This window comes from Chiloscyllium plagiosum, unplaced genomic scaffold (assembly GCF_037043375.1).
Source record: "Chiloscyllium plagiosum isolate Xiang-an unplaced genomic scaffold, Cpla_swu_hap1 HiC_scaffold_27, whole genome shotgun sequence".
Classification (NCBI taxonomy): domain Eukaryota; kingdom Metazoa; phylum Chordata; class Chondrichthyes; order Orectolobiformes; family Hemiscylliidae; genus Chiloscyllium; species Chiloscyllium plagiosum.
Genome location: NW_028270165.1, coordinates 61,049,285 through 61,121,373, shown reverse-complemented (window position 1 = coordinate 61,121,373; position 72,089 = coordinate 61,049,285). Strand labels below are relative to the sequence as shown.

At 45.7% G+C, this 72,089-nt stretch overlaps 1 long non-coding RNA gene across 2 annotated transcripts; it reads right to left on the bottom strand.

Annotated features, from left to right (window-relative positions):
* Nucleotides 1–40,827: 40,827 nt before the first annotated feature.
* On the bottom strand, nucleotides 40,828–61,876 carry LOC122548224 (uncharacterized). 2 transcript variants are annotated; one of them, XR_015751440.1, is made up of 4 exons: nucleotides 61,776–61,876; nucleotides 60,729–61,074; nucleotides 49,121–49,302; nucleotides 40,828–41,591 (listed from the first exon to the last, which is right to left on the bottom strand). It is a non-coding gene; the product is annotated as an uncharacterized LOC122548224 (long non-coding RNA). The 2 variants fall into 2 exon arrangements; XR_015751439.1 differs by lacking the exons at nucleotides 40,828–41,591; nucleotides 49,121–49,302 and having other exon boundaries at nucleotides 59,703–61,074.
* Nucleotides 61,877–72,089: the final 10,213 nt, after the last annotated feature.

Genomic DNA, 72,089 nt, shown 5'->3' with positions numbered 1-72,089 from the left:
TCCCAAACTGACCTTGAAAAGGTGGTGCTGAGCTGCCTCTTAAGAAACAATGCAATATATCTTGCAGTCGGAATCCTGTGTTCACACTTGTCTGTTCTTGGTGGTTGAGGTCATGACTTGGAAGGTGCTTTTGAAGAACCACCACTCATGCAATCAAGCCAGACTGATAGATTGTGGCCCCAGACTCTGCCATTTGATTTTCCTCATCAATCTACATTCCTTCCAGCCATGTTTCAGTCTCAAACTGCCACGCAATGCCTTCTGTTACGGCTTCAAGGTAAGAATACACAAGATAATCAATCGTATTTTGGGTTGTATAAATCTTAGCCTGCCAGAATTACTTTCTTAGACTTTAATTAAACTTTAATTAGACTTTAAATTGACTGCATGAAATGGTTTGTTGGTCAGACTTGAATCATCATGCTCAAAGGAGACAATGCCAATAATATCATTAAACTCCTCTTTTTGTTAAAAAAAGGTCAAGCTCTGATTTATTTTCACATCTTACTGATATTCACATCTGCACATTCAATGTCAAACTCAGACATCATAAATGAAATTACACCATTAATTTTGTTTTACAACAATCCAACAGATTAATTAATAACACAGTGAATACCAAGGCTGATTAATATGAAATTAAATTTGACCAAAAAAGAGAGTAAAATAAAATGGGAGATAACAAATGGGGGAAGGGCAGAAGGCAAGAAATGCAGCATCATAGAAGGTGCTCCTCCAGGGAGTGTATTTTACCAACTACAACTGCTCAATATAAACAAACACTCTGACATGATCCTCCGGTTTTAATGTAAACCATAGCCCCATACAGTAGGTACCATTTAAATAAGTTAATAGATACAAGCCTTGAGCAAATCCAGCCTCCAGCCAGACCCCCCGCTTCTTAGAGCTCGGACCTTCCTCCAGCTCCGGGGGGTTGTTGAGCTCCTGGGCTCCGGCCGCCGCCGAAGAAGCCGCGGGCGCCGGCTCTCTCTCCTCCACCGCCGACATTTTTAATTTGTTTTCTCGTTCACCCGGTAACCGTCACCTCCCCCTTCCCGGGCCCCGGGAATTATACACAAATAAACAATAAACCCCACCGGGGACTGTCTCCTTTTCTTCACAACTTTTGTTTGAAAAGTTCCGACTTTAATTTGAAATGTATTTTAAAAGTATTTTCTGAGGTAAACGGTGCCTGTCTGCCCCCTCCCTCCGTCAGAAACCGCCCGCTGAGTCGATGAGAAAACCGCAACCTCGCGCCGCCATCTTTGTTTTTCTCTTCTTTCCGTCTCCTCCTTCAGTGACGCGCGTCATCCGCGCCTCCTCCAACCAGAGCGCACCTTACTCCACCTGACCAATGGCGGCCAGCTTTGCAGTCAAAAAGGAAGCCACAACCCGGATTGTCGCTCTCCGATTCGTCCGCACCGACCGCAGCCTTTAGGATTGGTGAAGAGGTTCGCAGGCCCTTCACTGTCCCCGCCCCTTTACTACAATGGGCTCGAAGGGTTCAGGGGGAAGGTGTTCTCACCCATTCATTCAACAGGAGATGGGCTCAATTTACTGTAATGGGCTGTGGGGGTACAGTGGTCATGTCTCCTGTTGAGGAAGAAGATGTTTCCTCTCATTCAACAGAAGAGGGTTTTTTTTGTGATGCAGCTGTAGCCTCGCATAGAGCCCTGAGGCTCAGGTTTAAATCCCACTGCTCCAGTATGTGTAATAACATACTCAATTTTTTTTCAGTCATAAGTCACACAAACTATAGTCCAACACGTCTATTTGAAAACGTACGCGCTTGGAGCGTAGCCTCTTCATCAGGTGAAGACATGAAAAACAAAACGTGCAGGAAAGAGAATTCAGATAAATGATCAGCCATGGATGGTGATGAAAGACAGAGCATCTCAACAGTCAATTGCCTATTCCCATTCCTATTTCTGATCTTCTTAGTACATAAGTTGTGTATTTTCCAAACATTACTTTTATTTCCATGGTTTAAAAATGAATATTTAAGAATGGTCAGTTTATTCTTTCTCACTTGAGCACATTGTGATCCACAACTATTTAGATACCACTGCTAATATCATAGCCCCTCTCATGAGATATCAGGGGAACAATTCATGAACAAAATTTGACACTGAGTCACTCGAGTAGACACTTGAACAGAGAAAGCGCCCAACAGATATTGGGAATCTAAAGGTTATTGAAGTGAAATGTTAAGAGCAGGTGAACACCTCCAATAAGGGAACTCACCTGACTGACCGGATTATAATCACCCACAGTATCCAGTACTACTCTTCACCGAACACTGATTAATTTCCTTTTCAGTTTAATGATCCAACTATCTTTTGAATGCCATAATTGAATCTGACTCCAACACTCTCTCTCGCAGACCATTCCAAAGGTCGAAGATTTTCAATCATTAATGAAATATGTTCTGGATCTCTTCCAAAACACAATTCAAATGGATCTTGCTTCAAATCATTTGCAGTAAGTTCTTCACATGGACAAATTTGCAGCTTAGAGCATTTGTTTAAATTTTATATAATATTGGGGTGGCACAGTGCTTGGCATTGCTACCTCACAGCACTAGGAACCCAGGTTCAATTCCAGCCTCAGGTAAGTGTCTGTGTGGAGTTTGCATGTTCTCCCTGTCTGCATGGGTTTCCTTCCACAGTCCAAAGATGTGCAGGTTAGGTGGATTGACCATGCGAAATTGCTCTGTGATGTGTAGGTTATGTGGATTAGTCATACTAAATGCAGGAGAACAGGATGATCCTGGGTGGGATGCTCTTTGGTGTGTCAGTGCAGGCTCAATGGGACAAATGGCCTCTTTCTGCACTGTAGGGATTTTATGTATCTCTGTCTGATTTCTTGCACATGCTACTTTCTGAAAGGGACATTTTACTGTCATGTTCAGTACTGCAGTCTCTATATTTTCATACATATCTCTAAATTAGGTTTGAATGAAATCCCCCCATTTCACTCTATTTTAGCTACCATTCGCCCCCACCCCTTCCATTCCCAATTCATTTTTCCATTACCTGTGTTATGATCCCCTCCTCTTTACATATATTATTGTAAACAGGCTAAATCTAGTTACCATGTCTCTAAAATATGAGATGAAATATGATCGCATACTTTGAGTCCATTACTACAGCTTGTTAAGGTCTCTTGCCAAAGAGAACTCTTAATCCTGCATCCTTCGGTAGGATTATATTAGGATATCTGGTCAGCATGGATGAGTTGGATTAAATGGTTTGTTTCCGTCCTGTGCAACTCTATGACTATGGAATAAGGGCCAGGAGCAGGCAGGTGGGACTAGTTTAGTTGGCGATCATGTACTGAATGGTCTGTTTCCAGGCTGTATGACTACACAGCCTCAAATGAATGGGGATCAATCCCAGAGAGATATTAAAGGTCTCGAGCACCACCTTAGGCACATGTGTGGACCCCTTCCAGATAACTGAGAGCATGGAGCACTGTGAAGTTAAGTACATCAGTTAGTCAGCAAGTTCTCTTCAGGAAACTTGTCTCGAGAAAGGAAGCGGTTTCCTGTCCCATCAACTGGACTGTGGATCAGTTTGGAGCAGGTCCTATATCTCTGACAACATCGGTGGCCAGAGTCGAGAGTGTGGTACTGGAAAAGCACAGCAGGTCAGGCAGCATCCAAGGAGCAGGAAAATTGATGTTTAGGGCATAAACCCTTTATCAGCAATGAGGCTTGTGGGTCGGGAGCGCTGAGAGATAACTGGAATGGGGGGGGGGGGTTGTTGGGGAGAAGGTAGCTGAGAATGCGATAAGCAGATGTAGATGATTGGTCGGAGAGGAGGGTGGGGCGGATAGATGGGAACGGTGATGGACAGGTCAGGAGGGTGAGTGGAGGCTTAGGGCTGTGATAAGGGGGGGGGGGTAAGAGGAGGAGGATACATGAGGAAACTTTTGAATTCCACATTGATTCCATGTGGTTGCAGGGTCCCAAGGTGGAATAAGAGGTGTTCTTCCTCCAGTGTCAGGTGGTAAGGGTTTGGCGATGGAGACAGCCCAGGACCTCAATGATCTTGATGGAATGGGAGGGGGAGTTGAAGTGTTCAGCCACAGGGCGGCGATGTTTGTGGGTGTGGGTGTCCCAGAGAGGTTCTCTGAAACAATCCACAAGTTGGCGTCCTGTCTCTCCGACGTAGAGAAGACCACATTGGATGCAATGGATACAGTGGATGACACTGGTGGAGATAGAGGTAAATTTCTGTCAGATGTGGAAGGATCCTTTGGGGCCTTGGATGGAGGGAAGAGGAGTGGTATGGACACATGTTTTACACTTCCTGTGGTGGCGGGGAAGGGGGCGGGAGTGAGATGGGGGCTGGTTGTGGGCGCATGGACCTGACGAGGGAGTCGCAGAGGAAATGGTCTCTCTGGAATGCTGGTAGGGCTGGGGAGAGAAAAATATACCTGGTGGTGGGGTCCGTTTGTAGGTAACAGAGGCTGATGTGATGTATCCGGAGGTTGGTGGGGTGGAAGGTGAGGATGGTTGGGGGTGGGTTCTGTCCTTGTTCCGTTGGGAGGGGTGGGGTTCAAGGGCGGTATTGCAGGATGTGGAGGAGATGTACTGGAGGGCATTGTCAACCACGTGGGAAGAGAAATTGCGAACTTGAAGGAGGAGGCCCTCTGGGATTTTCTACGGTGGAATTGGTCATCCTGGGAACAGATGCGGCGGAGGAATTGGGAATAAGGGGTTGCATTTTTACAGGAGGTGGGGTGGGAGGAGGCGTAATCTAGGTAGCTGTGGGAATCGGTGGGCTTGTAGTAGATGTCCACGGTTAGTCGGTAGCCAGAGATGGAGAGGCCCTGGAAAGGGAGATGGTCCAGGTGAATTTGAGGTCGGGATGAAAGGTGTTGATAAAGATGACGAACTGTTCAAACTCCTTGTGAGAGCATGAAGTGGCACCAATATGGTCATCGATGTACTGGAGGAACAGGTGTAGCTGAGGAAAATAGACTGTTCCACGTACCCGACAAAGAGGCAGGCATAGCTGGGTCCCATGCGGGTGCCCATGGCTACCCCTTTAGTTTGGTACATTGGTTTGGATGCCATCTGAGGTTTGTGTGGATCACTTCAGTGGGAACGTGCAGTCCTGGGCTCAGTGAGCAGCACTGCAAGCAAAGCTCACAGATTCCTACAGGGAAACAGGCTCTTCAACCCAACAAGTCCACACCGACCCTCTGAAGAGTAACCCACCCAGACCCATTCCTCTACTCCATTAGTCTACATTACCCCCTAAACAATACACTGCACCTACACATCCCTGAACACTCTGGGACAATTTAGCTTGGCTAATTCACTTGCTCATGTTTGGATTGTGGGAGCACCCAGAGGAAACCCTTGCAGACTATCCACAAAGATAGTCACCCTGAGGGTGGAATCGACCCCCGGTCCTGGCGATGTGACACAGTGGCACTAATCGCTGAGCTACTGTGCCGCCCGTGAGCCAACCTGGGGTTGGGGGATGATGGGAGGGGTGTGGGGGTGTTGTCTAGCAGAAAACAAAGAGAACTCGCTGATGCTCCTACTGCGCCCACTGTCAGAGCGGGCAGGAGGTTCAGTCCTGGGGGTGACCCACAGCAGCATCGCCGGCGGAATCTGCTGGTGCCCCTCTGGTGTCTCTGCAAGTTACTGGACGACGTGAACCTCCGCTCACACTCGGGGCAGGCAAACGGCCTCTCCCCGGTGTGGACCCGCTGGTGCCTCAGCAGGTTGGAGGCCTGGGTAAAGTCCTTCCCGCACTCAGGGCAGCTGAATGGTCTCTCCCCCATGTGGACCCGCTGGTGATCCAGCAAGTCAGAGGAGCGTTTAAAGCTCTTCCCACACTCAGGGCAGGGGAACGGCCTCTCCCCGGTGTGGATGTACTGGTGCCTCAGCAGGGCAGAGGAAATACCGAAGGCCTTCCCACACTCAGAGCAGCTGAAGGGCCTCTCCCCAGTGTTGACCCACCGGTGGGCCAGCAGGTTGGGAGGATTTGCTGAAGGCTTTCCCGCACTCAGGGCAGGGGAAGGATCTCACCCCAGTGTGGACCCGCTGGTGGGCCACTAGGGTAGAGGCCTGGGCAAAGCTCTTCTCACACTCGGGGCAGGAGAATGGACTCTCCGTTGTGTGGACCCGCAAGTGGACCATCAGGTTGGAGGAGCGGGTAAAACCCTTCCTGCACTCTGGGCAGGGGAGTGGTCTCTCCCCAGTGTGACTACGCCGATGTGTCTCCAGGGCAGACAGGAAACTGAAGCATTTCTCACAGTCGCCATACTTCCTCGGTTTCTCCATGGGGCAGGATTCCTCGGGTTTCTCCATGGATGAAGCTTCAGCCGCACACAAACGTGTGTACAGCCCCTCCTCGGTGTAAATTCCTCTTTCCAGACCTCCACATCCTGCAACACCGCTGTTCGTGCTACATTCCCTGAGAGACCATCACCCCCTACATTTTCCAAAACAGCAGACTTGTTTGAAATGGGGACAGCCACAGAAGACTCCTGCACTACCTGCCTACCCCCCCTACCTTTCCTGGAGTTTACCCATCTCCCTGACTGTAGCTGCGGCTTTTCTCCTTTCCTTTAACTGCCAAACCATCATAGCCCCAGGTCTTGTAAATTCCTCATTACTTCGAACTGTCGCTGCAACTTATCCACGCAATCCAATAGGATTTGCAAGCAAACACACTTACTGCAGACATAATCACCAATAACATGGATACTCTCCCTAATCTCCCACATCTGACAGGAAGAGCATATCACTCTCATAAAGGCCACTTTTGCTACTTCACAATCTACAGACCCAGAAAATAGCACCGTCTTTTTGCTCTAAAAAAGTGCTCCGGGCTAACACAGTACTTGTGGTTTATATTTTTAAAATTTAATCAAGACACAGATGTCAGTAAAACCTATAGTCAAGAAAGAATCCACTCCATTCATGACTCTGGATCAGTGGTGCTGGAAGAGCACAGCAATTCAGGCAGCATCCGAAAAGCTTCGAAATCGACGTTTCGGGCAAAAGCCCTTCATCAGGAATAAAGGCAGAGAGCCTGAAGCGTGGAGAGATAAATTAGAGGAGGGTGGGGGTGGGGATAGAGTAGCATAGAGTACAATAGGTCAGTGGGGGAGGAGATGAAGGTGATAGGTCAGGGAGGAGAGGGTGGAGTGGATAGGTGGAAAAGGAGCTGGGCAGGTCGGACAAGTCCGGACAAGTCAAGGGGATCATGTTGCTGGAGGTTAGAAACTAGGATGAGGTGGGGGAAGGGGAAATGAGGAAGCTGTTGAAATCCACATTGATGCCCTGGGGTTGAAGTGTTGCGAGGAGGAAGATGAGGCGTTCTTCTTCCATGCGTCTGGTGGTGAGGGAGCGGCGGTGGAGGAGGCCCAGCACCTCCATATCCTCGGCAGAGTGGGAGGGGGAGTTGAAATGTTGAGCCACGGGGCGGTTTGGTTGATTGGTGCGGGTGTCTCGGAGATGTTCCCTAAAGCGCTCTGGTAGGAGGCCCCCAGTCTCCTCCTGGGAGCAGATATGGCGGAGGCAGAGGAATTGGGAATACGGGATGGCATTTTTGCAAGAGGTAGGGTGGGAAGAGGTGTAATCCAGGTAGCTGTGGAAGTCGGTGGGTTTGTAGAAAATGTCAGTGTCAAGTCGGTCGTCACTGATGGAGATGGAGAGGTCCAGGAAGGGGAGGGAGGTGTCAGAGATGGTCCAGGTAAATTTAAGGTCAGGGTGGAATGTGTTGGTGAAGTTGATGAATTGCTCAACCTCCTCGCGGGAGCACGAGGTGGCGCCAATGCAGTCATCAATGTAGCGGAGGCATGACTGCATTGGCGCCACCTCGTGCTCCCGCGAGGAAGTTGAGCAATTCATCAACTTCACCAACACATTCCACCCTGACCTTAAATTTACCTGGACCATCTCTAACACGTCCCTCCCCTTCCTGGACCTCTCCATCTGTGACGACCGACTTGACACTGACATTTTCTACAAACCCATCGACTCCCACAGCTACCTGGATTACATCTCTTCCCACCCTACCTCTTGCAAAAATGCCATCCCGTATTCCCAATTCCTCCGCCTCCGCCGTATCTGCTCCCAGGAGGAGCAGTTCCACCATAGAACACACCAGATGGCCTCCTTCTTTAGAGACCGCAATTTCCCTTCCCACGTGGTTAAAGATGCCCTCCAACGCATCTCATCCACATCCCGCACCTCCGCCCTCAGACCCAACCCCTCCAACCGTAACAAGGACAGAACGCCCCTGGTGCTCACCTTCCACCCTATCAACCTTTGCATAAACCAAATCATCCGCCGACATTTCCGCCACCTCCAAACAGACCCCACCACCAGGGATATATTTCCCTCCCCACCCCTCTCCGCCTTCCGCAAAGACCATTCCCTCCGTGACTACCTGGTCAGGTCCACGCCCCCCTACGACCCACCCTCCCATCCTGGCACTTTCCCCTGCCACCGCAGGAACTGTAAAATCTGTGCCCACACCTCCTCCCTCACCTCCATCCAAGGCCCTAAAGGAGCCTTCCACATCCATCAAAGTTTTACCTGCACATCCACTAATATCATTTATTGTATCCGTTGTTCCCGATGCGGTCTCCTCTACATTGGGGAGACTGGGCGCCTCCTAGCAGAGCGCTTTAGGGAACATCTCCGAGACACCCGCACCAATCAACCAAACCGCCCCGTGGCTCAACATTTCAACTCCCCCTCCCACTCTGCCGAGGATATGGAGGTGCTGGGCCTCCTCCACCGCCGCTCCCTCACCACCAGACGCATGGAAGAAGAACGCCTCATCTTCCGCCTCGCAACACTTCAACCCCAGGGCATCAATGTGGATTTCAACAGCTTCCTTATTTCCCCTTCCCCCACCTCATCCTAGTTTCTAACCTCCAGCAACATGATCCCCTTGACTTGTCCGGACTTGTCCAGCTCCTTTTCCACCTATCCACTCCACCCTCTCCTCCCTGACCTATCACCTTCATCTCCTCCCCCACTGACCTATTGTACTCTATGCTACTCTATCCCCACCCCCACCCTCCTCTAGCTTATCTCTCCGCGCTTCAGGCTCTCTGCCTTTATTCCTGATGAAGGGCTTTTACCCAAAACGTCGATTTCGAAGCTTTTCGGATGCTGCCTGAATTGCTGTGCTCTTCCAGCACCACTGATCCAGAATCTGGTTTCCAGCATCTGCAGTCATTGTTTTTACTCCATTCACGACTGCAGACTTACAGCTGGGTTACACGTTAAAGACTATACACTTCTCTGTTCCTGTTCTGTGAGCTCCCCTACACAGGTTCCTCCATGGTCAGCTGTGAATTTTGCTGTTCATTAACCTTTCCCAGATGCACTGCGATGTCCAGTAACTGTGCAGATTCACTGCAGTGTAAATTTCTTTTTCTCTCTCCCTCGTTTTGGACTCCTATCCATGCCCTTTATAAACCTCTAAAAGGTCATCTCTCAGCCTCCTACGCTCCAGGGAAAACAGCCGCAGTCTTTTCAGCCTCTCCCTATAACTCAAACCCTCCAACTCTGGCAACAGCCTTGTAAATCATTTCCAAACACTTTTAAAGTTTCACAACATCTTTCTAACATAGGAGACCAGAACTGAATGCAGTATTCCAAAAGTGGCCTAACTAATGTCATGTACAGCCATAACATGACTCCCAACTCCTGTACTCAATGCTCTGCTCAATAAAGGCAAGTGCCCCCAAACGCCTTCTTCACTACCGTGTCTACCTGTGACTCCACTTTCACAGAACTACACATCTGCACTCCATGGTCTCTTGATACAGGAACATTCCCCGCGGCCTTCCCATTAAGTGTGTAAATCCTGCTCTGATGTGCCTTTCCGAAACGCAACACCTCACATTTATCTAAATGAAACTTTATCTGCCACTCCTTGGCCCATCAGCCCATCCATTCAATTCTAATTTAGATTGAACTTTCTTTCCTCGCTTATTTCCTAAACGCTGAAAATCTCCATCCCCACATCCTCCCTCCATTCTCACTTTGCTGAACCTAACCCGTGCTGTACCTCATCCTGAAGGGTCTGGTTTACGCAGATTTACAGCCCACGCTTGGGGGATCTAATTGAAACATACAGAATACTGATTGGCCTGGACAGGGTGGATGTTGGGGAGATGGTTCCATTGGTAGGAGAGACTAGGTACCAAGGGCACAGCCTTAGAGTAAAGGGAAGACCTTTGAGAACACAGATAAAGGGGAAACCTTTGTAGCCAGAGAGTGTGAAATCTATGGAATTCATTGCCACAGAGGCTGTGTTGGGCAAGTCACTGAGTATATTCAAGACAGAGATAAATAGGTTCTTGTGTATCAAGGAGATTGAGGGTTGCGGGGAGAAAGCTAGAGATGGGATTGAGAAACTTGTCAGCCATGATTGAATGGTGGAGCAGATCTGATCGGCTGAATGGCCTAATTTCTGCTCCTCGGTCTTATGGTCTCTTGCTGTCCTGGTCATAGTGAGAGAGAACTGGGAGCAGGAGTACGCCATTTGGTCTTTCAAGCCTGCACCAACATTGAACAGATCTGCACCAACATTGAACTGGATATGAATATACCTACATCTTGGTGGATAGGCTGGGACCTTTTTCACTGGAGCATAGGAGGCTGAGAGGTGATCTTATCAAGCTTTATAAAGTCATGAGGGGTATAGATGAGGTGAATGATGGGTGTCCTTTCCTTAGAGTGGGGGCTTCAAGGTTAGGGAGCAAATTTTGAAGGTGAGTGGGGAAAGATTTTAAAAAGACAGGAGGGACACCTTTGTTTTCCCATAGAAAATGGCTTCTGTGTGGAATGTCCAGAGGAAGTGGGGGATGCAGGTACAGTTACAACGTTTAAAAGACATTTGGATAAGGACATGAATGGGAAAGGTTTGGAGGTGTTATGGACTAGGCCAGACCACTCAAAACATGCTTAAGCAGGCAGCACAGACCGTAACTTTGCTATTTGTTTCAGTAAGTGCACAGTGAATATTACCCAAAGTTAGCGAGGTTGACTACCAGGTTTTAAAACCGATTAATGTATTCACGAGAATATAGAATGGAACACAAATAACGGAATATAGAGTACCCACAGAACTCAGTCTGTCTAAACTAGACTTAATTATGCTGTTCCAAATGTACACAACAGTCCCAATAAACAAACCCCTTAAACATACAGTAAAACTGAAACAGAGGCTGACAGGTCGAAGTTAGAAGGGCAGTTTAACAACCTTTAGAGAGTTTAACAACCTTTCTCCACACAGTCCACTGCTGAACTCACTTAAACAAGGCCTCAGCTTTCACCACAGATCACTCGTCTTTCATTATGCAGGTCACTTCAAAAACATAAAAGCTTGGGCCTAAAGTCTCATCTGTTGACGTATAAACAAAAAAGCCAACTAATACCCTTTTCATTTCTGTACTAAACCATCCGTTTTGGATCCCGGGGCCGTTTTACCACCCCTCTGAAAAAAACAAAGGACGCAGTATCCTTGAGAAGAAGGACCAGCTTTTAGAAAAAGGACCAGCTTTGTGACAGAGGGATATAGGCCAAACACTGGCATACGGGATTAGTTTAGTATGCGAACATAGCATGGACTAGTTGGACTGAAGGGTCTATTTCTGTGCTGTATGATTCTGTCATGGTCTCAAAACCATTTCCTTGCCTTCCCCATAACCATCCACTTCTTTGCTGTTCAAAAGTCAGATGACCTCAGCCTTGAATATATTCAATGACCCCCCTAATTACAGGAAGTCATCCCCATTTTTGAACTCAATTCCTATTGCCTTGCTGACTGCTTGCTGCACCTGTCTGACAACTGGTGCAGAAGGACGCTGAGGTCCCTTTGTACATCCACACATCATTCCTGATGAAGGGCTCATGCTCAAAACGTCGACTCTCCTGCTCCTCGGATGCTGCCTGACCTGCTGTGCTTTTCAAGCACCACACTTGACTCTGGCGCAGCTGCCACCCCCACGCTGATTGATGATGTCACTTCTGCCCCCATCATGGCCACTCCCACAACCACTTCCGCCCCTCACAATTCCTCTAGCATCACATGTGGCATCACTTCCGCCCCTCACTTCATCGCTGATGTCACACGCTCAGTGACTTCCGCCACCCCTACTGCCGTGTCTGCCACCACTTCCGCCCCCACCAATGCCACTCACCTGCATTCTGCTGACACGCCCCCCACAGATCCCACTGTCACCATTCCCGGCCCCCAGAACCCTGAGGGGAACCCCACCCCTGCTCATGACTCCACCCCCATTCCTCCCACCATCACACCCACTCCAGCTACTGGCTCCGCTCCCACTCCCAGCTCCACACCCACACCAGATCCAAGCTCCCAGCCCTGCCGAGTTTTCACCATCCCTCTAGACCCTCCCCTCACTGAGGACGAACAATCAGTCCTCAGTAAAGGACTCACCTTCATCCCCCTCTGTCCACGCATCAATGAATTTAATACACGCCGTGACGTTGAACACTTCTTCCACCGCCTCCGAGCTTACTTTCACAATCAGGACTCCCGACCACCTTCTGAGGACCCCTTCGCCCACCTCCAACACACTGCACCAACCTGGACCCCCCACGCTGGCCTATTACCTGCCCTCGACCTCTTCATTTCCAACTGCCGCCAGGACATTAACCACCTCAACCTGTCTACCCCACTCCAACCTCTCACCCGCAACGCGCAGCCCTCCAATCCCTCTGCTCCAATCCCAACCTCACCATCAAGCCAGCAGATAAAGGGGGCGCAGTGGTAGTCTGGCGCACTGACCTCTACACCGCTGAAGACAAACGCCAACTCAAGGACACCTCTTCCTACTGCCCCCACGACCGGGACCCCACCCCCATCACCAAACCATCATCTCCCAGACCATACAGAACCTCATCACCTCAGGAGATCTCTCACCTACAGTTTCCAACCTCATAGTCTGGGAACTCCACATTGCCCTGTTCTACTTCCTTCACAAGATCCACAAGCCTGACCACCCTGGCCGACCCATTGTCTCGGAGAAAGTGAGGACTGCAGATGCTGGAGAACGGAGCTGAAAATGTGATGCTGGAAAAGCGCAGCAGGTCAAGCAGCATCCAAGGAGCAAGAGAATCGACGTTTCAGGCATGAGCTCGATGAGGCTGAAGAAGGGCTCATGCCCGAAACGTCGATTCTCCTGCTCCTTGGATGCTGCCTGACCTGCTGCGCTTTTCCAGCGACCCATTGTCTCAGCATGCTCCTGCCCCACTGAACTCATTTCTACCTACCTCAACACTGTCCTAACCCCCGTAGTCCTGGAATTCCCCACATTCGTTCGAGACACCACCCACTCCTTCCACCTCCTCCAACACTTCCATTTCCCGGGCCCTCAACGCCTCATCTTCACCATGGATACCCAATCCCTCTACACCTCCATCCGCCATGACCAGGGCCACCAATCCCTCCGTTTCTGCCTCTCCCGACGTCCCCAACAGTACCCTTCCACTGACACTCTCATTCGTTTGGCCAAACTGGTTCTCACCCTTAACAATTTCTCCTTCGAATCCCCCCACTTCCTCCAGACCAAAGGGGTAGCCATGGGCACCCGTATGGGCCCCAGCTATGCCTGTCTCTTTGTTGGTTACGTAGAACAGTCGATCTTCCGTAATTACACCAGCACCACTCCCCACCTCTTTCTCCGCTACATTGATGACTGTATTGCCGCCATCTCGTGCTCCCCCGAGGAGGTTGAGCAATTCATCAACTTCACCAACACATTCCACCCTGACCTTAAATTTACCTGGACCATCTCTGACACCTACCTCCCCTTCCTGGACCTCTCCATTTCCATTAATGACGACCGACTTGACACTGACATTTTTTACAAACCCACCAACTTCCACAGCTACCTGGATTACACCTCTTCCCACCCTACCTCTTGCAAAAATGCCATCCCGTATTCCCAATTCCTCCGCCTCCGCTGTATCTGCTCCCAGGAGGACCAGTTCCACCACAGAACACACCAGATGGCCTCCTTCTTTAGAAACCGCAATTTCCCTTCCCACGTAGTTAAAGATGCCCTCCAACGCATCTCGTCCACATCCCGCACCTTCGCCCTCAGACCCCACCCCTCCAACCGTAACAAGGACAGAACGCCCCTGGTGCTCACTTTCCACCCTACCAACCTTCGCATAAACCACATCATCCACCGACATTTCCGCCAACTCCAAAAAGACCCCATCACCAGGGATATATTTCCCTCCCCACCCATTTCCGCCTTCCGCAAAGACCGTTCCCTCCGTTACTACCTGATCAGGTCCACGCTCCATACAACCCACCCTCCCATCCTGGCACCTTCCCCTGCCACCGCAGGAACTGCAAAACCTGCGCCCACACCTCCTCCCTCACTTCCATCCAAGGCCTTAAAGGAGCCTTCCGCATCCATCAAAGTTTTACCTGCACATCCACTAATATCATTTATTGTATCCGTTGCTCCCGATGCAGTCTCCTCTACATTGGGGAGACTGGATGCCTCCTAGCAGAGCATTTTAGGGAACATCTCCGGGACACCCGCACCAATCAACCACACCGACCTGTGGCCCAACATTTCAACTCCCCCTCCCACTCTGCCGAGGACATGGAGGCCCTGTGCCTCCTTCACTGCCGCTCCCTCACTGCCAGACGCCTGGAGGAAGAACGCCTCATCTTCCACCTTAGAACACTTCAACCCCAACGTGGGCTTCTCCAGTTTCCTCATTTCCCCTTCCCCCACCTCACTCTAGTTCCAAACTTCCAACTCAGCACTGTCCCCATGACTTGTCCCTGCTGCCTATCTTGTTTTTCACCTATCCACTCCACCCTCCCCTCCACCCCCACCTTCATCCCCTCCCCCACTCACCTATTGTACTCTAAGCTACTTTCTCCCCACCCCCACCCTCCTCTAGCTTATCTCTCCACGCTTCAGGCTCTCTGCCTTTATTCCTGATTAAAGGCTTTTGCCCGAAACGTCGATTTGACTGCTCGTTGGATGCTGCCTGAACTGCTGAGCTCTTCCAGCACCACTAATCCAGAATCTGATCTCCAGTATCTGTCGTCCTCACTTTCTCCACATAGCAATATATTATCATTTAAACCATGCACCTCCTTTCTGCCTTTTTTAAAGCAATATACTTTAACTTTACATTGTGGTACTGCATTTGCTGTGCGTTTGCCAATTGAGGCACAGACCTGGACCAACTTTTCCAGAGTCTGTCCCCTCCCTGGATTCACTCCCTTTCCCTTCAGTTCGTGCAAGTCAGCTACTGAACCCCAGAACGAAAAAGAAATGAAAAAGTGGGTGAGAAAAGAGAGTGCAGTACCCACAGATGTTGGGCAGAGTTGCAGTCTGGGGTAAAGCTCAATCTTCATTCAAAGAGGAACAACAGCAAGAGAGAGGAACAACAGCAGCTTCAGAAACTCACGGACCAACTTCCGCATTCAGACAAAGAGGCGGCTCTGATTGGCAGGAGGACCAGGCTCCTTCCGGTCCTCCGGGTCTCACCATTGGTCCTTCAGAAGGAAGTCAAGCGCCGTTTCCGCGGACAGCGACGAGCATGCTCAGTGCTTTTGCTGCCACCGCAGCACATGCGCAGTGCTCGCTGATACAGAGAAGCATGCGCAGTATGCTCTGTGGAGGTGCTGGCGTTACTGACAGATTTTCAGCGTCCAAATGTCAATAGGAGAAAAAAGCTGTAGCCACAATTTTATTTTTCCCTGTGGCTCGACATTTTATTCCTTTTGAATTTCGACCGGCTTTGCATGTCTTTTCCCCAGTGTAGAGGAAGTCCAAAACTAGACGGCATAGATTTAGGGTGAGAGGGGAAAGATTTAAAACGGACCTAAGGGGTAACTTTCATATAGAATGTGGTGTGTGTGTGGAATGAGCTGCCCAGAGGAAGTGGTGGAGGCTGGTACCGTTACAACATTTGAAAGGATGGGTATCTGAATAGGAAGGTGTGAGAGAGATATGGGCGAAATGCTGTCAAATGGGTCACTAGATTAATTTAGGATATCTGGAGGGCACGGGCGAGTTGGACTGAAGGATCTGTTTCTCTGCTGTATGACTCTATGCGTCTATTTCAATGCAAGTTTCAGAAACATGACTGCAGCTTTTTAAAAAATAAATTAATATGCTTTTAGATGTTAACAATGTTTCTGAATATATAATTTTAGCTGTTCTTAATTTAAAAGATCAGCCATTTCTTGCACACCCCTGTCTTCCAGATAGAGTCATCACTATCGATTCTCTCTCTTTCCTGAGAAAGAGATACAGCAATCAAAGAGGGAACGAGAAAGCATGGGGGAATGGTAGAAGGGAGAGAGAATGGACAGGGGAGCGGGGTAGAGAGAGAGAGAAAATGACGGGACAGAGGTGGGGTGCAGAAAATGAGGGGAAGAGAGAGAAGAAGGCTGAGCACAGAGAATTGGTGGGTGCAGAGTGTGAGGAGAGAAAGTGGACGGGGGGGGGGAGCAAAGGGTTGGGGGACTGACAGGAAAATCCCACCTTCCTCAGGACTGGTGTCAGTGTCTCATGAAATGGAACCCACTCCACCCACAGCAGACATGAGGCAATCATTTCTCAATACATGCTTGGCTAAGGCAGTAGAATCATATAATCCCGACAGGCCATTTGGCCCATAAAATTCAGACTGACCTTCCAAACATATCCGATCCAGACCCACCCGTTTTTCCTGCAGTTCCCCATGGTTAACTGACCCTCGGTTGCACATATGTGGACACTTTAGCTTGGCCGATCCGCCCTGAACTGCAGATATTTAGACTGTGAGAAGACACTGGAGCACCCAGAGTTAACTCACGCAGACAGAAGGGTGAGAACGTGTTAAAGTCCACACAGACAGCTGCTCAAGAGTAGGACCGAATCCAGGTCCCTGACATCATGAGGCAGTCGTACGAACCACTGAGCCACCGTGCTGCCCAGAGCTTTGATGTTCTGCTTTGTCCTAGTAGTTTCTAACTTCCCATGTGCCCTCAGCAGAGGCTCTCTCCCCCTGACATTGTTGGACCATACCCACTGCAAACTCCCTTTCCCACTTCTCCAGCCCAGCGCACATCAGTTCCTGAATCCTGGCACCAAACAGACACCAATGCCATCTGTGCTCCTGCTGACAACTGCAAAGAACGGAGACCATCCCTGTCACTGTTCTGTCACTTACCACCACCTCCCCCTCCCCAATGTTGTTTTTATTCCCACTGCCCAACCAGTTAGCTCCTCCCACCTGCAGCCCTCTCTCAGATCCCCTTTACCTGCCAGACCTGCACTTACACCCTCCTGACCCTGTCCACTGATGCAAACAAAAGGCTCTCTTCAGAGGGGAATGACCGTCTCCCAGAAAAACGTGTCTGGTTAACTTTCCCGCTTTACCCTCAACATGTCTGCAGCCTGTCTTCCAGCTCCATCTCTCTGGAGAATATCCTCCAGCATGTGTTTGCCCTGGATCACAGCATCCAGTGTCTCCCACCTTCTGCAAATTGAAAGACAAGCCCCACCCTGCCCTCTCCAATGTGTGTTGTATAACTGATAGCCAAGTTCAGAACCCATGAGGATGGCCTCAACAGGGACCTTGGTTTCATGTCACACTACAAGTGACCCCACTCACACAGGCTTGTACCCCATTACTCACACACTTTACCAAGAATGCTCGTATGCAAACACACACGTTCTTAGGCACATACACACACGCTCTCATGCACACACACACACATCAGCTTATGGGGTGAAATTGTAATTGCAGAATTTTATTTGCATATACATTATATTTTGCTCAAAAAGCACACAATCTTCAGGCAGTCAATCCATGTGACATGTTATAAATCCCTACTTTGGAAACAGAACCGGTCTGACTCAAGATTGGGTTGCAGACAGACCCTGACATGAGTGAATCAGATGGTTTTCTTTTCCCAGAAAATTATTTCATCATTAGATTCTGAATTCCAGATTTCTGACTGAAATCCAATTCCGCCATCTGCTGTGGCTGGATTCGAACCCAGGAGTCCCCAGAACTAGGTTGATAGTCCAGTCAATAATGGCACTTGGCCCTTGTTCCTTCAATCACCCTGTGATGGCACATGAACTCACTGGTGCCTCCGCAAGTGGGAGGAGGGTGTGACGCCCTTCCCACACTGAGAGCAGGTGAGCATGCTGTGCCTGGTGTGGACCCGCTAGTGCCTCTGCAGGCTGGAGGAATTGATGAATCCCTTCCTGTGCTTGGAGCAGGTGATTGGCCATTCCCTGTTGTGGACTTGCTGGTCTAAAATCTCAAAACATATAATCAAGAAATAACCCACTCTATTCATTACTGCAGACGTACAGCAAGGTTACGTTAAAAACTATGCACTAATCTGTTGTTCTGCTGTGAGCTCTCCTACACATGTTCCTCCAAGATCAGTTGCGAATTTTGCTGTTTGTTAATTTTTCCAAGATGTCCAGAGATACATGATTTCAAACAGCAAAGGCAGTAACTATGCAGATTCACTGCTGTGTCAGTTAGTCGGATAGGTTTCTTTCTCTCTCTCTCCCTTACAGACCATGTTATCGCTGCCTTTGGCTGTCTTTCTTTTTGAAAGTGCTGTTGTCTTGATTTTTTTTACTCTAAAGTTCCAAAACAATGCCATGACATATAAAATATTAATTTCTGCTTCTGGAATTCAAGGAAATCACCTCCAACACTGAAAATATCTCAACAAAGGAGCAGCTCTTACAGCCACAACTTTTCCGGTCCTCCATCTTGGATTAGTTCTTGGTGAACATTCCCATCTCCCAGGTTCCAGTTATTCAAATAATCTGCTTTTCTATTTTTACTACCAAAGTGGATAACCTCACATTTATCCACACTAACTGCATCTGACATACATTTGCCCACTCACTCAGCCTGTCCAAATAACATTGCATCCTCCTCACAGCTCACCCTTCCACCCAGCTTCGTGTCATCTGCAATTTGTGACATATTGCAATTAGTTCCCTCATCTAAATCATTGACACATACTGTGAATACCTGGGGTCCTAGTCCCAATCCCTGCAGTTATAAAACATTGATCTGACTGACCATACAAAATAGCAGATGTTAGCTTGACGTTCACAACTGACGAAGACCTGATAAGCAATTATGAACCACTGAATTACTAAATCACATAAGCAGGCCATTCAGCCCATTGTGTCCATGCAGCTCTCTAAATGAGCTTTCTGACGTTGTGTCATTTTCCTGACATTTCCTTGGAAACTGGTACATTGCTTGTCATCAAATAATTTTCCAATGCTCTTAACTGAACCTGCTTTAACCACTGCTCCATGCGCTGTCTTCCAGATCTATTTACTCACTGTGGGAAATTTCTTTCTCACATCACATTTTCTTCCTTGTAATGGATTTGGAATCTGCATTCTTATTCTCAATGCTTTTACCATGGTGAACAGTTTTTCACTGTCTTTTCTGGGTATGATTTTTCTCATAATTTTCAAAACTTATTTTGAATCTGATTTCAGAGAGCAGTCCATGAGGCCAAGCCTCATCAACAACACAGAAAGAACCGAGCATCTAAAGGCCCCTCAGTCATCACTGTGAGCCCCATAGCAACCATTATTACCTGGGCGGCCATGCATTCCAAACCTGGTCTCTCAACATCACCAGTATTGTCCCACAGTTTGAGAAACTGTGATTCTCGCTACGACTATAAAAATGAAACTTTTTAAAAAGTGGTTGTTGCTGAGAAGTTTAATCCTTTCTGTCCAGTAGGAAGTCAATGATGTGTTTGAATTTGAATGACTCAGTGAATCCCTTCCCACATGTGGAGCAAGTGGATCACCACTCCCTGTGTGCCTGTGGGGATTACATTCCAGATCAAACAGGGAATTGGATCTCTTCCTACAGCCTGAACATACCTCAGGTAACACTCCAGGGGGACTGTGCTTGTGTGGCACAGGTCAGATCATTGGCTGGCTTAGTCCTGCTCCTCGGATGCTGCTGGCCTGCTGTGCTTTTCCAGCACCACTCTAATCTAGATTCTGGTTTCCAGCATCTGCAGTCCTTGTTTTTACACAGTACATAAGGATGCCATTCACACTTTCATGTCTATAATAGTTCCTGAAGCACCCACCTATTCTCCACCCCTATCTCCATCATCTTGCAACTGTCCAGCATCCTCGGTAGTTTGGTGGTTAGTATCCCCATCTGTGACTCAGGAGACTGGGGGTGCAATTCCCCGATGGGGAGGATTTGATGATTTTCTGGATGTCATGTCGCACAGAGGTAGTCACCCTAACCCTGGATTGGGTTCAAGTCCTGCCTGCTCCAGAGTTCAAAAGTTCACAAATATAGGAGCAGAATTAGGCCATTCAGCCTATCAAGTCTGCTGCGTCATTCAATCAAGACTGCTCATCACCCCCATTTTCCTGCCTTCTCCCTTGAAAGGTTTCAGAAAAGACTTACACTGATGTTTCCAGAGTTGGAGTGTTTGGGAGAGGTTTAATAGGCAGGGGCTGTTTTCCCTGGAGGTTCGGAGGGTGAGGGGTGACCCGATGGAGGTTTATAAAACAATGACGGGCATGGATAGGATAAACAGACAAGGTCTTTTCGATGGAGTGGGGGAGTCAAGAACTAGTCGGCATAGATTTAGGGTGAGAGGGGAAAGATGTAAAAGGGACCTAAGGGGCAACTTTTTCATGTAGAGGGTGTGCTTGTATGGAATGAGCTGCCAGAGGAAGTGGTGTAGGCTGGTACAATTACAGCATTTAACGGGCATCTGGATGGGTAGATGAATAGGAAGAGTTTAGAGGGATATGAGTCAAGTGCTGGCAAATGGGACTAGATTAGGTTAGGATATCTTTTGACATGGTCAAGTTGGACTGAAGAGTCTGTTTCCGTGCTGCACATCTCTATGACTCTATAACAAATGTTCAACGAACTGGTCTGCAATTTCCCACATATGGCCTCCCTCCCATTCTGAATACAGGTGTTACATTAACATTTTTCCAAACCAATGGAACCATAAGATCATATGACACAGGAGCAGAAATTAGGCCATTCAGTCCATCGAGTCTACTCCACCATTCAATCATGGCTGAGATGTTTCTCAACTCCATTCTCCAGCTTTCTTCCCATAACCTTTGATCCCCTTGACAATCAGGAACATATGTATATCTCAGTCTTAAATAAACGCAATGAATCTTTCCCATGTTAAGAGATTTTTGGAATATTGTAACTAATGAGTTCACTATCTCCGCTGCCACTTCCTTCAGGACCCAGGGTGTAGGCTATCAGCACCAGTGGACTTGTCTGTCCTCAATCCAAATAGTTTACTGTGTACCTTTACCCTCTCAACGTTTAAGTTCTACCCTTTCTATAGCCTCTGACTTGCCAATTCTAATAGGAATAGTTCTGTTGTCTGCCAACATAAAAACTGAGATCATCTCTGCCACTTCAATGTTCCCCCATGAACTCACAGTTCTCATCTTCCAAGGTACCACACTGAGCTCAGCGACTCTATTCCCATGAGCATACCAACAGAAGCTTTTGCTGTCCTTTTTGATATTTAGTGCGAGGTCTCTTTTGTAAGTTAACTTACCTATTTTTATTTATATTTTTTAATATGCCTTTGTTTATGTTTTAAACTTTCCTAATGTTTGACCCTTCCAGAGGTCCAGAATAACATTTCACAATAGGCTGAAAAGTTAAAAAAACACTACGTTGAAACTTTTTAAAATAACACCTTTCTGGAGGCTGGGGGCCGGCAAAGCGATCGCCCCGCCCCCATTGTCACCGATTGGTTGGTAGCCTCCCCAGCCACGCCCCCTAAACCCGGGAGACGTCACATACCCCGCCCCTTGTGAGCTGGCGCATGTGCAGTGCAGGTCCTGCAGCGGGACTGAGGCAGTGTTACTGAGTGTGGGAGCATAATGATGTCGGTGGCTGAAGTCATAAGAACCGCTGGAAAAGCTGAGCAGGTCCGGCAGCTCGTGCCGAGAGAAATCATTTCGTTCCGGTGACCCTCCTTCAGAACAGGACCAGGTTTCAGGAACATCCCGGGAAGGCCGCCAGGCCCGAGCGCCAAGACCTGGCTCCTGCCCCCGGGGAGAGGAGACAGTGAGACAGGGTAGGATTGGGACCCGCGGGAGGAGGGAGACTGGGGAGTTTATAAACTCCGAGGGGGAAGCCTCAGGCCTCCAATAAAATCACCACAGGCCCAGTGTTTACTTCACCGGCGAAGGCGTTCTCGGGTTGCCTGGCAACCAGCCGCCATCTTTGTGAAGGTCAGGCGCATGTTGACTTGGGGCGCGGAGCGCGGGCGGCCATCTTGGTGAGGGCACCATCCACTGTCATTTCTGGGAGAGAATTCCAACCTCGTGGTAACCTCGGCCTTGGCCGAGCTTCATTCCCCATACTGTCCAGCGATGTGCAGGTTAGGGGGGTTCAGCCATGCTAAATTACTGATAATCCCCAAGGATGGTCTGGTTAGTGTATGTTGACCATGCTAATTTACCCCTAGTGTCCAGAGATGTGCAGGTTAGAGTGGATTGGCCGAGGTAAGTGTATCCATGGTGTTCGGGGTTCTGCAGGTTGGGGTGAAGGTCTGGACCCCCTCAATTGGGTGTCTCGGTCCGAGATCGGTCAAAAGAATCACTAGGAGTACGGTCTATTTAAAGCAACGTTATCAGCTTAATGACATAAGGCAGCCTAGCACAGATTTGTCCAGCAACACAGGTTAAAAGCTTGTGTTCCGTGGCAAAATTACACAATTACATTCAAAAATTACGAATTATTTATTTTTGCGACAGCACAGCCTGAATTACAAGAAAAGACCAATAAAATGTAATAAGGTGACATGATTGACAGCAGGTTAGTCCAACGATATTTCTTGGGAAACAGATTGTTTTACCACAAAATCATCCCATGCTTGCCAGTTCAAGGTTAGTTCGAATACCAAATTACTTATGATTCATATTATGCAAACTCCATTGTTCTCTTTTATTTCTAAATCCAACCAACTCAGCAAAGCAACAATTCAAGTTCAATGTCAAATCATAACCTGAAGCTATTTTGTTATATTTATTTTAAAATAATATTTAAAATTGAAATGCAATTTTGTGGTTAATAAAAACCTACGTACACCTGTTGCTCCTAACAACAGCCTAAATTCAAATTTTAAATCCTGATCTCAATAAAGCAGCAGTTGTCTCATTACCCAAAAGGGTGATGCCACAAACGATATAAGTACGGTTTTGATGGCTAATAACTCCTGAAAATCCTCCTACAGAAAAAAGTCACTGAGAGCTGCATATCCCAAAGAGTGATATTACTGTTTTGTAGAGCTTTTGGGTTCTTCCATTCTATGCAAAACTCAGGGGAGACTATGTTCCTACAGTTACAGCATGAGGAGTACTTACTTTATTCAAAATAATAACCAGGTTTAGTGTAGGTAAGGGAGGGACCTTGCCAATAAGAGGCATGCCTGTCTTTGTGACTTCCTTAAGGCTGTTCAATAGATAGGTCTTTTGGTAAGAGATGCGGTTATTGTACCAGAACAGTTCCACCCATCCCATAATTGGGAAGACATTGGTGCCATTAGGGGTCAAAAAGTCTTTTGCTGAAGTCAGCACATAACAGACCACTTCATCCCTGCCAAATATTCTATTGTGACTTTGAAGAAACAAATTGTAATCGAAAGATAACATTTTCCTATCTTCTCTTTTGTGGTGTGACCTATTTGGATGGGGCAAGGCTTACCAGGGTAGCTCATAGCACAACTGTTATCAAACTGGCACACAACACCTTTACAGGGTAAAGACCATTTAGACTTGTTCTGTAAATGAACTGTTCAATCTCTGATGAAGCTGAAAATGTGTTGCTGGAAAAGCGCAGCAGGTCAGGCAGCATCCAGGGAACAGGAGAATCGACGTTTCGGGCATAAGCCCTTCTTCAGAAGAAGGGCTTATGCCCGAAACGTCGATTCTCCTGTTCCTTGGATGCTGCCTGACCTGCTGCCCTTTTCCAGCAACACATTTTCAGCTCTGATCTCCAGCATCTGCAGCCCTCACTTTCTCCTGTTCAATCTCTGACCACTGCAATAGTCATTCTTGGTAATGTACAGTCCCTCAGCAGACCAGGACATCTTCCTGGCATAGTTGGTGCACAGTCTCTGGTTGCTCGGGATCGCACAGGTAAACTGTCCCTTCTTGTGCACCAATGCTGGCAATGGCAAGTCCACACAGCAGGGCAAGTTCGATCTTTATCATCCCCCCCCCCTTGCAAGGGGCTCGTCTGATGAGCTTGCAATGATGGAGATGAACCCAGGGGCAGATGAGAATTTAAAATTTGAATTTAGGCTGTTGTTAGGAGCAACAGGTGTCTGTAGGTTTTTATTAACCACAAAATGGCTTTTCAATTTAAAATACCTTCAGGTTATGATTTGACACTGTGAACTTGAATTGCTGCTTTGCTGAGTTGGTTAGCTTTGGGGAAAAGAAAACAATGGAGTTTAATAATATGAATCATATGAATTTGGTATTCGAACTAACCTTGAACTAGCAAGCACAGGATGATTTTGAGAGTAAAACAATCCGTTTCCTAGGAAATATTGGACTAACCTGCTGTCAATCATGTCACCTTATTACATTTGATTGGTCTTTTAAGGCTGTGCTGTCTCTTAAAAAACATGTAAATGATACGTAATTTTCGAAAGTAATTCTGCAATTTCGCCACGGAGCTCAGAAGCTTTAACTTCTGTGTTGCTGGACAGAATTGCGTCAGGCTGCCTTGCTTTATTAAACTGATAACTTTGCTTTGTACAGTCCGCATTCCGTTCGTTCTTTGACCGATCTCGAGACGGAGGGGTCCTGTCTGGGATCCAGATCTTCAAGGGTGGATTGGCCAGGCTAAATTCCCTCCATAGTGTCCAGGGATGTGTAAGTTCGGTGTATTACTCTGGGATAAATGTAGGGCAATAAGGGGAGGGATATGGGTGAATTACCATTCAGACGTTGGTTTGGTCTGCTTCCACACTGTGAGGATTCTTTGAAGGGAAGGGATTTTTGCAAACTGCTCTCCTTCCATCTGCTGCAGAGTTCTGCTCTCGGCCTGTCCCCGCTCCCTGCCCCATTTTTGACATCACAACGCGGAAGTGGCAGTTTCACTTTCAATGTGAAACACCCTCCTCTGGGCAACTCCTCATCCTGGGAGGGAGAGAGGGAGGGGGAAATCTGTTCACTTGTAGCAACTGGAGTGAATCCAAGGAGGGAATCTACTCTGCCAACTCAGGTATGTATCTTAATTACCCGGGTGAGGAGGGACGGATGTTAGCAATTGGGGAGGGGGAGATACTTCATTTTTATTTTTAAAATGCATCTGATTCCCACAAATAAATGCATCAGGTTCAAGTATAGCACGTGCAATGATCCACATTGCAGCTTCAAGCTGGCTGCAACAGTTTTACATCCTCTGTTCTTGCTCCGTGTTGGCTGCAGCACATTTGGCTTCCTTCCCTCATCTCTTCTTTCTGCCACCCCCCCGAACTGTTGATGCTTCCAAACTGACCCTCAAAAGTTCAGGTTATACTTCCATTCTTTCCCAGTTTTCAAAACCCACAAAATACAATTTTCCCAATGCTCTGAGTATCGGAGTTGGGAGGTTATGTTGTGGCTGTACAGGACATTGGTTAGGCCACTTTTGCTCTCACTCCTATCAAAAGGACGTTGTGAAACTTGAAAGGGTTCAGAAAAGATTTACAAGGATGCTGCCAGTGTTGGAGGGTTTGAGCTGAATTGTTTTGGGCTGTTTTCTCGAGTGCGGCAGAGACGTTTGTATACATTTATAAAATCATGAAAGGCATGGATTGGGTAAATAGACAAGGTATTGTCCCCTGGGTCTGGGGGTGTCCAGAACTAAAGTGTAATAGTTTTAGGGTGAGGCGGATGAGCAAAGATTTAAAAGAAACCTAAGGGCAACTTTTTAACTCAGAGGGTATTGAGCGTAAAGAATGAGCTGCCAGAGGAAATGGTGGAGGCTGGTACAATTACAATATGTGAATGGCATCTGGATGGTTTCTGAATAGGAAGGGTTCAGAGGGGTATGGGCCATGTGCTGGCATATGGGACTGGATTAATTTAGAATATCTAGTCAACATCGATGAATTAAGACCATAAGACATAGGAGTGGAAGTAAGGACATTCAGCCCATTAAGTCCATTCTGTCATTTAATCATGGCTGATGGGCATTTCAGCTCCACTTACCCACACTCTCCCTGAAGCCCTTAATTCCTTAATCAAGAATTTAGCAATCTCTGCCTTGAAGACATTTAACGTCCTGGCCTCCACTGCGCTCCCTGGCAATGAATTCCACAGGCCCACACTCTCTGGCTGAAGAAATGTCTCCTCATTTCTGTTCTAAATTGACCCCCTCGAATTATCAGGCTGTGTCCCTGGATTCTAGTCTCCTCCGCCTAATGGAAACAACTTCCCAGTATCCAGCCTTTCATAGCCAAGCATGATCTTGTAAGTTTCTATTAGATCTCTCCTCAACCTTCTGAACGCAAATGAATACAATCCCAGGATCATCAGCCATTCATCGTATGTTAGGCGTACCATTCCAGGGATCGATCGTGTGAATCTCTGCTGGACACACTCTCGTGCCAGTGTATTCTGCTGTTACTGCCGCTGAGTCACACCTTGAACCCTGTTTAGTGGGTGAAGTGGGAGGGGCAAGAGGATCCTTTCTGTCGGGTTTGCTGCTCTCGCACCCACTTTACTTCCAGTGCTGTCTGATAGCACCTTCCCTACGGAATTGATCTGCAGGAGCAGATGGAGGACATTTTTACCCTGGATGGAGTGTAATGTTTGTCCAACCCCTGCAGGTAGGTCTGAAATAGATACATTTGTCTCTGTCCCACAGGGCTAGGCTGGTCGGCTCAATTGGCCTCAAAGTGTTTTTGCTCTGCCTGAGCCTCCACCTACCCCTCTTCATCCCCCCTTCCCATCCCTCATCAGCAAACTGATATCCCCCACTTATCGCACGTTTGCTTTATACCACTTTGCTTTTACAAAAGACCCACATTAGTACCTGTTTTCGCAAATCAAAAGAAATCCAAAGCGGATTTTTGCTTTCATGAGAGGCAACATCCTCGTGAACCTTCTCTGCACCCTCTCCCAGAGCATCCACGTCCTTCCGGTAGCATGCTGGCCAGAACTGCACGCAATGTTATGAATGTGGCCGGAATAAATAGCTGTAACATAACTCGCCAACTCTTACACTCAAGGCAAGCATGCTGTATGCCTTCTTGACCACGTGCTGCATGCTTTGCCACTTTCAGGGATCTATATGCCCAGATCCCTCTGCATGTGTTCTGTAATTTAATGTACAATTCTTGTATTTCCTTCTCTTCCTTTCTCCCTCATCTGTATCCAGCTTCCCCTTAATTGTATTCATCTCTTTCGCCCCGTTCCTCACCCCTCCACACATCAGTGAGTCATAAGACCATAGGAGCTGAAATTAGGCCATTCAGCCCATTGTGACTGCTCTGCGATTCAGTCATGGCTGATAGGTTTCTAAACCCCATTCTCCCAGTAACCCTTGATCCCTTTCATACTCAAGAAACTATCTTTCACAGCTTAAATGTACTCAATGACCTGGCCTCCACAGTCTTCGGTGGCAGTGAATTCCATAGATTCACCACTCTAGCTGAAGAAGTTTCTCTTTACCTCCATTCTAAAGGGTCTTCCCTTTGGTCTAAGGCTGTGCCCTCGGCTCCTAGCCTTTCCTAGCAAAGGAAACATCTTCCCAACATCCAGTCTGTTCAGAATTCTGTCGGTTTCAATTAGATCCCCCGTCATCGTTCTAAATTCCATTAAATATAGACCCAGAGTCCTCAAACATTCCTTATTTGTTCAGATGTTCATTCTTGGGACCATTCTCGTGAACCTCCTCTGAACACACGCCTAGGCCAGTACATCCTTCCTGGGATTTGGGCCCAAAACTGCACACAATACTCCAAATATGGCCTGACCAGAGTGTTACAAAGCCTCAAGTACATCCCGACTTTTACATTCAAGTCCTGTCAAATTAAATGTCATCATTGCATTTGCCTTCCTAACTACTGTCTCAACCTGTAAGTTTACCTTGAGAGAATCCTGGACTAGAACACCCAAGTCTCTTTGCACCTTAGATTTCTGCATTTTCTTCAGTTCCAAGGGTGACTGTTGGTGTCGGGGCAGCACCAGAGATTTCCTGACATGCGGATTGGATTCGGGGGTACCAAGTAATCTGAGGAACTGGCAGTATCTCAGGAGAAATGGTTATTCCTGGAGGAGGTAGAGAGGAATGTGGCGTGATTCTGTAAACTCGAGGTCTCCAGAAGTGTGCAGAGGTGGTGTTAGAATTTCACACCACAAATGTGAAAGCGAGGAAACTCCACCAGAATTCAATTATCAGACATGAAAGGCCAATGGTGTCTATCTGTGATGTTAGAATTCTATGATGCTTGGAACTGAAACATAACTTTCAACCCCATGTATTTCATCTCCTTTGTAATAGAGGCCTCTATTTGTAATTTTCAATTGGTTTTTGTACCTGTCTGCTACTTTTGATGATTTGTGTACTTGGTCTCCAAAGTCTTTTTTTCCCTTTTATAGTGCTTAGTTTCTCATAATTTAGCAGTTCTCCAATCAGTCTTTCTTGGGTGAAAAGTAAATGGTCTGATTTTGTCGTATTGGGTGACATTAAACATTTTTTCCACTCATTCGTTTAACCCATGAATGTTGTTTAGCTTCTTCCTGCTCCTTTCTGCACAAGTTGATGCCCCTCTGCCCTTGGATAGTTGATAGTTGACCAAGAACTAGATAGGTGTTCCCCTTGATCCAACCTCTCGAGCAATAAGCTATCAGTAACCAAGGACAAAGGTCTTGGACTCCAATTGTTAGCAATAAACCTCCACTAGGGACAGATTCTTTGGACATGATCTTTGCTTTTGGCACAGAGACAGGAAACATCTCACCTGTTTCAGATAAATCAAATTACTGACTGTCAACTCCTTTGATACTGACACTGTCTTAACACTGTCAACTCCTTTGATGCTGAGCAGCATGAATTGAGTATTTACTGGCCCAACAAGAATGGATTTCCCAAACTGCCCCCCGTGTTGGTGACAGTCATACACCCAAACCAGCTGCTAGTAGGGATCAGCCTTCTCTCTGAATCAGGAGGTCACAGGTTTAAATCACAGGATGTTGCTGGTAAGAGGTTCAGTGATGGAAATGTCATTCAGTGGAAAATACTAATAGCTTCCAGAAATTATGGCGATTGTAGGGGCTAGTATAAATGAAGAACTGACGGATATTAATATGTATGAAACAAAAATGCATCAGAGAATTGAATAGGATTTAAAGTAGCTAAATTCCCTGGGCTTGGTGGTTAACGCTAGTTCACTGGAAAGTGGTAATTGGAAAGTGGCGCATGACATCCCAATGTTTTAGAAAGAAGGAAGAGAGCACAGGGAATCTATAATGAAAGGTACAATAACAGGACAGTTAAAAATTAATGATAGGACTGAGCAGAATCAACATGGGCTTATTGGAAATATATGCTGGTCAAACTTAGGTCATTATAGCTAGCAGAATATATGAATGTCCAAATTAGGAGCTGAAGTAAGCCATTCGGCTCATTAAGCTGCTCCACTCCAAGAAGATAATGGCTGACTACTTTCAGTTATACATTGCACATTCGCATCCATCCCCATAACCTGAGATTCTTCTTAGGTAAATGAATTAATCTACTTCTGCCTTAGAAATATTCAATGGTCCTGTCTCCACTATCTTCTGTTGCAAAGTATTCCAAAGCTGCACAACCTTCCAAAAAATTTCCCTCCTTCTTTGTCACAAATGATTGCGTTTTTTGAAGAAGTAACGAAGAGGATTGATGAGTGCAGAGCAGTAGATGTGATCTATATGGACTTCAGTAAGGCGTTCGACAAGGTTCCCCATGGGAGATTGATTAGCAAGGTTAGATCTCACGGAATACAGGGAGAACTAGCCACTTGGATACAGAACTAGCTCAAAGGTAGAAGACAGAGGGTAGTGGTGGAAGGTTGTGTTTCAGACTGCAGGCCTGTGACCAGTGGAGTGCCACAAGGATCGGTGCTGGGCCCTTTACTTTTTGTCATCTACCAAAATGATTTTGATGCGAGCATAAGAGGTACAGTTAGTAAGTTTGCAGATGACACCAAAATTGGAGGTGTAGTGGACAGCGAAGAGAGTTACCTCAGATTACAACAGGATCTTGACCAGATGGGCCAATAGGCTGAGAAGTGGCAGATGGAGTTTAATTCAGATAAATGCGAGGTGCTGCATTTTGGGAAAGCCAATCTTAGCAGGACTTATGCACTTATTGGTAAAGTCCTCGGCAGTGTTGCTAAACAAAGAGACCTTGGAGTGCAGGTTCATAGCTCCTTGAAAGTGGAGTTGCAGGTAGATAGGATAGTGAAGAAGGCATTTGGTATGCTTTCCTTTATTGGTCAGAGTATTGAGTACAGGAATTGCGAGGACATGTTGCAGCTGTATTGGACATTGGTTAGCCCACTGTTGGAATATTGCGTGCAATTCTGGTCTCCTTCCTGTTGGAAAGATGTTGTGAAACTTGAAAGGGTTCAGAAACTATTTACAAGAATGTTGCCAGGGTTGGAGGATTTGAGCTGCTGGAGCATCGGAGGCTGAGGAGTGACCTTATAGAGGTTTACAAAATTATGAGGGCATGGATAGGATAAATAGGCAAAGTCTTTTCCCTGGGGTCGGAGAGTCCAGACCTCGAGGGCATAGGTTTAGGGTGAGAGGGGAAAGATATAAAAGAGACCTAAAGGGCAACCTTTTCACGCAGAGGTTGGTATGTGTATGGAATGAGTTGCCAGAGGAAGTGGTGGAGGCTGCTACAATTGCAAGATTTAAGAGGCATTTGGATGGGTATATGAATAGGAAGGGTTTGGAGGGATATGGGCCGCGTGCTGGCAGGTGGGACTAGATTGGGTTGGGATATCTGGTCAGCATGGACGGGTTGGACCGAAGGGTCTGTTTCTATGTTGTACATCTCTGTGACTCTATAAATGGGTGATCTAATTGTTCGTTCACAACAGTAAGTCAACATCCTTCAACATCCATCTTTTGAAGACCATTCAGGCTCCTAGAAACTTCAATCAAATCACCTCTTGCTATTCCAAACTCTGAAAGTCAGACCTGCCTGTCTAATGATTTTCCATTAGACAGTCTGTTCATTGTGGGTGTCAATCTAGTTTACCTTCTGTGAATTGCCTTTAATGCATTTTCATTCTTCCTTAGGTAAGGATATCAAAACTGAGCACCGTGTTCAAGATGTAGTCCCACCATTGCTCTGTAACTGAGGCATAATCGCCTTACATTTATGTCATTGGCCTTTCTAATCACTTGCTGTGCTTGCATTCTAACTTGTGACTTATTTGCAAGGCCCCCCGATCCCTCTACATCTCAGAATTATGCAGTTGTTCTCCAAGTAGGTAACAAATTGCATTTTACCATATTGTACACCATTTGCAAGAGTTTTGCTTATTTATTTAACCAATCTACCAATCTGCATCATTGATATGTCATCCCCACAATGTACATCTCCATCTATCTTTGTGTTGCCTGCAAAGGTAACCACATACCTTTGATCCTCTCCTGTAAGTCATCTATATAATTGTAGAAAGTTGAGGAGCCAGCAGAGATCCCTGTTGGAACCCCACCATACATTGTCATATACAACCAATTTGACAAAAGAATCATTTTTGCATATTCTGTTTTCTGCCAGTCAGTTGATGTTCTATAACTATACTCTACACCATGAGCTCCTCTGTGTAGTATGCTTTTCGTGAAAACATGTCAAACACCTTTAGGATATTCAAGTTCAGTATATCCACAGGCTTCAATTTACATACTCTTTCAAAGAATTCCTGGTGGCAGCATGGTGGCACGGTGGCTCCCTCTCACGGCCAGAGACACCTATTTGATTTCAACCTTGAGTCGACTATCTATTTGGAGTTTGCATGTTCTATCTATGTCTTTGTGAGTTTCAACTGGGGTCTCCACAGTCCAAAGATGTGTAGGTTGGGTGGATTAGCCATGCTGGATTGCGTAATGTCCTTGGATGTACAAGCTAGGTGAGTTAGCCATGCGAAATGCAGGGTTACAGGAGTAGGGTGGCGGTCTGGATCTGATTGGGATGCATTTGAGGGTTGGTGCAGGACTTGATCGGCCAAATGGTCTCTTTCCACACTCTCGGAATTCTATGAATAAATTGGTGAAACAACATTTCGTTTTCATATTAGCATGCCGATTCTTTTCAATTACCACGAGCTTTTTGACATGGTTGTTATAATCTCCGTAATTGATTCAAAAACAAATGTTTAATTGCCATAGACTCCAGGGACCACATTTTCCATGATGTATCTTTCCCTTCGAGAACAGAAGTATTAAATATGTTACTCTCCAGTCTGAGGAAAACTTGCCTGAATCTAATAAATCTTGGAAAATTAACATTAATGCAAAATGAACTCATTAGCCACCTTTTAAAATTCTCTGAAGTCCACCTGTACCCAGAGATTTGCCAGCCCATAGCACCATCAGTTCGCTCAGTAGCATTTATCTAATTATTCTCATTTCACCAAACTCCTCTGTTTGTTCAACCTATGGGGTTAAAGGCAGGATTCTTGACTGTGGTGGAACAGAGGGATCTTGGAGTCCAAGTCCATAGATCGCTCAAAGTTGCCACCCAGGTTGATAAGTTGTTACGAAGGTGTACGGTGTGTTGGCTTTCGTTAGCAGGGAGATTGAGCTTAAGAGCTGCAAGGTTATGCTGCAGCTGTATGGAGTACTGGTTAGATCACACTTGGAATATTGTGTTCACTTCTAGTCACCTAATTTTAGGGAAGATGTGTAGGGAAAATGCCAGAGGAAACATCACAGAAGCGCTTCACAGGAGGCTCCCAAGCACTGAGGATGTCACCCAGACGGGACGAAACGTCTGCAACACAAATTCCCAGCTCGGTGAACAGAACCACAACAGGAAGCTGTGTAAGCTGAGAGAGGGTATAGAGGAGATTTACCTCGATGCTGCCTGGAATGGAGGGCATGTCTTAGGTTGGGGGAGCTAGGGCCTTTCTCATTGGAGCGAAGAAGGATGAGAGGTGACTTTATAGAGGTGTACTATATGTTGAGAGGCATAGATAGAACGAATAGCTAGAGACTTTTTCCCCAGGTCAGAAATGACAGGGCATAATTTTAAGGTATTTGGAAGAAGGTTTAGGGAAGATGGCAGAGGTAGGTTTTTTACTCCGAATGGTGAGTGCATGGAATGCACTTCCAGGGTTGGAATGAGAGTCAGATACATTTAAGCGACTGCTGAACAAGCACATGGACGGCAGTAAATTGAGGGGAATGTAGGCTAGTCTCATCTTCAAGTTGGATAAAAGGCTGGTACAACATCGAGGGCTGAAGGGTCTGAACTGTGCTGTATTGTTCTACGTTCTTGCTCCAGAATGATGCAGCAGCAGTATTGGACGAACAATATTGTGTCAAACCCCTTGACCCTTCCAGAGATGGGCACTGTCGATGGAAACTCGGTTAAATTCTGCCAGCAATCAGGTGATAGCCGGGTGGGGGAGGGTGGCAACGGTGAGACTGAACTTGCTTACTTGAGGGTTTTTAGTTTTAGTTGCTACGTGCAATGAAGTGTGAATCATTGTTTCAGCAGTTCGTTTCTGAGTCAGTGGCCAAATTAAGGCGATTCACCCACAACCAGAGCAAGAGGCTGGGATTAATATTGACTCCACTGCATTCAACATGACATCACGTCAATACTGTTAGACACCAACCCCCACCCCACCAGAGATCTCAAACCGAAACACCCAAAGAGAAACGCATCACCCTATAATCTGTAAAATTAATGTGAAAAGTGGTGTAACCTGCTCTAATGTTTAAAAATAAATCCCTGACACTTTAAAATCAACAAAAATCCATTTATTTATCCAAGAGTAACGGTGAACAGATAAACTAAACTATTAACAAACCAAATAAATCCCTTCTAACTACTGACTGTTCTGGAATGAAACAAGATTCTCGTGATATGATGATCCAATAAATATGATTCCCTCTCGTAACAAAAAATGGAATTTAGTCTCTCAGATTACAGCCAGGTTATGTGTCTCTTGGAATACTCTGTGGCGCCTTCTGTTGAATCTTCTGTCAGGAATGCCCTTCTCAGTTTTTTTTTAAATTGATGCATTCTCTAATATAGAGATGACTGACGGCCAATTTCCCTCTCTCAATAGAAATGAGGACACTTGGCTCTCGCGAGGGGGAGTTAGAGATCTGGGCGTTCAGTCGATTGTACCCTGAAGGTGGCAACACAGGTCAATGGAGTGGTCATGAAGGTTTCATTCGGCGGTGTGTAAATAAATTGTTTTCCTGGAAGCCAAGTGATTTGACCAGCTGCATGACTCCTGAGATACCTCTGCCGAAAACAACTAAAAAAGGTTAGGGTCTGGGGTACATTCCTAGAATGTTTTGAGGGGATCTGGCCTGGTCCATAACACTGTACACCTGCAAATTGTGTCTCCAGGAAGGATGTAGTGCAACTTGAAAGGGTTCAGAAAAGATTTAAATGGATGGTTCTGAGGTTGGAGGGTTTCCTTCCCCGGGATTGAGTACAATGGTTGGCAGGTTATGTTACAGTTGTATAGGACTTCGGTTTGGCCACATTTGGAACACTTCATACAGTTCTGGTTGCCACATTCCAAAGCATCCACATCCTTTTGGTAGAGGGTGCAGAGGAGGTTCACCAGGATGTTGCCTGGTAAACAGGGCGCTTGCTATGAGGAGAGGTTGAGTATATTAGGATTATTTTTTATTAGAAAGATGCAGATTGAGGGGAGGACCTGAATGAGATCTACAAACCATGGGGTGGTATGGTGGCTCAGTGGTTAGCACTTCTGCCTCACAGCACCAGGGCTCTGGGTTTAATTCCCCCTTGGGCGAGTGTGTGGAGTTTGCATATTCTCCCCGTCTCCGATTGTCCTCCAGGTGCTTTAGTTTCTTCCCACAATCCAAAGATGTGTGGGTCAAGTGAATTGGTGATGCTAAATTGCCAGGTCAGGGGTAAATAAAGGGTAGGATAATGTGTCTGGGTGGGTTACTCTTCAGAGGGTTGGTGTGAACTTGTAGGGCCGAAGGGCCTGTTTCCATACTATAGTGTATCTAATTTAAGAAGAGAACAAGAAGCTTTTATTCCCAGAGTGGGAGACTCAATGACTAGGGGGGTCACAAGTTCAAGGTGAGCGGAGAAAAGTTTAAGGGAGATATGCATGGCAAGTTCCTTATGCAGACGGTGGTGGGTGCCTGGAGCGCATTGCCACCGGAGGTGGTAGAGGCGGACATGATAGTGTCATTTAAGATGTATCTAGACAGATACATGAAAGGGCAGGGAGCAGAGGGATACAGATCCTTAGAAAATAGGCAACAGGTTTAGATAGAAGATCTGGATTGGTGCAGGCTTGGAGGGCCAAAGAACCTGTTCCGGTGCTGTAGCTTTCTTTGTTCCTTGTTTAGCTCTGGGCTTCTGTCCAACTGTCCCCTTCATTTGTATCCTTGAAGACATATCTTTCTTTTTTAAGATAGGATTGTTCCTCTGTTTTCAAAACCATCAGATTGAAATTTAACATATTTTTGGAAGCAAAAGGGCCTGGTTTAAATTGATTGGCTAAATTGAAAAACCTGTTGTCTTAGCCTGCTAACTGTATGGCCTTTCAATACAAATGCTTCAGTTCAGGTGCTCTCTGTTGTGACAATGCTGCTCCTTTTAAGAAGATGTTGTTCTTGTTTTTTTTTTTGAAGAGAGGTTGTAAAAGGCAGAGGTTCGGATTCATCTGGGGTTAGGGACTTTGCTAATGGCTAACAGATACTGGCTAAGGCACCAATCAGGGAAAAGGGTTTGAGACGTTTTTTCTAAAATGCTTGTACAATGAAACGGCGGTTCTCCTTTTTGTTAACCCTGATTTGGTTTGAGTTTTAGCAAGCCGTCTGTCTGAAGCTACTGGGGGAAGAAAGGTTCCCTGATTCAACAAATGTTTCTGGCTGACTCTCTCTCACTAACATCTCTCCTGTAAGAACCTGTGTTTGAACTAACCGTTCCTTTTTGCCATCGGGGTGTAGTTATGAGAATGTTGCAGGAAATCTGAACAGCTGCTTTCTTAAGTTGCGGGGAGGTCGTAACGGTCGGGTTTATGAATGGCTGCTATTCTAAATTCTGTTTTCTTTTGCTTGTGTTTCATTCGGCGGTGTGTAAATAATTGTTTTCCTGGAAGCCAAGTGATTTGACCGACTACATCACTCCTGACATACCTCTGCCTAAAACAACTAAAAAAAGTTAGGGTCTGGGCTACCTTCCGAGAATGTTTTGAGGGGATCTGGCCTGGTCCATAATACTGTACACCTGCAAATTGTGTCTCCAGGAAGGATGTAGTGAAACTTGAAAGGGTTCAGAAAAGATTCAAATGGATGGTTCTGAGGTTGGAGGGTTTGAGTTATAGGGAAAGATTGAATAAGTTGCAGGTATTTTCCCTCGAACATCAGAGGCTGAGGAGTGACCTGGTAGATATTTATAAAATTTGAGTGGCACAGATAGGGTAAATAGTCAAAATCTTTCCCCCAGGGAGGGGAATCCAAAACAAGAGGTTTAGGATGAGGGGGGGAAAAGATTTAAAAGGGACCTGAGCGGTGACCTTTTCACGGAGAGAGTGGTGTATGTATGGAATGAGCTTCCAGAGGAAGTGGTGGAGGCTGGTACAATTTCAACATTTAAAAGGCATCTGGATTGGAACATGAATAGGAAGAGTTTAGAGGGATATGGACAAGTGCTGGCAAATGGGATGAGATTAATTGGGGATATGCAGTCAGCATGGACGAGTTGGACTGAAGGGTCTGTTTCCATACTGTGCATCTCTTTTGACTCGAAGTCTCTAAAAGATACCACATTGCTTCAACCGAACTCTGAAACCCAACGTTACTGACAGATTCTGTGTGTGTGAACCCGAGGAGCCTAGTCATAGAGATGTAGAGCACTGAAACAGACCCTTCACTACAACTCGTCCATGCTGACCAGACATCCTAAATTTAATCTAGTCCCATTTGTCAGCATTTAGTTCATATACCCATCCAGATGCCTTTTAAATGTTGTAATTGTACCAGCCTCCACCACTTCCTCTGGCAGCTCATTCTGTACATGCACCACCGCGTGTGTGAAAACTTGTACCTTTGAGGTCCCTTCTAAACTTTTCCCCTCTCACCCCAAACCTCTGCTCTCTAGTTCTGGACTCCCCCATCCTGGGGAAAAGACCTTGTGGTTTGGCCAGATCACTCCTGGGATACCTCTGCCTAAAAGATTCTCATGGATTTTATAAATCTCTAAGGTCACCCCTCAGCCTCCGGTGCTGCAGTGAAAATAGCCCCTGCCTATTCAATCTCTTCCTGTAGCTCAAATCCTCCAACCCTACCAACATACTTGTCAATCTTTTCAGAACCCTTTCAAGTTTCACAACTTGTTACAAACATGTTGGTTTTCTTCATCTGATGTGGGAGTTTTCTGCATGATTCCTTCTGTCTGAAAGAGTCCTCATCTGTGCTGCGACACAGCCACAGTGACACTCAACATCCTGACTATCTGATATTAAAGATTCATTTGTAGAAGCTTCTGAATCACATCTGTAAATGCAGAGAGTGTCTTTAATAATGAGTCATGAATAAAGGCTGCATTCATCTTTTATTGTGAAGTTCTACTCCTACATCTCAAAACAGAGCATACAAACTGTCTGTGTGGAGTTTGCACATTCTCCCCGTGTCTGTGTGGGTTTCCTCCGGGTGCTCCGGTTTCCTCCCACAGTCCAAAAATGTGCAGGTCAGGTGAATTGGCCATGCTAAATTGTCTGTAGTGTTAGGTGCAGAGGGAATGAGTCTGAGTGGGTTGCTCTTCAGAGGGTCGGTGTGGACTTGTTGGGCCAAAGGGCCTGTTTCCACGCTGTAAGTAATCTAATCTAATCTAAACCTGGTCAGAAGCAGCCTACCGGAATAAGACGCCACTGGCTATTTCCCCACCAGGACTGACTTTGCCCAGAAAACACACATTTTAAATGAATGGGGCACCATTCATTTTAAGATCAGGTGAACTTAAGAGGGACTGCATTGGCTTAGAAAGGAGAGATCCTTGACACACAAAGAGCTGAAATTATTGCTGCACTATTATTAGTGAATTGGAATTAAGGCTGGATTTTTTTTCCGCTGGAGCAGAGGAGGTTGAGAGATGAGTTTTGTAAAATCATGAGGGGCATAGATAAGGTTAATGTTAATTGTCTCTTCGCTAAGGTGGGGGATTCAAGTCCAGGGGGCACATATTTACAGTGAGAGGAGAGAGATTGACAAAAAGACACGTGGTTCAAATGTTTTAGAGTGTGGTTCACGTGTGGAATGAACCTCCAGAGGAAGTGGTGGACAGGGGCACAATTACAACATTTAAAAGACATTTGGATAAGTGCATGAATAGGAAAGGTTTGGAGGGAAAGGAAGAGGCTGAATAAGCTGGGGTTGTTTACCCTGGGGTCTCAGAGGCTGAGGGGTTGCCTTATCGAGGTCTAAAAAGCCATGAGGGGCACAGATAGGGTAAATAGTCAAGGTCTTTTCCCTGGGTTGGGTGAGTCCAGAACTAGAGGGAATAGGTTTAAAGTGAAAGGAGAAACATTATAAAAGGGGCCTGAGGGGCAACTTTTTCATTCAGAGGGTGGTGCATGGATGCAGTGAACTGCCAAAGGAAGAAGTGGATGCTGGTACAATGTCAACATGCAAAACCCTTGGGCGGCATGGTGGCTCAGTGGTTAGCACTGCTGCCTCACAGCACTCGGGTCCCAGGTTCGATCCCAGCCTCTGGCAACTGTGTGTGGAGTTTGCACATTCTCCCCGTGTCTGCGCGGGTTTGCTCCGGTTTCCTCCGACAGTCACAAAGATGTGCAGGTTAGGTGAAGTGGCCATGCTAAGTTGCCTGTACTGTTAGGGTGGGCTACTCTTCGGAGGGTCGGTGAGGACATGTTGGGCCAAAGGGCCTGTTTCCACGCTGTAGGAAATCTAATCAAAAGGCACCTGGATGGGTGTATGAACAGGAAGAGTTTAGAGGGATACAAGCCAAGTGCTGGCAAACGGGACGAAATTAATTTAGGATATCTGGTCAGCATGAATGAGTTGAACCAAAGGGTCCATTTCCAGCACTTGGCCTATATCTCTCTAAACCCTTCCTATTCATGTCCCCATCCAGATGCCATTTAAAAGCTGTCATTGTACCAGCCTCCACCACTTCTTCTGGCAGCTCATTCCATACATGCACCACCCTCTGTATGAAAAGGTTGCCCTTTAGGTCCCATTTAAATATTTTCCCTCTCACCATAAACCCTCTGGTTCTGGACTGCCCAACCTCCAGGGAAATGACCTTGTCTATTTGCCCTATCCATACCCCTCATGATTTTATAAACCCATATAAGGTCACTCCTCAACCTCTGACACTCCAGGGAAAACAGCCCCAGTCTATTCAACCTCTCGGCAACATCCTGGTAAATCATTTCTGGTAGAGAAGTCAATGATTTGGTTAATACCTGAAACACTGACGTCACTGCTGGTGCTGCCTGGCTTGCTGCGTTCTCCCAGCCTCCTGCTTGCCTACTTTGGATCCCAGCATCTGCAGTTTGTTTTTGTCTCTAACGAATGGCAGAGCAGACTCGATCGGCTGAATGGCCTAACTTCTGCTCTGATGGTCTTGCAGGCTTAGGTTTGCACGGATTGTTTCAGTGGGAACGTGCAGTAGCGCCCAATGGATCAAAGTTCATAGAATCACAGAATGCCTACGGTGTGGACGCTGGTTCTTCAGCCCAACAAGTTCAAACTGACCCTCTGAAGAGTAACCCACCCAGACCCATTTCCCTACCCTATTACTCGACATTTCCCCTGACTAATGCACCACACCTACACATCCCTGAACACTGGGACAATTTAGCTTCGCCAATACACCCTACCTGTTCATCTTTGGACTGTGGGAGGAAACCAGAACACCCAGAGAAAACCCACACAGGCACAGGAGGAGAAAGTTGCCCCAATAGTGGAATCAAAGCCAGGTCCCTGGCACTGTGAGGCAATGCTACTCACCAGTGAGCCACCGTGGTGCAGTCCAGCAGTAAAACAAAACAAGCGCACCAACTCTCCCACTGTCAGACTGGGCAGGAGGTTCAGTCCTGGGGGTGACACACAGCAGCCTCACCGGCAGAGTCCGATTGTTGGGAGCGCTGGTGCCCCCGCTGGTGCCTCTGCAAGTTGCAGGACTGGGTGAAGGCCTTCCCGCACTCAGGGCAGCTGAAGGGCCGCTCGCCAGTGTGAACCCGCTGGTGCTTCAGTAAGTCAGAGGAATTGCTGAAGGCCTTTCCACACTCAGGACAAGTGAATGGCCTCTCCCCGGTGTGGACCCGCCGGTGGATCAGCACATGGGAGAAATTGCTGAAGGCCTTCCCGCACTCGGGGCAACTGAAGGGCCTCTCCCTGGTGTGGACCCACCGGTGGGTCAGCAGGTTGGAGGAATCGCTGAACCCCTTCCCGCACTTGGGCAAGTGAATGACCTCTCCCCTGTGTGGACACTCTGGTGCCTCAGCAGGGAAAAGGCCTGGGCGAAAGCCTTCCCACACTTGGGGCAGCTGAAGGGCTTCTCCCCTGTGTGAACCCGCTGGTGGGTCAGCAAGGCGGAGGAACTGCTGAACCCCTTCCCGCACTCTGGGCAGGAGAATGGCCTCTCCCCGGTGTGGACCCGCTGGTGCTTCAGTAGGTCAGAGGAATTGCTGAAGGCCTTCCCGCACTCCGGGCAGCTGAAGGGCCTCTCCCCTGTGTGGACCCGTCTGTGCCTCAGCAGGGTGGAGGAACTGCTGAACCCCTTCCCGCACTCAGGGCAGGAGAATGGCCTGACGCCAGTGTGACTGCGCTGATGAGCCTCCAGGACAGACGGCACATGGAAGCCTTTCCCACAGTCGCCACACTTCCAAGGTTTCTCCACGGGGCGGGATTCCTCGGGTTTCTCCATGGCTGAAGCTTCAACAGCACACAAACACGTGTACAGTCCCTCCTTGCCCGTGAATTCCTCTTTCCAGGCTGGATAACTGTTTTAGGTTCCACACTCAGTGCCCTGTAACAGTAGGGTCTCTCATTCAGTCCCACTGATGCTGAAAACTTACTGAAACAGGGACCAAAAAACTTTGCTCCTTCTCACAGAATCTTAGTCAAAACTCGTTACAGTCCCAATGGACTGAACGACTGTCAGACATTGACTTGAAATTGAGGACAGCAGACGCTGGAGAGTCAGAGTCGAAAAGTGCGGAAAAGCACAGCAGGTCAGGCAGCATCTGAGCAGCAGGAGAGTCGGCGTTTTGGGCATAAGCCCTTCATCTGTTGATTTTTAAACTTCAGTTTTCAGATCAAATACTCTGTAAAAAGAGATTACAAAAGTCATCATTGTCACTGAGAAGGTCTGTAGGCTTAAAACTTGTCTTTAAACATTTAGACTAAATGTAATGCTGAATTATGGAACACATTTATTACACTAGAAAATAGACAGACAGCAAGGCTCAGAAAAGGGGGGATCTTAAAGAATGCAAAAGATAGGGACACCTGGGCTTACCAAGTGATAACAGGATGCTGTAAGACAATTAAGAATGTTTGCCTTAGCATTGGTGAATCTGCGTGAACAGGACACCAAGTGATAACATTCACAGCCGTTCCCTTTTGAAATTAATGACAGTGTTTGATTCTGACCCTGAAACGAAACTTGGTACTATCAAAAACTTTGTAATTAACGGTCAGTTGCTGTCAATTATAATGGATTCTTATACCCCTTGCAAGCAGGGCAGTCACAGAGAAAATAAATCTTTGCTGTTACAAAATCCTGACTTGAGAGTTCAAAAGGACTCTAGAGAGAGACACCACTTTAGTGCTGAGACTGTTGAATCCAGTAGAAAATTAACTCTTAGTGCTTAGCTGCTATGGATTGAATTTAATTGCATTTTGTGACTTTTTGATGCTTTTGAGTAGCCAATTCTGGTTATGAAATGCAAACTCTGTAAAAGGAAATACTGATAAAGCTTTAACTTACTTGCTGTTTTTACAGACTGCCCCACTGTCAATTCTAACTAATCAGATCTTATGTTTTATTTGAATTTCAATCACAAACTTGAAAAGAAGGCATGTTTCATTCGAAGACGAATGAATCAGTTTAAATGCAACCTTACAGTAAAATCTCAGCCTCAGGTACAGAATGATTTAGTGCTTAAAAAGCAGGAGTCTGCTCCTAGCTTAGAAATTATTCTAGGTCGAATATTGAAGAGATTCTTGCACAATGTGTCGGGAAGCCATTTTATGATTGAACGTTCGCCCTCCTTACTAAGAAGCCATTTTATAAAACAACTGTATCTGATATGTGAGCTGTGCAAGGTTATCTTGTGAACTCTCCAATTAGCTGAGACAGGTACCTCTTTATGAGAGGAGTTTATCTCACTAGCAGGCGCCTAACTCAGCTGTTTTTCCCACCTGACGAATGGCTTAGGGCCTGTAGGAGTGATTAGTCAAGCTTCACAGATCTGTCAATTAGCTTTTCTTCCTTATGAATTATTGTCTTTCAATGTTATCTGTCTAATTAAGAACATGCAATTTCTTTTTCAAACTTTTGTACAAAGGAAGCCACTTTGTATCAATACATTGAAGTAGCCTGCTGGGCATTTGAACAGATGGTAACCTACTCTCCTAGATTATTAGAACCTAGTTAGTTTAGCTGATAGGTATCAATGTTATGTTGTCACAGTGATGCTATTAGTGAATAAAGGGGATAACTAAAATTATACTAAACTGTCCATAACAGGTTTTTATTCCAGACTTCCAAACAGTACAATTTCCGGGACGAATCAAGAGAGAGGCTTTACAGGTCTGAGTCCACAAGGGATTCTCTGGGCAGTCTCAAATCTCCACTTTAACATCAGTCCAGGGTAGAAATTCAGAACAAGCAATTCTTTTTCTGCAGAACAATCTTTTCTTTTGTTATTCCACAAAATTGAAAGCACCACCCAATCTCTCTTCCCCCCATCCATTCTCACTCCACTCTAATTCTCCTGAAGGATGCTAATTCAGGATCTTACAGGGCCAAAAAAGTAAAAACATCTCTTGAATAACTCTCTACCTGAAAGTTAACATTTTTCACGACATTGGGATACTGCTCAGTGTGAGCAGATCTGTTTTTGGGAAGCAAAGGAAAACTGTATAAATTCAGGATAAACCTGCAATACAGCATCTTTAGAAACAACCAGACACGGGATCAAGACATTGACACCAACACCAGTGAGAAACTCAACATAGACGTGGCAAACCATCAGTCTTTAATCTTTTAGAATGGGTTGTAGGTATCATTAATATGTAAATCTCAGAACTTCTTACAAATCACCTTCTCGAGATAACTTAAGGTTTGTAACAAAAGGTGACATCTCAGCTCAGACAATGCATTAAAGGTATGAGGTCACAGTCAGTCTGTATCCCAATTTTGAATCTGACAGGTTCTGTTTCCAAAGTGAAATTTACAAAATATTACATGCATGCACTGCCTGCATTGACTGCCAGCAGACTGCGCATTTTTTGAACAAAATCAAATTTTTGGATCAGAAATTGGTTGCTGAAAGAAGACAGAGGGTGGTGGTTGATGGGAAATATTCATCCTGGAGTTCAGTTATGAGTGAGTTACCACAAGGATCTGTTTTGGGTCCACTGCTCTTCTTCATTTTATAAATGACCTGGATGAGGGCATAGAAGGTGTGTTTGTAAATTAGCGGATGACACTAAAGTCGGTAGAGTTGTGGATACTGACTAAAGATGTTGTCAGTTACAGAGGGACATAGATAAGCTGCAGGGCTGGGCTGAGAGCTGGAAAATGGAGTTTAATGCGGAAAAGTGTGAGGTGATTCACTTTGGAAAGAGCAACAGGAATGCAGAGTACTGGGCTAATGGTAAGATTCTTGGTAGTGTAGATGAGCAGAGAGATCTCGGTGTCCAAGTACGTAGATCCTTGAAAGTTACCCAGGTTGATAGGGCTGTTAAGAAGGCACACGGTGTGTTAGCTTTTGTTGGTAGAGGGATTGAGTTTCAGAACCATGAGATCATGCTGCAGCTGTACAAAACTCTGGTGCGGCCAGATTTGGAGTATTGCGCACAGTTCTGGTCACCGCATTATAGAAAGGATGTGGAAGCTTTGGGAAAGGTTCAGAGGAGATTTACTAGGATGTTACCTGGTATGGAGGGAAGGTCTTCGGAGGAAAGGCTGAGGGGCTTGCGGCTGTTTTCGTTAGGGAGAAGGAGGTTGAAAGATGACTTAACTGAGACATAAGATAATCGGAGAGTTCGATAGGTTGGACAGTGAATGCCTTTTTCCTTGAATGGCAATGGCTAGCACGAGGGGATATAACTTTAAATTGAGGGGTGATAGATATAGGACAGATGGTCAGAGATAGTTTCTTTACTCAGAGTAGTCGAGGTGTGGAACGTACTGCCTGCAATAGTAGTAGACTCGCCAACTTTAAGGGCATTTAAATTGTCATTGGATAGACATATGAACGAGAATGGAAGAGTGTCGGTTAGGTGAGCTTCAGATTGGTTCCACAGGTCGGTGCAACATTGAGGGCCGAAGGGTCTGCACTGCGCTGTAATGTTCTATGTATCTATAAATATAATTCTACAAATACAAATTCACCCTATACACTTATATGCACGTGTGCGTGCATGAGAGAAAGCATATGTCTATGCTGTTTATCTCGATGCCTTTTTGATAACAAATGCTTTATTTCTGTAAATGTTGTTATAAATCAGAGTTGGGTACTAATAGTTAGATAGAAGGGAGACAGAATTCCTCAAGTTGGGTACCATAAGAATCCTGGGAGACCCTGATTTCTGGCTTACTTCCTAATGAGCAAACATTAAACATGCTCACCTATTTATTTCTAATTTTGTTTCATTTTTCTTGTTTATTCCCCACTACGATAGTCTCTCTGGATGGTTGACAGGCTGGGGCAATGTGGGTTGGGCCTTGAGTGGCTGAATGTTTTATTGTTCTGGAAGGTGGAAAATGGGGTCAAAGCTTCAGCAAAAACCCAGCAGAGCTGAGGACATACGACACCTTACTCTGTGGGAACAGGGAGATCAACAGAGGACAGAGAAATCAGGACCTGAAATCCGAGCTGACACCAGGCTACCCTGTGATCAGTGCTTTGATGAGTAATGCCAACCATCTACCTTTACCTAGCTTCCCATTAAACCTCTCTGGAAGGAGTCTCAGATCATAATTATTCTCTTCAATGTGTGCAGCCAATTCAGTCACTTTTGTTACAATGCAGCACACATTCAGCTTTTACTTTTATTTTTTGTGATCTTTTGAATCCAGCTTTGATTGCTGGTACGTTTATCCTCCTTGTCCCTTTTTATCGTTCTCCAACGTTCATTTTCCACATCACCACACTGCTCACCGGCCTTGATTTGGATTGGCCATGCTAAATTGCCCATTGTGTCCAGGGATGTGCAAGTTAGGTGGGTTAGCCAAGGGAAATGCACAGTTATAGTTTCACAGTAATAGGAGCAGGAGTAGGCCATTTGGCCCATCCAGCCTGCTCTGCCATTCATTAAGATCATCATCTCAGCTCCTCCTATCTGCATTGTCCCAACTACCCTTTAATTCCCTACAATGCAATAACCCAGCCAACTGTATCCTGAATATACTTAATAAAGTATATTCTGCTTCCTTGGGCAGAGAATTCCATAGATTCACCACATTCCAGGAAAAGCAGTTCTTCCTCATCTCTGTCCTAAATCTACTCTCCCTAATCTTGAGGCCATGTCCCCTAGTCCTAGTCTAATTCACCAGCAGAAACGACAGGACAGGATAGGTGGGGTGGGGATGGGTCTGTGTGGCATGCTCTTCAGAGGGGTCAGCGTTGCCTTTATGGGCTGAATGGCCTGATTCCACACTGTAGGGCTTCAATGATTGTGTGCACTCCGGATGACAGCTCACAGAACCTCCCACTTTCTGCAAATCGAAAGACAAGTCCCACCTTGCCCTCTTGTATGTGTGTTCTGTAACTGCTTAATCATTTCTAGTGAATACAGCCCACACCTGCTGCTGCTGCTGCTAGTAACTTTTACAATGCTGATGAAACAATGCAATACCTGCTGTATTGAAAATCGTAAGGCTTCTAACGATACCAGTTACTGATTCACCGCTCCTTCTGATGGACAGCGTTGGAAATACAATGTTGGAGGCTGAATGAAATGAGCAGTTTAAAACAAAAACCCACCTAACCCTTCACTAGGTTCTCCACTCAGCACACTGTACTTACTGCCAGTAAACCTGAAAGCACTTTTCCCCACAGTGCAATGAATTCCCACTTTCCACTAGAATTCCAGATGTGCTCCCTCACTCAGTTACTGTCTCACAACTGAAAGATTTCGTTGTAACTTCTGCTCCCAGGAAGGGCAAAACATCTTTGAAAACTGCTCTGAAAGTCTAGTCTTCACAACCACACTTCTACTTTCACTGAGGACGATTAGAGTCATACAGCACGGAAACAGACCCTTCGGCCCAACTTGCTGGTGCCGACCAGATATCCTAAATTCATCCAGTCCCATTTGCCAGCATTTGGCCCATATCCCTCAAAACCCTTCCTATTCATCTACCCATCCAGATGCCTTTTAATATGTTATAATTGTACCAGCCTCCACCGCTTCCTTTGGCGGCTCATTCCACAGAGACATCACCATCTTTGTGAGGAGGTTACCCCTCTCATCTCAAAACTATGCCCTATACTTTTGGACTCCCATGTCATGGGGAAAAGATCTTGGCTATGCATCCTATCCATGCCCCTTATGAACTTCTATAAGGTCACCCCTCAGCCTCCACTCCAGGGAAAATAGACCCAGTCTATTCAGCCTTTCCCTGGAGCTCAAACCTTCCAACTCTGGCAACAGCCTTCTAAATCCTTTCTGAACTCTTTCAAGTATCACAACATCTTTCCTACAGCAGGGAGATCAGAACTGAGTGTGGTATTCAAAAACATGGTCTAACTCAATGTACTGACCAATGGAGGAAAACATATCAAACAGCTCCTTCATTATCTGATCTACTTGCGACTCCACTTTCAAGGAACTATGAACCTGCACTCCAAGGGCTTTTTGTTCTGCTACACTCCCCAGGACCTTAGCATTAGGTGTATAAGTCCTGCCCTGATTTGCCTTACCAAAATGCAAAATCTCATACTCATCTAAATTAAACTCAATCTGCCACTCCTTGGCCAATCAGCCTATGTAATCAATTCTAATTTATATCAAACTTTCTTTCCTCTCTCATTCCCAGAAAGCTGAAAATCCCCATCCCTCAGACTCTCCCCCATTCTCACTTTGCTAAACCTAATTCCTCTGCACCTCATCCTGAAGGGTGTGGTCCATGCTGATTAACAGGCCCACACTCAGGGGGGATCTAAATGAAACAGACAGAATTCTGAACAGCCAGGACAGAGTGGACATTGACAAGATGTTTCCATTGGTAAGAGAGGGCACAGCCTTCGAGTAAGGGGAAGACTTTTCTGAAAGGAGATAAGAAGAAATGTCTTCAGCCAGAGAGTGCTGAATCTATAAAATTCATTGCCACAGGAGGCCAGGTCACCGAGTATATTTAAGACTGAGATAGATAGCTTCTTGAGTATCAAGGGAATCAAAGGTAATGGGGAGAAAGCAGGAGAATGAGGTTGAGAAATTTATCAGCCATGATTGAATGGCGGAGCAGACTCGATGGGTTGAATGGCCTAATTTCTGTTCTCATGTCTTATGGTCTCACACAGTATGAGCAGGGGTAGACCATTTGGCTTTTCGAGCTTGCGCCATCACTGAACAGATCATAACTGGATATGAATATACTTACATCTGGGTGGATAGGTTGAGATGTTTTTCACTGGACTGTAGGAGGATGAGAGGTGACTTTATAGAGAGGATTATAAGATCATGAGGGGTATAGATGAGGTGACCAGCAGATGTCCTTTCCCTAGGGTGGAGGTTTCAAGATGAGGGAGCAAATTTTGAAGGGGAGAGGAGAAAGATTTTAAAAAGATATGAGGAGAACTTTTTTTTTAAGAAAGTGGTTTGTGTGTGGAATCAATGTCCAGAGGAAGTGTGGATGCAGGAACAGTAACAATGTTTAGAAGACATTTGGATAAGTACATGAATAGGAAAGGTTCGGAGGGATATGGGCCAGTCACTGGCAGATGGACCAGTTTAATTTGAGAACATAGCATGGACTAGTTGGACTGAAGAGTCTGTTTCTGTGCTGTATGATCCTGTAGCTGTTCTCTACTGGTCTGAAAACCATTTTCTTGGAGATCCAAGATGGCGGTGGTCTGAGTGGTCTGCTGTGTTGGGCTCTGTGCCATATCCTCTGGCAATGTGGACCTTTACCCCCCCCCCCCTCATTAACCATCCTTAGGAGAAAAAAATACTAATATAAACTTAGTGAACATCTGGAGCTGCTATAATTGTGGTTTGACAGCTTTAGGACCAGAATGAAAGCAAATGAAGGAAAGGGGCTGACAGGGGTGCAGCAGGTAGGGCACTCCCCTACTGCATCGGGGGTGCATGGAGCCATTGCTCAAACTCCCAGGGCAGTCCCTTTGGATTTAATGGGGCAGCAGTTACTCTCGGAGTTTGCCAAACTCTGAGAAAAGATTGAAGCAGCGGTGGAACCACTATCTGCCACGCTGGAAAAGCATGGAGCAGGAAATTCAAATGTTGGACTAAAGAGAATAGGCAGTGGAGGAGAGGACCGTGGCATCGGAGACCGTGGTGGAGGTCTCAGGAGGAAGGATCCAAACGCTGGAAGACCAGGTTCGGGTCCTTCAGGAGCAAGTGGACGACCTGGAAAACAAAAGTAAGAGAAAAAGCTTACAGCTCGTGGGTCTTCCGGAACGTGAGGAAGGCGAAGACCTCGTTGGAATCCTGGAGAAGTGGTTCCTGACGTTCTTGGGGCTGCAGTTGGAGTCAGGCCTGTTGAGCTTGGAGCGGTCCCACCGAATTGCAATGTGCAGGTCAGGACCAGACCCACGCCCCCACATGGTCCTTGTGCGACTCCTGCATTATAAAGAAAAACAGTTAGTGATTGAAACAGCAAGAAAACTGGGAAGAGATCCACAGGCTTTAATGCACAAAGGCTCAAGAATAATATCTTTTCAGGACTTCTCAGGAGCAAGAATTAAGAAGAGAAAGGGCTTTTAATGAAGTTAAGAGAAAATTAAGGGATCTGAATATTCAATATTCCTTGAGGTCCCTGGCCATGTTGCATTTCGCTCATGGGGGGTCGGTATCTCATTTTGATTCAGCAGAAAAGGTGAAGGACTTTGTGAATTCTCTGAATTCAAGGACTCAGGTCGGGATAGGGCCATCGATATGGACAATGGTACAGTTCTTTCTGCCCCTTCTTTTCTTTTCCTCTCTCCATTTTTTTTTTGTGGTTATCGGCTTCTCTGTACTGCCTTGATGTAAAACCGGAATTATTTAGTATATTGTTCAGTTGTGCATTATGTGGGGACTTTTGTTTTAACTGCTGTCCTTTTGGTTTTGGTTTGGGGGTGGCGACACCTCTGGTTAAGATGTATGGAGAAGGGGTGTGTGTGTGTGTGTGTGGGGGGGGGGGTGGGGGGTGTGTGGGGGAGGGTGGGGGGTGTGTGGGGGGGGGAGGGCGGGAGAGGGGGGAATGGGCATCCATTTTTAACTCTCAGAATGTAAATAACGTTTTTTTTCATCTGTGAATTGCCTGGGGCTAGGGCACGGCCTCAGCTGGAAGGATCCAGGATGTTAGCTATGGGTAAGGTGGGGTGGGGTGGTGAGGGAGTTATGATAGGGTATTCTTCTCCTTTAGCTCTAAAAGTAGAGGAGTGGCTATACTGATAAGAAGGAACCTCCCTTTCCAGGTAATTGAGCAAATTAAGGATGAACTTGGACAGTTCATCATTCTTAAAGCTCAACTACATGGCGTCCTGAATGTGTATCCTCCCCCACCCCACCACATGCACCCTCTTACATTTCTGATTGATGCAGTTGCTAAATTAATGAGTCTTGGGGTGCACAGCACAATCATAGGAGGGGATTTTAATCGCCTCATAGATCCTGAGGTAGACAGGGTAACAAGGGGCCTGGCATGTATGAATGCACAATCTAAGCAGTTGGTGGACATGATTAGTTTCCCTACAGTGTGGAAATGGGCTCAACAAGTCCACACTGACCCTCCGAAGAGTAATCCACCCAGACCCATTTCCCTCTGGCTAATGCACCTAACACCATGGGCAATTTAGCATGGCCAATTCACCTTACCTATACATCATTGGACTGTGTGAGGAAACAAAAGCACCCAGAGGAAACCCATGCAGACACGGGGAGAATGTGCAAACTCCACACACAGTCGTCTAATGCCGGAATCGGACCTTGGTCCCTGGTGCTGTGAGGCAGCAGAGCTAACCATTGAGCCACCGTGCTGCCCCAGTGTGAGGAGTTGGGGTTAGTGGATGTGTGGACGCACCTCCACCTGAATGGAAGAGACTTTACTTTCTATTCCAACCAACACAAGTGCCACACGCGAGTTGACATGTTTTTTTTATGTCATCAGATATTTTGGATATAACACTGGCTTGTAAAATTGGGAATATAGCTGTCTCAGACCACGTGCCAATGTATTTAGATGGTAAAATCAAGGGTGGTGGAATGGATGCATGGCACTGGTGCACGGACCCATTCCTGTTAAGGGATAGCAAATTCGTTGAGTACATCAGAAGAAAGTTCAGGGTCTTCTGGGATATCAACTCAGGTAAGGCCAGTAATCCGGCAATACTGTGGGAGGCCACTAAGGCATATTTATGAGGCCTAGTTATTTCGTATTAAACAACTAGAAGGAAGCAGAGGGAGGAGCAACAATAGATGCTGAGAAAGTATATTATATTAGGCCTTCACTGGTCAAGCTGCAGCTCTCCGGGCTGCTCTCGACTCATTGCACACACAGGTGGCAAAAAAGGGTCTCCTTCGCCAAACAAAGATTGTTTGAATTTGGAGAACCTGCCCCTCCCCAGTATAAAGGCGGAACAGGTTTCCCTGTTGAATGCCCCTATGACGATGCAGGAGGTGCAGGAAACAATAAAGCATCTCCAGAGTGGCAACACACCAGGGTCAGATGGATTCCCAAGTGAATTCTATAAGGAATTCATAAATGCCACCTCTGGGGATGTATAGCTATTCAGATACACAGGTTTGTCTTCCACCCTCTCTTAGAGAGGCTAATATCGCCTTCATTTTAAAGAAGGGGAAAGAGCCTGAAGAATGTGCTTCATACAGACCCATTTCACTGTTGAATGTAGATTTTAAAATTCTACCCAAGATGCCGGCTCTGAGGTTGGAAAAGGTGTTGCCCTATATTATGAAAGAAGATCAGATGGGTTTTAAGGGTCGTAGCTCCTCCAACAATATCAGGAGGGTACTGAACATGGTGCAGGTATGCCGCAAAGATTGATCCTGGGTTCGGTGGTCTCCGGAGACGCAGAAAAGGCATTTGACCGGATAGAATGGCTGTACTTGTTTGGGGTCCACAAGCATTTTGGTCTGGGGGGATCCTTTGCTAGACGGGTGGTAGTGTTGTATAATGATCCTAAGGCAGCAGTCATCACAAATGGCACTAAGTCAGATAACTTTAATAGTGGGAGAGGTAGTAGACAGGGGTGTCCTCTTTCACCGCTGCTGTTTACCTTGGCAATTGAGCCATTAGCTGAGGCAATCAGGAGGGATCCTGAAATAGTGGGGCCAGGAGTGGGAATGGGCGAGCATAAGATCACCCTATATGCTGATGACATCCTTTTGTTCTTGGCCAATCTGGAGGAGTCAGTTTCTCGATTGATTCAAACAATTAATTTATTTGGCTGTTTTTCGGGCTACAGGATCAACTTTACAAATTCGGAAGCCGTGCCGGTGGGGGGGGGGGATTAGTGGAGGTGCCTGATCTGAAGGATGGAATGCAGTTCCTGTTTAGATGGTCGTCAAAAGGATTTTTGTATTTGGGAATTTTTATTACTCCTGCCTTCCACCAGCTGTATAAAGCTAACTATGTACAATTACTCGAGAGGATAAAGCAGGATTTGCAGCAGTGGGAGGGATTACCGTTATCATGGTTAGGCTGAATAGCCCTGAATAAAATGAATGTTATTCCTCGCCTATTGTACCCCATGAGAATGCTCCTGTTGTTGCTACCCAGATGAGTATTACTGAGGCTCAATGGTTGGCTCGGTTCTTTTATTTGGTGTTGCAGCCGCCCCCTAATTAAATTTACCAAATTGCAGCTCTCACAGGGTGAGGGAGTGGGGTGAACATTCCGGACTCGAAGAGACATCAAATATGCACTTTGTTACCATATCTGGGTGGCTGGGTATGGGGGTGATTCGGGGTCAATTTGGCTTGATGTTGAAGCCTCGCCGTTGCGATGTCCCCTAATTATTTATGGATAAGATGAAATCCATGACCGAGCAGTGTAAGAGTCCAATCATTTTAAATACAGTGAAAGCCTGGAGGATAATGAGGCAAGATGAGGGCAGTTGGCTTAAGACCTCACTGTTTACCCCACTGGTGGGAGCCCAAGGATTTAAACCTGGGGCAATGGACTCCGGCTTTAAGTCATGGGAGAATAAGGGAATCTCCTGTCTGGGAGATTTATTCAAGGGGGAGGTCTTGATGTCATTTAGCCAGCTAAGTCAGAAATATGGATTGTACCTATTCCGGTACTTTCAGATAAAGGGATTATATACAGAAAAAGACGATGGTCCCAGCTCAGCTTTACAGGTCAGACGTGGAGAAAGAGTACTCCAGTGTGTTGGTGTTCTTTCAGTCAGTACTTTGTATTATTTACAAAAGGGACGTGCCTTATGGGACATGGAGGGAATCTGTAGGATGTGGAATCAGGAGCTCGGAGAGGATACTTCATTGGAAGTATAGAAAGAAATATGGGAAAATGTAAGGAAAATTTCAATACGTAACAAAGCATAGGCCATGAAATTGAAGATTTTACACAGGGCTCATATGGTGCCAGAGAGGCTAGTTCAAGAGAGGAGTATCACCAGGGTGTCCCAAATGTAAAATGAGTATAGGCACTCTCTCACACTGCTATTGGTCATGTTTTAAGATCCAGACTTACTGGAGTGCTATAGTAAGGGAGCCGAAGGACATCCTCGGGATTGAAGTTAAAGTGGATCTGGCATTTCTTCTTCTGGGGTTGGCAAATTTGCCCTCTCCTGGGAAACATGGGAAGAGACTGTGTAACATTCTTACTCACTATGCAAGGAAGAACATTTTAATGAAAGAGACATTGGGGAAAAAACCCAGGTCTTATGGGGTGGCGTCGGCTAGTGATGGAGCATCTCCACCAAGACTACCCCATGAATATGGTGCACCACAGAACAGAGCAGTTTTACAAGACGTGGCAACCCTTTCTAAACTATATGGATGCAGACTTATCAGCAATATTGATTAGGGCCGTGGTATGCCATGGGAATCAGATTGGGCACCAGTGGGCCCTGGGAAGGGCGGCTGGGGGAAAAGATTATGGGTACAATAACTGGAGCTCCCAGGGATGGGAGCCTCAGTGGAGGTGTAGTGAGTGAAATAGAATAAAATAATGTGATGTAATTTAATATGAATTCAGTTTAATTTAATTTTTTAAAAATTTGATTGTAGTTTAGTTTAAGCTAAGTAGGTACGGTTGTTCTGGTAGAATAGTTGTTAGTTCATTATTAATAGTATCGTGATATGACATTGTTGTACTGCCTCTATCTTTCTGTATTTTGGTATTGTTCTTTTTTGTCTATAGATGTTTTGTAAAAGATTTGAAAAAGTTTCTAATAAAATATTTTTTTAAAAATGTCCTTGCCTTCCCCCATAACTACTTTTAACATTTAAAAGTCAGATAAACTCAGCTTGGAATATATTCAATGACCCCCTAACTGCAGGAAGACATCCCAACTTCTGAACTCAATTCCTCTTGCTAATACACCACTTGCCTTGCTCATTGCTTGCTGCACCTATCTGACAACTGGCATTGACTGGGATAGAAAGCCTGAGTAGAACGTAGCTGAGGCACCTTTGCACATCCACACATCATCCCTGATGAATGGTTTTTGCCCAAAACATTGACTGTCCTGCACTACGGATGTTGCCTGATCTGTTGCACTTTTCCAGCGCCACATTTTTCGACTCTGATCTCTAGCATCTGCAGTTCTCACTTGTTCTACATCCCAATATAAACAACGTATTTAAACAATGCATCTCCTTTCTGTTTTTATTTCACAGGAAAGACTATAACTTCACACTGTGTTACTGCATTTGCCATGTGTTTGCTAATTAAGACACAGACCTGAACCAACTTTGCTGCAGGTCAAGAACTGAACTCCAGAATGAAAAAATAAAATGGAAAAGGGGCTGAGAAAAGAGTGTGTTGTACTCACAGATGTTGGACAGAGGAAAGTTGCAGTCTGAGGTGAAGCTCAATTTTCATTCAGACAGACAAGAACAGCAACTACAGCTTCACAAGCTCATGGTCCAATGTCCGCATTCAGAGAATAGGTGCGCTCTCAATGGCAAGAACACCACACTCCTTCCGGTCTTCTAGCGCTTTCTATAGGTCCATCAAAAGAATGTGGCGCGCTATTTCCGCTGTCAGATAGGAGCATGCGCAGTATTTTGCTGACACCGGGACACATGCGCAGTATTTTGCTGACACCGGCGTACATGCGCAGTGCTTGCTGACACCGAGAAGCATGCGTAGTATGTCCTGTGGAGATGTTGGTATAGCCGACAGATTTTCAGTCCAAATGCTAATAGGAGAGAAAAAAAAGACTGGTGCGACAACTTTGTTTTCCTGGGACTCAACATTTTATTCTTTTTGAACTTTGTCTGGCTGCTCAATTTTATATGTCTTTTCCCCAGGGTAGAGGAAGTCCGAAACTGGAGGGGCATCGGATTAGGGTGAGAGGGGAAGGGTTTAAAGGGGACAAAAGGGATCAATTTTCACGCAGGGCGTGGTACGTGTATGGAATGAGCTGCCAGAGGCCGTGTGTCAAGGCTGATACATTTACAACATGTAAAAGGTTTCTGGATGGGTTCTGGAAAGGCCTCTGTATGAATAGGAAGGGTTGAGAGAGATATGAGCCAAATACTGGCAAACAGATCACTAGATTAATTTAGGATGTGTGGTCGGCGTGGACCAAAAGGTTTGTTTCTGTGCTCTGCAATTCTATGACTCTATTTCTACATATTCTGTACCAATTTCACAAGACTAGGAATAGTTCATTCCTCCCTCACAGCCTGTTCTCAACTGTGGCTTAACTGCAAGTTTCAGAATGATGTCTGCAGTTTTTTTGAAGCAATTGAATATGCTTTCAGACTTTATTGATGTTTCTAAATACATTATTTTAGCTATTCTCAATGTTTTAAAGATCAGCCATTTTGCTGGTTCAGTGGTTAGCGCTGCTGCCTCACACTGCAAGGGATCCGGGTTCGATCCCACCGTCTGGCAACTGTGTGTGGGATTTGCACATTCCTCTGCCCTCCTTTCAGTGCTCCAGTTTCCACCCATGGTCACAAAGATGGGCAGGTTAGGGTGGATTGGCCTTGCTAAATTGCCCCACAGTGTTCAGAGATGGGTTTTGGGGTGGGATGCTCTTCGGAGGGTCAGTGTGGACTCGATGGGCCGAATGGCCTGCTCCCACAGTGTGCGGATTCTATGATTACAAGAGTTGTCAAACCAATTTTAATTGGTGAAGTAGAAGACCAGGAGGCAATCTTTAAGCAGTTTTCCATTCATTCACAGAGTGAAACTTTAGAATTGTATCACTCTGAGCTCTACTCCAATCTCCATTTACGACAGAGATGAGGAGAAACTTCTTCACCCAGAGAGTGGTGGCTGTGTGGAATGCTCTGCCCCAGAGGGCAGTGGAGGCCCAGTCTCTGGATTCATTTAAGAAAGAGTTGGATAGAGCTCTCAAAGATAGTGAAATCAAGGGTGATGGAGATAAGGCAGGAAGAGGAGACTGATTAGGAATGATCAGCCATGATCATATTGAATGGCGGTGCAGGCTCGAAGGGCAAAATGGCCTACTCCTGCACCTATTGTCTATTGTCAATGTCAATAAATGTCTTTTTATCTGTCCTCAAACAATCATATAATCAATCTGTCCCTCCTTAACCTTGATTTTTTAAAGTTAGCAGTTTCTTCCTTTAGATAAACCTTATCAATCAAAACACAAAACATCGTTTCAAACCTAATTAAAGATTTTTCAAGTTCTGTACAAATCTTCTGGGATCCCCAGTAATCACCCCATATGAGCTGTTATCTTCATCAAATAATCTGACAATTATTGACTGCTATCAAGCTCTTCCGTCCCAGGAAATTTCCTTTCTCTGCAAAGTTTGGTTCATGTTGGCAAGTTCAATCCTCCTCCATTTCCCAAGAACACAGTTTAAAACGTGTTACATTCTCAGTATCTGTTTAACGCTCAGTGGGAAAACTGTTTTCACTCTCACAGTTATACAGAATTCCTCCAAAATGTTTTTGAGGAATGCACTGCTCCCACAAGAGCTGGTGGTTCCATAGTTAAAATACTATTAACAGCACTTTTACTAATTTACCCACCTTCCCAGGATACAGGATTTCTCTCACCAGAAACTGTGCCCCCTGAAAAAAAATCCAGCAGGAAGATCATTATGCAGCTATCAGTAAAAATGTCTCATTTGGGTCACCCAGTGATAGAAATGGAAGAACCTGTCTCTTCAAGAGAGATATCCGCTGGCCTTGTGTTGGTGCTTGCTTGGTTGTCTTTGCTGTTTCCCCTCTAACTGTTCAAAACATCTGGTTTTATACCCCAAAATATCAGATCATTTCATTGGTTTGGTGTCATTCCAAACGGTAAAATTCAAATTCGATAGGGGTATCAGGGGCATACTTTAAACTGATTGGCTGAATTGAATTTGTTTTTGTTCGATGGCAACACAACCCCAGCTATTTGTTTCAACCAAATGTTACATTTTTAAATTGTTCAGCACACTTTGTGCTTTCAGTCAGTCCTTGCTCGCTTCCTCTCTCTCAAAAAGGTACACTACACACCTACACCTTCATTACACCATCCAAATGTCTTTTAAATGTTGTAACTATACCTATGTCTATCACTTCTGGAAGTTCATTCACTCACAAACTAACGTCTATGAAAAAAACGTTATCCCTCAGGTTCCTTTTAAAATCTCACTCCTCTCACCTTAAAAAATGTCTCCCAGTTTTTAATTCTCCTTCACTGAAGGAACAGACATTTGCTAATCACTTTACCTACAACCTTCATGATTTTATAAATTTCTACAAGGTCACCCTCAACCTCTTACGCTCCAGTGAAAAAAGTCCAAGCCTCTCCTTATAACTTGAACCCTTCATCCTGGTAACATCCTGGGAAAGCTTTTCCAAACCTTCTCCAATAGTATTCTTCCTATAACAGGGCGACCAGAACTGTACTCAGTACACTAAAAGTGGCCTCATCAACATCCTGTACAACCTCAACATGACATCCCAACTCCAACACTGAATGACGTGAAAAATGAAAGCAAGTGTGCTAAACACCACCTTAGCCACCCTGTTTACCGGTGATGCAACTTTCAAAGAACTCCCCCCCCCCCCCCCCCCCGCCACCAGGTCTCTCTGTTCTACCATTTACTGTACAAGTCTTGCCCTTGTTTGCTTTACCAAAATGCAACCCCTCGCTTTTATCCACACGCTCTCTCTCAGGTACACACACAAATACACCCTTTCCACAGGCTTACACTCCATCACACTTACACTTTACCAAGTTAAAAAATCACACAACACCAGGTTATAGTCCAACAGGTTTAATTGGAAGCATTAGCGTTCAGAGCGCCGCTCCTTCATCAGGTGGTTGTGGAGGACACAATTATAAGACACAGAATTTATAGCAAAAGTTTACAGTGTGATGTAGCTGAAATTTTACATTAAAAATACCTTGATTGTTTGTTGAGTTTTTCATCTGTTCGAATACCATGATAGTTTCACTTTTTTCATATGTAAATTAAAAAAGGTTTTGTGATTTACATCAGTTACATTTTCAGGTTAACTGTAACAATTGACGTTAGCGAACACCAATTGTTACAGTTAACCTGAGAACATTTAAGGGGCATTTGGACGGGTATATGAATAGGAAGGGTTTGGAAGGATATAGGCAGGGTGCTGGCAGGTGGGACTAGATTGCGTTGGGATATCTGGTCGGCATGGATGGGTTGGACCGAAGGGTCTGTTTCCATGCTGTACATCTCTATGACTCTATTTACATATGAAAAAAGTGAAACTATCATGGTTTTTGAACAGATGAAAGACTCAACAAACAATCAAGGTATTTTTCTATGTATAATTTCAGTTACATCACACTGTAATGTTTTGCTATAAATTCTGTGCCTTATAATTGTGTCCTCCACAATCACCTGATGAAGGAGCGGCGCTCCAAAAGCTAGTGCTTCCAATTAAACCTATTGGACTATCACCTGGTGTTGTGTGATTTTTAACCTTGTACACCCCAGTCCAAGACCAGCATCTCCAAATCATGACACTTTACCAAGCATGCAAACACGCACTCTCTTATGTGCGCACACACACACAATTCTATGGGGCAAATTTGGATTTTCAGAATTATATTTGCAGATACATTCAGTTTTCCGCAAAATGTGTGCAATCTGCAAGCAGTCAAGCCATGTCATATTTTATAAATCCCTACTTTGAAAATACAACCAGTCTAACTCAAGATTGGGATACAGACAGACTCAAACCTTACACCTTTAATGCATTGACTGAGGTGAGATGTCACCTCTTTTTATAAAACCTGAAGTTATCTGGAGAATGTGACTTAAAACTAGTTCTGGGATTTACATATTAATGAACAGAAACCTTCAACCCATTCCACAAGAAGAAAGACTTAACAGCAATCTAAGTTGGTTCAATATATCATTTCAATTGCATGACACTAATCTTTTGCTATAAATTCTGTGCCTTATGATCCTGCTCCACAGCTACCTGATGAAGGAGCAGTTTTCCGAAAGCTAGTCCTTCCAAATAAACCTATTGGATTATAACCTGGTGTTGTGTGATTTTTAGTTTCGAGTGAACACAGCCCACACGTTCCTGCTGCAGGCAGTAAACTTTACAATGCAGATGAAACAACGCAGTAAGTGCAGAGATGACAAACTTAACAGTTTCTAACAATACTAGCTACTAGTTCACTGCTCCTTCTGATACATAACATTGGAAGCTTAGTGTTAGAGGCTGAAAGAAATTAGCAGCTTTAAAACAAAAACCTGTTGGACCTCATAGATATCAGTGTCTGAGTCTGATGGTAAGTTCAGGTCACCTTTATTGTGACACAACTTCAGTACTGCTTCAGATCTCCCCAGCAAAAAGGCATATGAAAACCAATTTATTTCATTTAAAAACAGTTCAAGGTCAAAGTGCATACACTCCCCATCCCCACTTTCTTTACTATTGGTCAGCACAGACGTGTCCCTTTGTAATTGGATCCTTGGTACAGCCTTAACCCAGAGGAAGTATTGCCTCACTCAGCAATTTCAACCTATGCTCTGTATCCAAGTAAATTTCTTCCCACCTATTTTCCAAGCATGAGGGAGCGTAGTCAAGAGTCCACCACATTGCTGTGGGTCTGGAGTCACGTATAGGTCAGATCAGGTAAAGGATGCAGCTGGGATGACTGAGTGAATCCTTTCCCACAACGGCAGTTTCCCTCCCTCAAATGGACATGAATGAATCAGATGGGGGTTTTCTTTGTTGCCCTGAAAACGGTTTCATTGTTAGATTCTGAACTCCAGATTTCTGACCAAATTCCAATTCCGTCATCTGCCACAACAGGATTCAAACCTGTGAGTTTCCAGACCTGGGTTGATAGTCCAGTCACTAATGGGACTCGGCCATTGTTCTTTCAATTCCCCTGCAATGGCACGTGAATTTACTGGTGCCTCCACAGGTGGGAGGAGCTGGAGAAGCCTTCCTGCACTGAGAGCGGGGGAGTGGGCTGTCTCCAGCGTGGACCAGCTGGTGGGTCAGCAGGCTGGAAGAATCAATTAATTCCTCCTCACATTCAGAGCAGGTGAACGGCATCTTCCCTGTGTGGACCCGCTCATGTTGCTGTACGTTGCCCACAAGCCCTTCCTGCACACGGGACATGTGAATAGCCTCTCTCCCGTGTAGACCTGCTGGTGGATCAGCAGTGTAGATGACTGCACGAACCCCCTCCCGCACATGGGATACGTGAATGGCTTCTCTCCTGTGTGGACCTGCTGCTGCATCTGCAGGTTGTCCATCCACCTGAATCCCTGCCCGTACATGGAACAGGTGAATGGCCTATCCCTGGTGTGAATGCGTCTGAGAGTTTCTAGCACCGAGGGGCAAGGGAACCCTTTCTCCCAATACTCACATTTCCACGGTTTCCCAATAGGGAGAGCTTTCCTTGTGTTGCTCTGGATTTGAAATTACAGACAAAATGTGTTCACAGTCTCTCCCCACCGTGAATGGTGAGATTTTTATCCCCCAAGCTGAGTCATTAGGTTGAAGCAGTTTTCACAGTCAGCGCACTGAATCTCCCTCACTTGTGTGTCTCAGTATTCTTCCTGCCACACCAGTATCCAAAATCTCTCAAGCAAACAAAAGCAAACATTTCATCTCAATTTGAACAGTTGCTGATATTCAAGTCCCAATGAATCAAGTGTCTCTGTCAGAAGTTCTTGTGTCATTTGCTTTCAGATTTCTTTCCGCGTGTCTTCCTGCAAAAGAAATTCACAAAATATGTGATTAATGTCACTACAGTTAAATAAACATAACATAGGCGGCAATTCCTGTTTGCCAGATGCCTGCTGATCACATATTATCCAGGACACAGAAACCTGAATACCCTCATGCAGCCAGATAGCCTTGTGTGTGTATGGAGGAAAACTTCATTTAGGTAACAATTAGCTTGATCAAGCTGCTTCCAAAGTTGCTGGAAATGAAGCTGAATCAGGGACATGATAATGAAATGTCAAGGTTGCTTGAGAAAAGAAAACCAGTAAATTTGCTGAATGACTTCCTGCTGTCCAAGCTTGCCACAAGGTTGGAATTCTCCTCCGGAAATGACGGTTGATGGGGCCCTCACCAAGATGGCCGCCCGCGCTCCCCGCCCCAAGACAGCGCCTTACCCTGACAAAGATGGCGGCAGGTTGCACCGGCAGCCCGAGAGGTCCCTTCCCAATGAAGTAAACACTGGGGCTGTGGGTTTTATTCCGAGGCCTCGGGCCTCTCCCCAGGAGTTTATAAACTCCCCAGTCTCCCTCCTCCCGCGGTTCCCAATCCTACCCTGTCTCACTGTCTCCTCTCCCCGGGGGCAGGAGCCAGCTCTTGGCGCTCGGGCCTGGCGACCTCCCCGGGATGTTCCTGAAACCTGGTCCTGTTCTGAAGGAGGATCCCCGGACCCGAAACACCTCCTCACATTCCTCCCGACACGAGCTGCCGGACCTGCTCAGCTTTTCCAGCGGCTCCTGTTCTTGTTCCTTCAGCCGCCGGCGCCATTCCTCTCCCACACTGCCTTTGTCCTGCTACAGGACCTACACTGCACATGCGCCAGTTCACAAGGGGCGGGGTCCGAGCTCGTGACGTCACGCTACGTGCAGCGGGCGTGGCTACATTGGTCATCCAACCAATCGGAGACAACGGGCGGGGAGATCGTGTTCCTTGCCACAAGACAACTGAAAGGTCCGGGTTTTATTAAAATTTTAACGGAGAATATTTTTGAATTTTTCAGTCTTTTTCGAAATATTATTCCAGACCTCTGGAAGGCTCAAACATTGGAAAACTTTCAAACATAAACAAAAGGATATTCATAAATGAATAAAGGTAAATTACAAAAGAAACCTCGCACAAAATATCAAAAAGTGTAGCAAAAGCTTCTGTTGATACGCTAAAGGGAACAGAGTCACTAAGGTAAATGTTGGTCCCTCGGAAGATGAAACCGGTGACTTAAGGGGGGAACACCGAAATGGCAGAGATGCTAAGTCAATGCTTTTCCTCAGTTTTCAAGTTGGAGGACAATAGTACAATTCCTATTGGAACGGACAAGTCAGAGGCTACAGAAACAGTAAAACTTAAACAATCAACGTCGATAGGGAAAAGGTACACAGCACACTATTCGGATTGAGGGCAGACAAGTCCACTGGGCCTGATAGCCTACATCCCAGGGCACCATATGGACTTCACTGAGGGGTTTGACAAGGTTCCCCATGGAAGATTGGTTAGCAAGGTTAGATATCATGGAATAGAGGGAGAACTAGCCATTTGGATACAGAATCGGCTCAAAGGTAGAAAACAGAGGATGGTGGTGAAGGGTTGCTTTTCAGACTGGAGGCCTGTGATCAAGGATGGGTGCTGGGTCCACTGCTTTTGGTCATTTATATAAATGATGTGGATGTCAATATAGGAGGTATAGTAAATAAGTCTGCAGATGACACCAAAATTGGAGGTATAATGGACAGCAAAGACGGTTAGCTCAGAGCACAACACGATCTTAATCAGATGGGCCAATGGACTGAGGAATAGCAGATGGAGTTTAATTTAGATAAATATGAGGTGCTGCATTTCGGAAAAGCAAACCAGAGGAGGACTTCTCTATTTAATGATAAGGTCTGAGGGAGTGTTCCTCAACAAAGAGACCTTGGAGTGCAAGTTCATAGTTCCTTGAAAGTAGTCACAGGTAGGCAGAATATCCAAGAAGGCATTTGGTGTGCTTTCCTTTATTGGTCAGAGTATCGAGTATAGAAGTTGGGAGGTGATGTTGCTGCTGTACAGGACATCGGTTAGGCCACTTTTGGAATATTATGTGCAGTTCTGCTCTCTTTCCTATTGGAAGTTGGTTGTGAAACATGAAAGGGTTCAGAAAAGATTTACAAGGATGTTGCCAGGGTTGTAAGATTTGAGCTAACGGGAGAAAGTGAATAAGTTGCGGCTGTTATCCCTAGAACATCGGACGCTACGGGGTGACCTTATAGAGGTTTATAAAATCATGAGGGGCATTGATAGCATAAACAGACAAGGTCTTTTCCCTGAATTGAGGGAGTCGAGAACGAGATGGCATACATTTACGGTGAGAGGGGAAAGAAATAAAAGGGACTTAAGGGACAACTTTTTAACGCAGAGCATGTGCGGTATGGAATTAGCTGCTTGAGGAAGTCGTGGAGGCTAGTATAATTACGACACTTAAAAGGCATCTGGATGGGTACATGAATAGGAAGGGTTTAGGGGGATATGGGCCAAGTGCTAGCAAATGGAACTAGACTGTTTAGGATAACTGGTCAACATGGATGAGTTGGACTGAAGGGACTCTTTCCATGCTGTAATTCGTGTGACTCTGTGGAATTCTCTGCCCAAGGGAGCAGATGAGGCATTAATTATATTCAAGACACAGTTGGATGGGATATTGCATGGAGGGGAATTAAGGGTAGATGGAGTAATGCAGGTAGGAGGAGCTGAGTTGATGGATAGATCAGCCATCATCTGAATGAATGGTGGAGCAGGCTCGACAGGCCAAATAGCCGACTCCTGCTTCTATTACTATGATACGATAACTCTGCATTTCCCATGGCTAACCTGTCTAACCTGCACATCCCTGGACATGATGGGCAATTCCAAATCAAGGCAGGTGAGCAATGTAGTCATGTGGAAAGTGAATGTCAGAGAACAATAGAAAGGGACAAAGGGAATAAATGTAGCACCAATCAAAGCTGGATTGAAAAGATCACAAAAATTGAAACGAAAGACTGTGTCTGAATGTGTGCTGCACTGTAAGAAAAGTAAATGAATTGACTGAAGAAAATAAGTGTGATCTGAGACTCCTTACAGAGACGTGGTTTTAGGATGACAAGGATTGGATCCTGAATATTGAGGGTACGTGACATTCAAATCAAATGGGAAGTTCGGTAAAGGTAGAGGGTTGGCAATGCAAATCAAAGCACTGATAACATGGTAGTCTGGTCTCAGCTTGGATTTCAGGTCCTGATGTCTCTGTCCTCTGTTGGTCTCCCCGTTCCCACAGAGCTAGGTGTTGTCTGTTCTCAGTTCTGCTGGATTTCTATTGAAGCTTTGACAGCTCCAGCCCACCACCCCGCCCGCCCAACCGCACCGCCCCCCCCCCCCACCCCGCCCCGGCCTTTTACACCTTCCCGAACAATAAAACATTCAGTCGATCAAGGCCCAACCCACAATTTCCCAGCCTGTCAACCATCAGACAGAGAGAGTCATCTTGGCAGGTAATAAAACAAGTAAAGTGAAAATGATTGTCCTCAAGTTTCTCTCTGAGGTTCGCACTGCCTTCACCAGCCCAACACCCAATTCTAGATACTTGGAACTCTTGCACAATTAAATAATGAGAAGTTCAAATCCATTATGTCCAAATCACACTGCAAACACCACTCCCATCTATCCTCATGCCAAATGTGTGAGGCTGAAGTATATTTGATTTGATTACATTACAGTGTGTAAACAGGCCCTTCGGCCCAACAAGTCCACACCGACACGCCAAAGCGCAACCCACCTATACCCCGACATTGCCCCTGACCTAACACGACGGGCCAACATGGCCAATTCACTTAACCTGCACATCTTTGGATAGTGGGAGAAAACCAGAGCACGCAGACTCGGGGAGAACGTGCAAACTCCACACAGTCAGTCGCCTGTTGCTGGAACTGAACGCGGATCTCAGGCGCTGTGAGGCAGCAGTGCTAACCACTGTGCCAACCAGAAGTAGCCGCTGGAAAGCTTGGTAAATGCTTTACCTCTCAGATGAGCTGCATGTCCACACTTTCATTGGGACCACCTCTTCAAATCTCAGGAATAATTTCTTACCCTGCCCCACCTCAGTTCATCTGATTCTGAAAATTACACTATGCCTTTGTCACCTCTTGAGTTTGATTCTTCTGTCACAAACCTGAAAGCCTGAAACATTCTACTCCCCATAAATCTGAGGTCATCCAAATCGCTAAACAAGAAACAAATAACTGTGGATGCTGGAAATCTGAAACAGAAACAAAATCAAAAATTGCTGGAGAACCTCAGTAGGTCTGGTAGCATCAATGGGCAGACAGTACAGTCAACATTTCAGGTCCAGTGACCTCATTTCCTTCCAGATCACAGCTGCTTCTCGCCTTCCTCACACCAAGTTCATTTAATCTATGATTGCTATGCCTGCTGACGCACACAGGTTCCTGGTGATGCAGCAGATCCATTATAAAATGTTAATCTTTGCTCATAGTCTTGTCCCTCGCTATCACTATCATCTTCTCCAGCTCTAAACCTCTGAACTCAAGGAGCTCAGTAAATGCCCAACATTCTCATTCAAACTGACATCGAACCCCAGGGTTTCCTGATGAAGGGCTTTTGCCCGAAACATCGATTCTCCTGCTCCTCGGATGCTGCCTGACCTGCTGTGCTTTTCCAGCACCACACTCTAGAATCCAACTCCAAGGGTCTGAAGTCTGGAACTCAGAATAGCACAATTAGGTATAGCAAATAGATGCTAAAGACGTTCAGGTCCCATGTATGAGTAAGATTGAGGAGTGCAGCTTAACAGTCGCAGCAAACTACAAACCATCAAAATTATCATGTGAATGAGACAGAGGTCAGAAAGACTCACCACACGACTCCAGTCAAATATTCAAACATTACTCGAGGAAAAGCCTGTAAATGCCCCCCGCCCATTAGGGCGACACGGTGGCTCGGGCGGTGGTTCCCACCTCGGGCAACTGTCTGTGTGGAGTTTGCACATTCTCCCCGTGTCTGCGTGGGTTTCCTCCGGGTGCTCCGGTTTCCTCCCACAATCCAAAACTGTGCAGGTTAGGTGAATTAGCCATGCTAAATTGCCCATAGTGTTAGGTGGATTAGCCAGGGGTAAATGTAGGGGAATGGGTCTGGGTGAGTTGCTCTTCGGAGGGTTGATGTTGGGCAGAATAGCCTGTTTCCACACTGTAGGTAATCTAATCTAATCTGTGAGAGGAGTTTCTCGGAGCCATCACTGTCAGTGTTGGACCGAAATTGACATCATTCTCCCTTCCGGCCTCCGGACCATCAGTCCGCATGTTCCCAACTCCAGCCCATGTGCCTGTAAGCGCGCATTGCGCGTGCTCGTGGGACTCCTGCATTAAGAATGGGGTGCGATCACATTCGCATGCCATGTTGGGTAAGATTTATGCCACGGAAGCCCGCGATTTTACATTCGACAGAACAATTATAGATTGGTCGCTGAAAAAAGTTCAAAATTAAAAAACATGGAAATTTTCTGAAAGGTAGCTAGATTCAAGCAAGGGTTTTATAGACTGGAATCTAATCAAGAGATGAGGCTTGTTAACTGACAGAATAAGCTGAAACTTTATTGTTGGAACAGCACAGCAGGTCAGGCAGCATCTAGGGAACGGAAGATTCGACGTTTCGGGCACATGCCCTTCTTCAGGAATGAGCAGAGAGTGTTCAGCAGGAGAAGATAAAAGGTAGGGAGGAGGGACTTGGAGGAGGGGCGTTGGAAATGTGATTGGTGGAAAGAGGTCAAGGTGAGGGTGATAGGTCGGAGTAGGGTGGAGGCGGAGAGGTCACTACTCCGACCTATCACCCTCACCTTGACCTCTTTCCACCTATCACATTTCCAACGCCCCTCCTCCAAGTCCCTCCTCCCTACCTTTTATCTTCTCCTGCTGAACACTCTCTGCTCATTCCTGAAGAAGGGCATGTGCCCGAAACGTCGAATCTTCTGTTCCCTCGATGCTGCCTGACCTGCTGTGCTGTTCCAGCAATAAAGTTTCAGCTTTGATCTCCAGCGTCTGCAGACCTCACTTTCTCCTCCTAACTGACAGAATAACACAATCAGAAGTGATCTACAGACGGAAATTTGATTGAGGGAATCAGGATGATTAAATCCAATATAACAGAAAACTGAGTGTGTAATACAGGCTATAATCTAATTGAGGGGTTCGGGATTGTTTGTATATAGAATAACATACTCGGGAATGAATTACAGACTGGAACCTAATCAAGAGGATCATTGTGATTTATATAGAGAATAACATACGCAATAGTAAATTACATCCTGGAATCTAATCAAAGCACCTTGATGCCACACTGGGTCGAATGCAGCCTTGAGATCAAGGGCTGTCAATCTCATCTCACCTCTAGGATTAAGCTTTTTTGTCCATGTTTTAACCAAGCCTAGAATGAGGTCAGTACCTGAGTGAGACTGGTGGTACTGAGAGGATGTTATTCGATATTTTGCATACCTTTATCGATAATCGAGAGTATATTGATAGGACGATTAATCCTGAGTTGGATGTGTCCTGCTACTTGTGCACAGGCAATCTGGCAAATTTCCAGATTGTTGGGGAGATGCCAATGTTGTAACTGCACTGAAGAGCTGAGAAAACTGAATGCAGTTTGTATTACACTCGGAGCAAGTGGATGATCTCTCCCTAGTGTGAACTCATTGATGTGTCGGCAGAAGTGAATTCTTTTACACACTCTCACCAGAATGAATGTGTTGATGTATCAGCGGGTTGTGGGACTATCCGAATCCCTTTGCAAATTCTGAGCAAGTAAATAATTTATCTCCAGTGTGAACTCGCTGATGTTGCAACAAGTTTGATGTCCGTGAAAATTCCTTCCCACATACAGGGGACATAAACAGCCTGTCCCCAGTCTGAACTCGTTGGTGCACAGTGAGGGTGACTGACTGTGTGAAGTACTTTCCACAGAGGTTCAGCTAAATGGTATCTCCTCAGAGTGATAAGCAATTTTTTTCTGGAAGCTGGAATACACTGAATCCCTTTCCACATGTAGAGCAGGCAAAAGCTCATTTCCAGTGTGACTGTATCAATCAATTTCCAGCTAGACAGGGTAACTACAATCTCTTCCCATAATCTCCACATTTACATGGTTGCATCATGGTGTTGGAGTCTTCGTGTTCGTCCAGGACAAATGCTCAATGCAATGTTATGAAGTCGAAATCATGTATTGTCAAGTTAAGATAGAGAGTGCTTTTCTCAACTTAAAGTACAGCCATAGCTGCTCGCAAAAGGTCGGGCTGTTTCAAATGTAGCAATTGGCTGTTAAATGGATACCTGTGTTCGGCTTGATGTTTTTACAACAATTCAAATTTAATTAATTTAATCTATGCCCAGGATACCAGAAGACAATGAGATTTTGAATTTTATTGTTTTGATCCCTGGAAATCAATCAAATAAGAATTAAATGTGTCCTATGGTGGAATATAAACCCGGCATTTTGAAAGTTAGTGGGAGAGCAACTGCCGATCTAATACCTTATTCTCAGATAATTTGAAAACACCCTTCATCAAAGGTACCTGTTCACGTGAAACATACAGTAAAAAGAAGAGCACCCAGGAAGATCAGCAGCTGGAAAAGTGAAAACATCAATGAAGAGGAGACTGTGTGGCCTTGAGATTAAGTTAATGTAACGTTTAATAAATATGTTATTAGAATAGCATATTAAGTTGCGTCGAGTTGGGGTCAGACATTAAGTAGTTAAAGAAAGGGGGTTTTGGATTTGTGACCAGGTTTTGTTTAGTGTTCACTATTAGAGTTAGAAAAATATTTTCTTTAAATAGTGGAATTTAGGAATTCTGTCACTGACATTTTAACAGATTATGAGGCAGGATGAGCTGTTCTGGGCGGTTAGTTTAATTAACAGGGTTTGATCTCCATGACGTAACAATAAGTATTATTCTTACTCACACACGGACTTATGGATTATGATTCTTCTTTTCTTATGTAAATCTTCACCCTAAAATCCTGTGAAGGAGTTTTACAGAAGTTATTCCTGTCAGTTCATAATGGAAATTCTGAATAGATACTTCTGGTTTCCCTGAAACATTGTGTCCTCTTGTTGACCAAAGCTGGAAATTCCTGTCTCAGAAGACAGTGGTTTTGTCTCAATGTAACTGGTCTAGTCCTAGCCAACCCTGGTTAATGTTCTGTGAGAGGTGTTCAAATATCACCAGGCCAGATAGGGGTGTTCCGTTAAGTCATTAAAAATCTGGACTGTCAATTATTGTAAGATACCATTGGGCTCATCTTTCTCCGGTTAGACTTACATGTGACTCCATTGTGGTTGACTCCTCACCGCCCTCCAGTCAACAAGGGATGGACAATAAACACACGCCGGTTCAGAGATGAACACATATCTCTTTTATGCTTCAGCTCTTGTGTGACTGACCGCATGTCCTGCCCAATAGAAAGTGGGGCAGCTCGGGAGGACATTCTGGAATTGGCGGGACACCGAGCCAATCAGAGTGAACAAAAGGCAGCGCCGATGTGTTTATGGAGCATGCGCAGTGCGGGTGTCTGAGCTGGTGGAGTTAAAAAGTGAGACAGAGCTGGAGGGAGGGACTGGATGGGTTTAGGAACAACCTGCTGGGAAGTATTTGTATTCGAGTTAGTACTGAACTCTGGGAAATTCTTTTACACGAGGTTAGAGTGGAAGAATTTCCTCACAGCAATCTCAAACCAAGAGGAACGTTTGTCTCTCCTGCACTGAGAAGGAGAGGCTTCGGAGCGGCTGGTTCTTGAAGGTCAGTGAGCTGCAATTCTCTCTCTCTCTCTCCCTCTCTCTAAAGAAACAAAAATATGTATCTACAGGAGGATAGTGTGTGTCTGAGAGCGGAGTTTATAGGTGATGCTTCTTCATACACTCTGATCTTGATCTTCTTGAAGTGAGGATCTGTCAGTTATTCCTGTGATGGAGATGGAGGAAATTGTCTGTAAGTACCCCACTGCTCTCACTATCTCTACTCTCATTGAGGGATGAGTCTTGTGGAGGGCTAGAACACGCCCTTCCCCGAAGGGCATTTGTCAGCTAGTTGAGTTTTTCATGACAGTCCAGTAATGTTTCACGGTCAGTATTTGAGTTACTTTCACACAAATTGCTGGATGCAAAGAACTCCGTGGTGACCCAATGGTTAGCACTGCTGCCTCTCAGCTCTGGGGACCTGGGTTTGATTCCAGACTCGGGTGACTGCGTGGAGATTGCCCTTTCTTCATATGTCTGTGTGGTTTCCTCTCGGTGCTCCTGTTTCCTCCCACAATTCAACGATATATGGGTTAGGTGGGTTGGCCATGCTAAATTGCCCATAATGTGCAGGGATGTGCAGGCTGCGTGGGTAAGCCATGGAGAATGCAGGGATATGGGGTGAGTCTGTGTGGGATGCTCTTCAGAGGATGGGTGTGGATTCAAACGGCCTTCTTCCACACTATAAGGTTTTTATGATTCTTATCTCCTTTTAGTATCTTAAACAGTACGATTGCTCAATCTCTCATTTTTCCTGATTTAAGTTTGTTTTACAGAGAATCACAGAGACCCATTTATCAGCAAGAATTCCAAGCAAATATCTTATCAGGATCTTAGATTGAGTCAATTCATCAGGATTTGAAAACCATTAGATTGTTAATGTTTGTCTGTGGGAAAAGTTTGCAAACATCAGTGTACTCAGTGACAAATGGACAAGTCCTGCACCAGTTCCACAGATTGAATACCATCCCACCATTCACAGCAGGGAGAGATTGTATCGCCACAGTGGCTCAATCCCAGCCTCAGGCGACTGTCTCTGTGGAGTTTGCACATTCTCCCTGGGTCTGTGTCAGCTCCATCTTGGTACTCTGGGTTCTTCTCCCAATTCAAAGATGGGTAGGTTAGGTGATTTGACCATGTAAAATTGCACATTGTTTTCAGGGATGTGTTGGTTAGGTGCATTAGTCAAGGGTAAATGTTCAGTAATGGGGTAGGAGAATAGGTCTGGATGACTTTATCCCCAGGGGGTTAGATTAGATTAGATTACTTTACAGTGTGGAAACAGGCCCTTCAGCCCAACAAGTCCACACCGACCCGCCGAAGCGCAAACCACCCATACTCCTACATTTACCCCTTACCTAACACTACGAACAATTTAACATGGCCAATTCACCTGACCCTGCACATCTTTGGACTGTGGGAGGAAACCTTAGTGTGGACTTGTGGACTGTAGGGATTCTATAAGTCTATTAACCCTGTCCTGTGTCTGGGTGAGGAATCAGCTGATCATCCAATATGGAGAGACATGATCTACACCTCAGAAACCGTGGAAATGTGCAAACTGTGGGAAGGGATACAAATGTTTATACATGCTGGAAATTCATTGATGCAGTCACACTGGAGATAAGTCATTCATCTACTGTTTGTGGGAAGGGATTCAATCAATCACCCGTCCTTGAGAAACAAGAATGCACTCAGTGGGGAGAGGCCATTCATCTGCCCTGAGTGTGGGAAGAGATTCAGTGACTCATCCTACCTGCTAACGCACCAGTGAGATCACACTGGGGAGAGGCTATTCCCCTGCTCTGAGTGTAACAAGGCATTCTCTGTAATCAACCTCTAAGCACACCAACTGGTTAACACTGAGTGACCTTTCAAATGCTCACATTGAGAGAAAAGCTTTAAACACAGACATGAAATGCTGATACATGAGTATGTTCACACTGGGGAGAGGCCATTCCCCTCTCTGTGTGTGGGAAACGATTTGTCCATTCAAAAAAATCTTCTGAAACCACAACGAATACACACTGGTAAGAAGCTGTTACCTGCTGCTTTTCTGGGAAAGGATTTACTCAGTCATCCCACCTTCTGAATTCACACCTGACTCAGGCAGCTGTGTGCTGCTGTTCTCAATAAACTTCTGATGGTTCCCCCCCACCCCACCCCCCAGGAAACAGATGCAGTGGAACAG